The sequence below is a fragment of the Euphorbia lathyris genome, chromosome 10 (assembly GCF_963576675.1).
Source record: "Euphorbia lathyris chromosome 10, ddEupLath1.1, whole genome shotgun sequence".
NCBI classification, from domain to species: Eukaryota; Viridiplantae; Streptophyta; class Magnoliopsida; order Malpighiales; family Euphorbiaceae; genus Euphorbia; species Euphorbia lathyris.
In genome coordinates, this window is record NC_088919.1 from 34326137 (window position 1) to 34398225 (window position 72089).

At 35.0% G+C, this 72089-nt stretch overlaps 4 protein-coding genes across 7 annotated transcripts; all 4 read right to left on the reverse strand.

Annotated features, from left to right (window-relative positions):
- Positions 1-17242: 17242 nt before the first annotated feature.
- LOC136209213 (UBP1-associated protein 2A-like) lies at positions 17243-24831 on the reverse strand. The gene is made up of 6 exons (XM_066000622.1): positions 24629-24831; positions 24041-24161; positions 23723-23866; positions 20032-20228; positions 19839-19914; positions 17243-17882 (listed from the first exon to the last, which is right to left on the reverse strand). Exons 1-6 carry the CDS (start codon positions 24754-24756, stop codon positions 17550-17552), a joined length of 999 nt encoding a protein of 332 aa, XP_065856694.1. The 5' UTR covers positions 24757-24831; the 3' UTR covers positions 17243-17549.
- Positions 24832-29967: 5136 nt separating this feature from the next.
- On the reverse strand, positions 29968-32616 carry LOC136209202 (myb family transcription factor PHL5). 3 transcript variants are annotated; one of them, XM_066000606.1, is made up of 7 exons: positions 32212-32616; positions 31971-32130; positions 31766-31842; positions 31626-31665; positions 31499-31544; positions 31325-31409; positions 29968-30342 (listed from the first exon to the last, which is right to left on the reverse strand). In XM_066000606.1, exons 1-7 carry the CDS (start codon positions 32536-32538, stop codon positions 30121-30123), a joined length of 957 nt encoding a protein of 318 aa, XP_065856678.1. In that variant the 5' UTR covers positions 32539-32616; the 3' UTR covers positions 29968-30120. The 3 variants fall into 3 exon arrangements, with proteins under 3 accessions (XP_065856678.1, XP_065856676.1, XP_065856679.1); XM_066000604.1 differs by having other exon boundaries at positions 31307-31409; XM_066000607.1 differs by having other exon boundaries at positions 29971-30342; positions 31340-31409; positions 32212-32613.
- Positions 32617-42008: 9392 nt separating this feature from the next.
- Positions 42009-46963, reverse strand: LOC136209845 (uncharacterized). The gene is made up of 4 exons (XM_066001444.1): positions 46731-46963; positions 43385-45967; positions 43217-43304; positions 42009-43109 (listed from the first exon to the last, which is right to left on the reverse strand). The coding sequence occupies exons 2-4, from the start codon at positions 45751-45753 to the stop codon at positions 42348-42350; spliced, it is 3219 nt and encodes a 1072-aa protein (XP_065857516.1). The 5' UTR covers positions 45754-45967; positions 46731-46963; the 3' UTR covers positions 42009-42347.
- Positions 46964-48325: 1362 nt separating this feature from the next.
- On the reverse strand, positions 48326-53611 carry LOC136209080 (uncharacterized). 2 transcript variants are annotated; one of them, XM_066000452.1, is made up of 11 exons: positions 53116-53611; positions 51404-51579; positions 51211-51318; positions 51017-51112; positions 50739-50843; positions 50399-50634; positions 50032-50307; positions 49836-49928; positions 49634-49750; positions 48597-48944; positions 48326-48509 (listed from the first exon to the last, which is right to left on the reverse strand). In XM_066000452.1, exons 2-9 carry the CDS (start codon positions 51546-51548, stop codon positions 49646-49648), a joined length of 1164 nt encoding a protein of 387 aa, XP_065856524.1. In that variant the 5' UTR covers positions 51549-51579; positions 53116-53611; the 3' UTR covers positions 48326-48509; positions 48597-48944; positions 49634-49645. The 2 variants fall into 2 exon arrangements, with proteins under 2 accessions (XP_065856524.1, XP_065856523.1); XM_066000451.1 differs by having other exon boundaries at positions 50739-50918.
- Between the last annotated feature and the right edge of the window lie 18478 nt (positions 53612-72089).

The window sequence follows — 72089 nt, forward strand, 5'->3', positions numbered from 1 at the left end:
GTTGCATTGTAGGAGGCGAAAACATTAATCATTGTATTAATTAGTAGTCTAGAGATTTGGATAAATTATACTATTTAATCTTTAAGCAACTCGAGAACGGCTATTGAGGCTTAATGTTCGCTAAAATAACTAACCATAAGTAATAATGGCAATATAACGTCACCACCTACTCATCTTCCAATTTAAATACTACTTCCTAAGTTATTTCTAAGTTATATTTAACTGCTCCACCACCAATATATATATATATATATATATATATATAAGGGTTTTACAATTTTTTTTTTTTAAAGTTTTACAAAACTAACAAAAAAAAACCGATTTTTGAAATTAAAACTAAACTGAATATAGGTTAAGCTAAACCAATAAATTAGGTTGTGATCGAAAATTACGTTTATATACATATATAATTATAATATAATTCACTTTTAAATTAAAAATAAAACAACTTCAAATTTTTCTTCAAAAAAAAAACAACTTCAAATTTCTTTGTTTATCTAATGCATATTTTCAATAAAAAAAATGATTTTTTAGTTGGATTTGAATTTTAATATTTTTATTTAATATATATTAATTGGAAAGTGTATAATTATAAATTATAGGTTTAATATATCTCTATCCCTTTGCATTTATCTAAAAAAAGTCAATTGGCCCCTATATTTTAAAAATATTTAATTTACTTCTTGAACTTGTTTAAATTAACTTATTAACCTTTAAAATCCATGTGGCGGAATAAAAAGAGATTTTAAAAAATTGAAGCTTTACAAGTCGAAGAAGGAAAAGTATCAAGTGAATCAGAAGAAGAACAAGAGCAAAGTTCACATCGCAATTCATAAAGTCATAGGTTTGAAGATCGAAATTCCAGTGATGCAAGAGGTATGACTACTGATCAAAATATTGTTAATAATGATGATCTATGAGTAGTGATCTTAATGTATGGAAGAAATTGCATTCTATTGAGGAGATTGATGCTTCTTGCATTGAGCGTAAAACATAAGATCAATTACATTTTTAAAAAACATTCAAAACGAAAAAACAATAAAACATGAAAACATGAAAAACAGAAAAATTATAAAAACACGAAAAAGAAAGAGGTGGAAAACAGTAAAAACACAAAATGTAAAAACGTAAAAAAAACATTCAAAACACAAAAACGAAATAAAAGTGGAAACTGGTCAAAACGTGAAAAACATATAAATAGGTTAATACAAAAAACACACAAAACATGAAAAAACACACACACAAAAATGTGCAAACGTAAAACGCAAAAAAAAATGTAGAGACGTGGAAAGATGTGAAAACATAAAAATAGAAAAAACCCATAAAAGCAAAATAAGTGAAAAGATGTGGAAAACACGAAAATGTAAAAAACGCTAAAAACACGAAAAACAGAAAAATTTGAAAAAAAACGTAAGAAAACGTGAAATTTGTTGAAAATATAAAAACACAAAAGGTGAAAAAATGCGAAAATCACGAAAAGTAAAAAATAAAAAATAAAAACAGAAAAACATGAAACTTGAAAAAACATTAAAAACACAAAAATGTAAAAAAATGGGTTTATAATATTTTTTCATGTTTTTATGTTTTGGCATTTTTTTAGTTTTTTTTTTGTGTGTTTTGAAGTTTTCTTGTTTTTCGCGTTTGTTCACATTTTCGTATTTTTTGCGTTTTGTCACGTTTTTGTGTTATTCACGTTATTGTGTTTTTTTTTTGTTTTTTCGCGTTTTCATGTTTTAGTCTTTCGGTTTTTCCCTTTTCTGGTTTTTTCACGTTTTTATATTTTTCCGCATTTTGTTACTTTTTTGTGTTTTGTTCACGTTTGTTATATTTTCATATTTATCGCGTTTTTCACGTATTATCACGTTTTTGTGTTTTAGCATTTTTTCATGTTTTCGTATTTTTTCACGTTTTCATGTTTTTCGTATTTTCACGTTTTTGTATATTTCGTGTTTTGTCACCTTTTCGCTTTATTCATGTTTTGTGTTTGCTTTTTTTGTGTTTTATGTTTTTATCTTTTTTTTTTGCATATTCTCGTGTTTTGTAACGTTTTCACGTTATTCACGTTTTTGCGTTTCATATTTTTACATTTTTTTAACGTTTTCTCCATTTTTCATGTTTTTTATTTTATAAATTATGGATTCGCTAAAATTTATTGGATTTGAGAAATTAGCTAGATAGAAAATTAAAGATTTAATGGAGGATAATTTTATAAATTATAAAAATACAATATTAGGAATAACTATTAATTGGATAAAAAGAAGAATAGTTATTCCATGAAAATAATGAATAAAGATTCTATGGAATAGCTATTCCATAAATGTGGAAATAGTTATTATATTCCCTCTCTATTTTGCAAACTAAATGAGTCCTTAGAACTGTAGAATGGAATTGCTCAATAGAACTTACTTTATTGTCAGTCATGATAAGTTCAAATCCAAGTTTAGATATCAATTCAGCTCTGAATTTGGTAAAAATTAATAAATTAGCTTAAAAACAATCAATTTTAATAAATAAAGATTCAAAATGGATCTCAAACTTGGTATTGAGTATATTAATTAATTCTGTCGTCAACCCAATCTCTACGAGTTAGATGAATCTGAAAGTTGCTGACTTTTGGCAAGGGTCTTCTTGGGACTGGTATAGCCTCCAACCGTATCTGCCTAACACAAGTCAGCTAGAGCTCGCTTCACTAGTCATTCTTCCTGAACAAACAGATGGAGATGACTGGTATTGGCAGTTTTCGACGTCTAGATCATATACGGTGGCGTCGGGACTGCGATGCTTACAACGGTGCAGATCTGAGCCGGAGGAAAGCAAAGACTGGAAACTCATTTGGAATCTCGTTGCCCCGGAAAGAGTGCGTGCGTTTTCTGGTTAGTGGCTCATCGACGAATTCTCTGTAACGAGCTCCGTTGGAAACGACACTTGACTGCCTCTCCGGCGTGTCTGGTTTGCGGGGAGGTTGAGACCCAGATCCATGTTTTACGTGACTGTAGGGAAGCAAAGGCTGTCTGGTATGAGCTGGTCCCAAGTCAAAGAATTTACTTGTTCTTCCGAATTAGTGAGGTGGGCTGGCTGCAGACCAACCTGAACCAGGAGACGGTTATTAGGGGAGCGCCGTGGTCGAGTATCTTTGCTCAAGGAGTTTGGTGGATCTGGAAATGGAGGAATGAGAGAATATTTTCGAACAAGAGACCCCCGGATAACAAGGCTTTGTTCATTTCCGACCGAGCTGTGGAGCTCAAACAGGCGCAAGCTTTGCTTACTGTTAAAGGCGGGTCAGATAAAAGACTAATCTGGATAAGTTGGCTTCCGCCTGAACCTGGATGGGTGAAGATTAATTCTGATGGCGCTAGCAAAGGGAATCCCGGGTATGCCTCAGCAGGAGGCCTGATCCGTGATCATCAGGGAGATTGGAAATGTGGTTTCTTGCTTAATCTTGGTGTCTGTACGGCCACGCTTGCTGAACTTTGGGGCATTTACTTAGGCATGAAGCTGGCTTGGAATAAGGGGTATAGGAAAGTTATTATGGAAATGGACTCAAAAGCCCTCATTGATGTCATACTAGGGTTGAGCGGAGTGCACCATCCGTACGCCTGGTTAATTAAGAAGTGTCAGGAGCTTCATTTGAGGTGTTGGGAGGTTAGGTTTGTTCATGTGTTTAGAGAAGGTAATAAGGCCGCTGACTGGATGGCGAACTTCGCAGGATCTTGTTCTTTGGGTCGTCACGAGTGTGATGTGCCTCCTGTAGGCCTCCAGGATATTTTGAGTGCGGATCGGTTTGGACGTTCCACACACCGGAATATCAACTTTTAGTTTTCTTTATGTTTGCTCTGGGCTCGACCCTCATTTGTTACAAAAAAATTTATTAAAATTAAAATTTAGGTACCAACTCAATTCTTAGATTGAAAAATTTTTAACAACTTGACCTAAATTTTATAATTTGCTGATATTAAAATCGATTGTATTGAGATTCCGAATCAACCCTAAACTTGGTTTCAACTAAATTGATCCCGAGTACCAAGTTTGGAGACATTTTGAACCCTTAGTTTAATATTTAAAAAGTTTGTCCAGTTTTAATATGATATGTAGGGTGATATGGATAAGCTGGAATAGTGGGATCTTCACACCTGACTGTCTCTGCAATTATTACAATCTATTTATTTAATTACAATGTTGCTCCATCATCAAACATTAATTTAATCCAATATTTGATATATATATGTTGTTTTATAATGACGATGTTTTAATTAAGAACATATTGATATTGTTACTTAAATCGCTTAATACATCATTAGCCTCTTGAACTTGTTTAAAATAGTTAATTGGTCCCCTAAACTTTTAAAGTGTCTCAATAGCCCCCTGAATTTGTATAAAATATTCAGTTAGCCTCATGAACTTATATAAAATGTAATCAATTAATCACTCGGTTGTAAAAAAATAAGTTAAATGCGGAAGATATGTTGCACGCATCTTAAAAAAAGTAAAATGACCAACATCGAGGTATGCGATTATAATATTAGAGGTTGAATAAGTAAATAAATTCTTTTTTAACATGTTTTAATCTATTTTATGAAGTATGTAATAACATTCTAAGATACGTGTAATATATCTTCCGCATTTGACTTATTTTTTTTACAAGCGAATGATTAATTGATTACATTTTATACAAGTTCAGAGGGCTAACTGAACATTTTATGTAAGTTCAGAGGGTTATCGAGACACTTTGAAAGTTCAAGGGGCCAATCAACTATTTTGAACAAGTTCAGTAGCCTAATGATGTATTAAGCCTACTTAAATTGTTGGTTTTGGAAGTATGTATAGCAAGAGTCCAAATCATGTGCAGTCTGAACACAAGAGTCTAATCTTGAGATCTGAGCCTTTATATTATATTATATAATCAGGATAATTAATTAAGATCTAAACTGTATTTTATGGCAACTGCAACTGCCCAGTTTCTTTTATTTTTTCCTAAGAAACTTCCTAATAATTTAGAAATGCAGAGCTTAATTCATAGGTATGCACAAGAAACGAAAATGAATATAACTTCAATTAGATTCTGATTCCCAAAATATTGTAAATTAGAGTTCGTTATTCGGATCAGGAATAACCCTTCTAAGAATATAACTTCTTTACTTACTACTTCCTCATATGCGAAATTTAAACTTAAGAATCTTTAAAAATCTTACAAGAACTTAATATATATCAATTTAAGTGGACTTCAAATGGTTTAAGCTTTTAGAATTTTTAATTTAAGCAGAAAACTTTAATTTTCAAAAAATCTATCTAAATGGTATCTGGCAAATCTCAAACCGAATAAACCGGATAAACTATATAAACAAAATTAATATATGAAATTATGTTATTCGGTGTGTGTAAAATTAAGTTCATCATACATATTCCAACCAGAAATGACCTTTTAAAGGACCAAATTTTTTAATTATTAATTTTCTTATATACAAAACTAATTTGAACTTGAAATCTTGAGAAATCAGATTGAAATAGAAATAAGAAAGTAACATATGAAATTTGTTATTTGGTGCATAAATCTGTAAGAAATGAGTTCTATTTAATTGTTTATAGATAATTACATCCAATCCAAATAAGCTATGAATTGGCGTCAGAAGCAGTATATTGTAATTAGGGATAAGTTACCTGCGGGTAGTACTAATCTATGAATTGATATATGTTAACGATGACATTTAAAAATATAGTAGGATATAGTAATACTTCTAAATATTTTATGACGTTTTTTTATTAGTAGGTTAACTATGACCATTTAAAAAAAAAACACTAATATATCATGTTTGGTTTGTATAATGTATTTACAAGTCACATGTAAAAACATGAAAAGTTCATGTCATGTTTACAATTAATAAGGAAAATTTACAAAACTGGCACAATGGAGAGGTCCATTTACATTTATAGACCCATTTAAACTCATTACACCAAGCTAGACCCTTCGAATTCTAGATTACCATAACACCCACACTTGTTTTCCCCAAACTCCTCACATTTTCATTCTTTGTTTCACCTTAGCGAAAGAAAAGCGAAGTGCGAGGTGATTTCTAGTGATTTGTGAATCAAAAAACGAACGGAGAACATGGTGAAATCTGGAAAGAAGCAACAAGTCGATAAAACCAAATTAAATGTAAGTTTCCTTCATCTCTTTTGGTTTTTGCATTGTCTATTTCGACGAGGTTATAGGTTTATGTTTAAGATTTTGATTTTGTGGTGATTTAGCATGAATTGAATATATTATGTATGGTTAGGGTTACTTTTAATGGGTGTGATGATGACTTTCGAACTCATTTAGTTTGATTTATAGGTTTTGAACTTTTCATTTGCCTCCAGGGTTCATCTGCACTACGTAGTAATTTATGATTTTGCTTTACAATTACAAAATTGTGAAGCAATAAACCCATAAACCCTCATATATGGCTTCACAAATTGGTAAATAAGAAGCATTCAAATGATTTGCGAAATCCTTTTTAGCAAAAAGGAATTCACAAATAGACAAATGTGAAGACTATGACGAATTGTGAAGTCATTTTTCAGCAAACAGAGCTTCACAAATAGGCAAATACAAAGACTATGACGAATTGCAAAGCACTTTTTAGCAAAAGGGGTTCACAAAATGTATATTGCGAACATTCAAAATGGATTGTGAATCACATTTTAGGTACTGGTTCGCAATTGTAAGTAAATGCGAATAATGTTGATTCGTAATTAGTTAAATGTGAAGCCTTAAGGTGAAAAGCGAAGTTGTTCTGTTTTGTCTGAATTGCAAATATATTGTCCGAAATGCAAATATTATTGTATAAAATGAAAATTTATTGTCTCAAATGCAAATTTATTATTTGAAATGCAAACTGTTTTCATTTTTACAGAGTTAAATGGCCAAGGTAAAAGCAGATAATGGTGTAAAATTCAAGTATCCGTGGAGTCTGGGTTCAAAAGACACAATAACAGTAAGAGGTGATTGTCCATATGTTGTTAACTAGGGAGATGAGCATGTTGGTTCTCTTCCTAGAGAGATGTGGTTATCTACTAGAGGAGTTGAAATGAGGTATGATGATTGGGAGTTCGGGCTTATCTATGGCTTGTGGTTTGCGCTTTGGATCCATATGGGTAACCGTACCTAGATTAGTACTTTTTAATGTCTCACAGTAATTTGACAATAACATGTATGCCTTTTCCGGTGTACCCTATTGAACTTTTAACGCTCAACTTCTTGCTCTCCAAGCTTGCATGAAGAGAGGTTAATTGTGTGTTCTTTTCCAAAATCGAAAACAATGTCCTTAGATTGATGAACTCTATCATCTTGATCAAACTTATTTGCTAGAAGTGTGCCTGCAACATGTTTTCCCGATTACATGTGATGTGGGTCCATCCTATCCATTCTTCGACGCTTGAACATCTTGGAATTCTGTATCATGATAGCTCTAGTCCACCACTTATATACATCATGTCTACATTTAACTTCAAACAAAGACTTGTTGGATTTATAGACCTTCCATTCATATTTCTCTTGAATTGCATGTCTCCAAGTGCATCTTGAAAAAGAATATATCATATGTACCTTTAAACCGATCACCACCATTGATGCTTTAGATATAATAGGAATTACAGGTGCATTATGGACCTCTGGAAGCCACTGAAATGGATTAGTCCTCCTTCTTTTTCTGTGTTCGTCATCTGGCTCATAGATACTTAATGGGACATGGTCAGATAGTGCATTTGTTTCGGGAACAACTTTAACAATTGGTTATGTTTCAAGGACAAATATATCTCCAACATCATCATGCTCGGCGGTATAAATACCCTATATATCTTCATGTATCATTTGATTAACAACTGGATCACTATTGATTGATCTAACACATGGTTTGGATGTGTATTGTCTTGTGAGGGGTTACTCATCTCAACATTTTCTTCCTTACAACCTCGCGGTATTTGTGCGTCTATTATTCGCAATATCAATTCAACATATAGTGGCATCGCATAGGTCTGATTCTTCCAGCAATACTCTAGGAAGCAAAGTACATCATTGCGATCTATAATAAATACTACTTTGCCAAGATCTTTGTTTGGACCGTTTTTTTCTTGTATGAACATACATATGTCAAATGAGGTTGAATCAATACCTATATAAGTGTAAATTCTCTCTGTTAACCCTTCCAACTTGATTTTTTGTTGAAAGCCGGAGCAACTTCGATTCACCACCCACGTATGTCGTGGTACTTGCAACTTTTTTCCATCGGCCATTCCACGAGATCAAATAAATAACAATCTGTGTGGACATACTTCTACTGAAATGAGCAGAATTAATTGTAAAATTCCTACGAGAAGCATATCATATTAAACAAAGACATAGAATAAGCAGTTCACAATTGTGAAATTGATTGAAAATGTGTGAAATTGATTGAAACATCAGCTTGGTATTTTGATAGTCAGTTCTCATTTGAGAAACTGTGAATCAAAATTTTATATATTGGGTCACAGTTAAATAAATTGCAAAATAAGCTTCATATTTTGGAGATTTAGTTCGCACTTTGTAAATTGTGAAGCACAAAATAGAGATTTACTTTACAATTAATACTAAATATGAATGATAAAAATATAGTTCGCAATTAGCAAGATGGTTCGCAATTAGACCTGTTCATGGGACCGGGTATCAGTCGGTTTGCCTAGGCCCGTGTCTCCTAGCCGGGTTTGGACATGAAAATTTATTTTTAGGTCCAATCCGATCCAGGCCCGCTAAAGCTGCATCTTTTTTGGGTAAGCTTGGAATTTATAAAAATAGCACGGGCTGACGCAATCTGGTCCGTCTATTAATATTAATTAATAAATTTATATATTAATATTTATTTTTAAGTATAAATTTAATTTTTTATTATTAAAAAGTGTGTATATATATATATAGGTGGGCTTATATAGGTTGGGCTTGGGATCTGATTTTTGAGCCCGTGCCCATCCCATCCCGGTCCGAGTTCGACCCATGAACATGTCTATTCACAATTGGCGTTTTACAAACCATCAAAAACTAGGTTAAATGTAACTAACTGCATACAACACTTGCTTATGATTAACCTAGAATTGCAATTGATTATTATATATTTAAAATCAACAAAAACTTACATGATGTTGAAAATCAACAAGAGTTTGGATTGATTCTTGAAAATGATTTGGAGATGAAGCTTGTATTATTCTCAAAAACTTACATTATGTGTTGTGTTGTTTGTTATATATACCAATGGTATTTTTAATGAGTAGGGACATTACGGAATTCGGTAACACAATTGCCGATGTGAGATCCCTATTACAAGTTCACACTAGTTTTAGAGTGTTTTTTTATTCCAAGGTTAGCGAACGAAGTGGCCCATCTTATGGCACGAAACGCTCGTTCCTACGCTAATTCTTTCATTCATTATTCTTATCCTGTATTCATTGAACGCACTCTCGCCCGAGATGCTATGCAAAGTTATGAATAAAGTTGAATTCTTTTGTCAAAAAAAATGTGTTGTGTTGTTTGTTATATATACCAATGGTATTTTTAAAAAATATATGTTGGAAGAGTCTAGTTTGATAGTATATATCTAAATGGGTCTAAAAATATAAATGAGCCTCTCCATTAGGCCAATTTTATAAATTTCCCAATTAATAATTGCATTACCTTTATTAATTAAGCTACCATATAAATAGACCTATGCCGGGCTCGGGCCGGGCCTATCGAGGTTTTAGGTAAAAATGCTCAGTCCAGTCCGCTATTAATTTAGACGGGCTTGGACCGGGCTGGGTTCGGGCTTAAAAATCAAATCTCAAGTCCACCCATATAAAGCCACCTAAATATATATATAATTTTTAATTATAAAAAATAAATATTATATTTAAAAATAAATATTTAATATATAAATTTATTAATTAATATTAATAGGCGGACCGAGTTAAGCCTATCCGTGCTATTTTTATTGATCAATTTTTATTGTCCAAGCCCAGCCCAAAAGACATGAGTCGGGTGGGTATCCGGACCGTGAACAAGTCTACATATAAACACAAGAGAATATGATAATAAATTTAAATATTTGTATTATTTTGTATCATTTTTGAGTAGTTGGACAATCCTAATCTAACCCAAAAGTTTATATGTCAACATAAAAATGATTTATTACTTATTAAACATAAACAACATTTGAACTATATATAGATCGTAACTCCAAATTCGCCGCAAAACAACTATAGTTCGATCTCCACCTTTTGAACCATTCTGAACCTTCGAATCTAAGTCTTTTCTGTCCTTGCTAAAACAGAAAGGGTTACAAAAACAAAAAGTTTAAACACCGGGCGTAGTTCAAACGGATACAGAGATACGATAAAATATATAGGATCCAACTAAAAAACTGACACAAACCAAAGAAAATAACTACGAAAACAGAAAAAATGAAAACGGTGGGAGGAGGAAGAAAAAAGACAAGCTTCCTTCTTCCTCCTCAACTAAACAGCAGCAAACGAAGACAAGCAAGAGAAGATTCGGTAGTTTAAGAGGGATGGAGAAGAAGAAAGAAAATAAAAAGCGGAGAAAGTGGGAGGCGGTGGTGGAAAAGGGCTAGAGGTCTAGAGAGAAGGAGGACATTCTCTCTCTAGCGGCGCGGCACAGGGACATATTACTTATTAAGTTAAATTCAAATAATTACGTGTCTACTTTGTGTTGTGTAATCAATAGTGTGTAAATTTTCAATCCTTACACTGCTGCAAGTAAGAGGGCGAGCTTTGGCGCAACGGTAAACGTTGTTGTCGTGTGACCAAGAGGTCACGGGTTCGAGTCTTAGGAGCGGCCTCTTGCCAAATAAATTGGCAGGGGAAGGCTTGTCCCCAGTATACCTTTGTGGTGGGACCCCTCTCCGGACCCTTACTCAGCGGGGACGCGTAATGCACCGAGCCGCCTTTTTTACACTGCTGCAAGTAAAATTTAGAGAAATGATAGGTAAAATTAAGTTTGAAGACTACGTTTTAATATTATTTTTAAAAATGAATTACTAATGAGGCTATTATATTAAGTTGAACCCTAATTCATCCGGAGTCTTAGTTACGGGAGTGATAATAGGTGAGATGAGAGAATTTAGAAGTGGAGCAAAGAAGTAGAGAAAAGAGAGTGGTTACGGCTAAACAAGTGATTAATGTAAATTTTATATCTGTTGATGATTCTGAATTTGGGATAGAATTATTTAAATACGATCATTTCTAGCGTCAAATGATTCTTATTAAGTCAAATGGATACGGTGGTAAGCGAATGGGATGACACATGTGTTAGCACAGTCTTCTCGTTTATCCATTTACCCTTCATTTTTTAATTTATTACCGAGTTTTGTTTCTGTTTTATCATTACAATTTTGCCAAGATTTGGTTCATTAATTTATTGTTATCTTTGATTAAAAAAATAAAAATAAAAAGTGAGAGTGGTTAAGGTAGCTCACTTGTTAGCCAGAGCTTCGGATTCCGAGTCTGACAATGGGATATAGAAACATAATCCCCTGGAGTTTATCTGTAATGCTTTAATTTTTAATATTTAATAAGAGTTTTTCCCTTTGTTTTCAAAAAAAAAAAAAAGAGTTGTTACAGTAAAAAGAAAATAACACTAACTTTAATTTGCAAAAGAAACTTACGAAATCAAATTTGAAAATAGAAAATAATAATATCCCAAAGCTTTAATATATTCGTTGGGATCTCTTGTCACGATCACACAAAGTCCCATTTTAATTTAACATTTCCACTTTCTATGCCCTATCCAGTTTCTTTTTTTTTTTTTATTAATTTCTCATCTTCTTTTTATTATTATTATTTATAATTTTTCTCCTTAGCTTTTTAATCGAAATGTTCCTCCATAATTCTAAACTTCATTATCATAATTCAGATAAAAAATATTACTTAGAACATTAATTAATGAAGGTCAGTGAAAAATTGAAATATATCACAACAAACATGTTGTGATCAAATTAATTTATTATTCCTTGTTGCTTTAATTTTAAAATATAGCAAGTGCTAATTAATTTGCCATTTTAAAATAATCTGCAGGTTCATTCATAAATTTTTTTTGAAATCAGAAACTTATTCTGCACTGAAGGCCCACTGTGACATTTCTTCATTTCCTCTTAAGCTTTAATTACTTTTTGACACATTGTTTACAATCAAAAAAATATATTCCATTATTCTTCTTTCTTTCTGCAAAGTTGGTTCTACTTATTCCATTTTCCAACTTAACACTTCTAACTTTGCCTTAAACATTTTCATTTTTCATTTTTTTTTTAACTTTTTTATTATTAACATGTATGTAATTAGGAGAAATTTATGCTTTAAGAAACATGAAGAAGAATAAAGCTACTTAAAGTGAAGATTGAAAAAGGATGATGTGATCACACTTGCATTTTATCATTCATGTTTTTATCTCAAAAACTATCTTAACATTATCAATTTTCTTTTAGATGTTCTTCGTTATCCTTACATGTTTACTCGTAAATCTTAAAAAAAAGATATATATGAATAAAAAAATTAACTCTTTCTCATTAATTTAAAAAGAGAACCAGTACACATACTTATACTACAAGTTGATAAAAAAACGGTTAACAAAGATGAGAGAGAAAATGGTAAAATTAGAAGAAAATGAAGAAAAGACCGGGTAATTATTGACTGAAAAAGGCTTGAAGGTATTATGTTGAGTTAAGAAAGGTGAGGTAAGAAAAAGAAGGGTAACTGAGAGAAGAATCGGGAGGTTGTTTCAGGCAAATGAAACTATATGAAATTGAGTGAAACTGGTGGTGAAAGTAACTGGAAGTGTAAGAAACTAGTAAGGTGTGTGTTTAACCCCCTCTCCCATTCCCCTTTCCTTTTCAAACTTGACAAGGGAAAAGGTTGAGGAGGCCAAGTTTGGAAACCATGTAAAGAAAATGTGGGGAATGTTGAGTTTTAGTGAAAAGATCAGCAAGTTGTAAGATTGTAGGAATGGGCATGAGGTGAATTAATACTGAAAAAATGTGGGGAAGGTTGAGTTTTAGTGAAAAGATCAGCAAGTTGTAAGATTGTAGGAATGGGCATGAGGTGAATTAATACTGAAAGTGTCATTTCTCGAATGACGCTATGTGTTTTGATTGCTTATGGAAAACTGGATTATGAACAATTTAAATTGCAGATGTGTTGTCACAAAATAAAAGTGCAAAATATGATGGAGAAATGTGCACATCTTTCATAAGTTTGAGTACCCAATATAATGCACAGAATAAAGAAGCCATGGCTCTATACTCAGACTCAAAAGAAGATTGAGATGCATTACTTTGCTTCTTTGATCGCCAGAAAATCAGAGCATGACCCATAAATATAACATAGCCAATGATAGACCGCGTAGTCTCTTGACAAGTGGCCCAATCTGAGTCAGATAATGCCTGAACCTGCAATGTGTTAACTGTGGAAAAGAACATACCAAGACCATGTGATCCTTTATGGTATATGAGGATGCGATGAACTCGAGACAGATCCTCAATGGATGGATTGCTAAGATGTTGGGAAAGAGTATTTACTATATAGGTTATTTCAGGTGTAGTATGTGTTACATACAACAATTTATCAATGAGTCTGCAATATGTTGTAATATCGGGTAAAAGGAGTTTGTGTAGAAGAGAGTTTATAATTTGGAATGGTTGGAGTAAATTCAAGCTTATAGTTAAGAAAATCATGTTCTTGAAAAACTGCATGTATTTTGGTTGATTCATTTGTATACCCTTGTGAGATCTTGTATACCAAACTGTTGTGTGATTCATTTGGTATTCATCTCTTGTTAGCACATATCGTTGTCGCTCTACCTGAACCACCATTGGGTCCTTACCATTGTCCTCGCTGTCATTGTCTAAATCTTCCATGTTAGAAGCATTGTCTACTTTATTTTCTTTAGCTGCATATCTATTATTTCTATTCCTTCTTTTGTAATTTGGAGGATATACATGCTCCTTATAGTATGTGTTTTATATGTACCCTGATGTGTCACAATATGTGCAATGTGGCTTAGTCTCATTATTGTAGTGTTTTCTGGACTTGTTTAAAGTCCTTTGATTATTTGAGGACCTATTTTGAAAATTTACAGCTCCAACAAAAGACACAATATCTACGTGATTTAATGAGTGTGGCCAAATTGCCTTTCATGTTGAACGGGCAGGGCAAAAACACAATTTAAGAAATGCAAGTGTTCTATAACAAGAGAGAGAAAAAGGGTAAAATCACAAGAAAAAAAAAATATTGGGCAATAATGGAAAGCTGAAATAATTGCTGAAATCAGCATAGGGAGGTGTGTAATCCATGTCCTTAGCTATTATTGCCTAGAAAAAGCCTTAAGGATATTCTACTAAGTAAAGAATGGTAAGGTAAGAATGAATGATATACGTGAGGAAGAATAAGGAGCCTATTTCAGGTAAATGAAACTATATGAAAGTGAGTGAAACTGGTGGTGAAAACAACTGAAAGTGTAAGAACTGATAAGGTGCGTGTTTAGTGAGCACTTCATTCAAGAGATTGGTCAAATACCATATAGATATTATCCGCTATGATTGTAGTTTTATTCTTTGGATCTCACTGTTATAAAATGTACCTATACGTATACGTATTAAACTAAGGGTTAATTACAAAAAAAACTACCATGTGGTTTGACCGATTTGCGATGTGGTACCTGTGGTATTTTTTGTTACAAACAGGTACCTGTGGTTGTCGCCGTTACCAAAATCAAGGAGACGGCTGTTTGACTGTTAAATTGTAGGGGTATTTTCGGAAACACATTTTTTTGACTTTTTTGTTGACTTCATCTTCTTCTTCTCTTCTTCGTTCGTCTTTCTTCTACTTCTTCCTCCATTTGCTCTTCTTCTTCTTCCATTTTACGTTATTCTTCTTCCATTTTCTCCTCTTCCTTTCTTTTCTTCTTCTTTTTCTTCCTTATTTCTTCTCTTCATCTTCCTCTTGTTTTCTTTTTTTTTTCTTTTTTTAATTCTGGAAATTCCAGACGTGATGAAGACGTTCTTCACGTCTGGAAATTCCAGATTTTTGGAAATTCCAGAATTAAAAGAAATTAGAAAAAAAAAAGAAAAAAAAAGGAAGAAGAAGAGAAGAGGGGAGGAAGAAGAAGAAGAAGAAGAAGAGAAGCAACGATGAAAGAGAGAGGAGGAGAGAGAAAAAAATTTAAAAAAAAATTAAAAAATTGAATTTCCTAAATTGCCTCTGTGTCACGTCAGATTTTTAACAGATTTTCTACCGTTTCCTTGATTTTGGTAACGGCGACAACCACAGGTACCTGTTTGTAACAAAAAATACCACAGGTACCACATCGCAAATCGGCCAAACCACATGGTAGTTTTTTTGTAATTAACCCTTAAACTAATACAACTAATTCACTCCTTCATTTATGTATATGTGCGTGAAGAGAGAGATAGAATTGATTTTGGAGAATCATTTAGACATGAAAAAAGTTAAGAAAAAGAAGTAAATGATATAATCAAAATCAGAAACAGTTTCGATAAATGGATTGGAATGAAGAATTGAGTGCATCACCATATATATAAAATATCAAACTTTATTAATTTGTTACGTATAACTACTCAAGTACAATTAATTTGGTGTGACCAAGTAATTTAATAACACCTTTTATATAATCATATGTAATGATCTTATGCAATGTTTTTTATGTTTATTTTTTGGGATTAAAATAAAAAAACACATGTTTTTGATGGATTAGCAAAATGATTTCATGGGTGACATAACACTATCTTGCCATTTCAACCTTTAATAAGGGGCTTAGCATTTAATTGTATGATGCTTTTCTCACTTAATAAAAACACAAGCTCATCACAAGAATTTTGTATTCTTTAAGTATATATAAATTCATCCATTTTGTTATTTATTTTAATTTTAAATTTCGTGATACAATATCTAGATATAGATTGTATCTAATTAGTTATAAAATAACAATATGTTTATTAATAAATTAAAAATATAAAAATATAAATTCGATCAATTCCCGATTAATTCGTGATTAACTTTCGAGGACTCTGTGCACTTGACTAATGCTAGCAATTTTTATAACCTTGGAAATATTTGGAGCTCTTTTGTATTCTTGCAAGCCTTAATAGCCTGTGAAAAAGTCATAAAATAACTAATCGGAATAGATTTGACACTTAAAGATGGCAGATCAACAATTTAATGTACAGGAAATCTATATGTATGTGATAAGTTTTTAATGCCAATTATAAGTGTGTACTGTATTATTTTAAAAGTTCAGAGTGTCAGTAGGCAAAACGTACCTAGTTTAAGAGTGTATATATATATATTAAGCCGGATACTTTAGATTACTGAGCTAGTTTAGAAGCCCAACAGATAAATTTTTCCCTTGAAAAGAACCTATAAATATACAATAGATAAAAATTCATTCCATAATATATAATTTATATAGAGTAATTTATGTATATGGGTTATTTTTATATAATATAATGGCGCGCTGAGTTCGAGCAGCTGAATCTTTAGTTAAAATTGGTTTAATAGAAAATAAGAATATCTAAACCCAACTCATAAAGGACGGACCACTAAATTCATGAATAGATCTACTTTAAATTACCAGTCAAGCCAAACCAAGCGAGCTATGAATGCATATATACGTATTTATTTATTTTGCAAAAATAAGGATATAACAAGTACGAATTTCTTTGGAATTACCTGAAACCTGTGTAAAAAAAAGTATAAAATGGGTACGAGATTCAAAAAATTATATGTAACGGATATGCGACAAATATCTTTATTAAGTTTATGGATGATTTATTAAATTTGTACTTTGTTAAATTTGTAATCTATTTATTTTATGGGTTGATTTTTAACAGGTGAGAGTATCTATAAATACTCATAAATTAAATGGGATGGATATGAAATTCAATAAATATGTCGGTTAGGATAATAAAACGTGACAGATAATTTATAGATTGATATTACTACATGTACAAATACCCTGCCCAGGCAACAAGAGAAAAGTAATGGACAATAACTACTACTTCATGTTTTATTAATTTTGCTCCTAACTCTAATAACCTCTCTTCTGTATAACTTGTTGGTTTTCTTATACTGGTGGAGTTCTGTATGACTTACCAACTGTTTATCGCAATTAATTTTACTTGAAAATGTTAAAGGTAAATTTGTATCATTTCGTACATCAAGATCAAATCAACACTTCCCCACAAACATTTTGGCCCTTATACGATTTATTTATTTTTGCCAAATTATAAGCAGTATCATAAAGCATTGGAGATTACATCCCACTTATGGAGTTTTCTTTCCTAAAACTACAACAATAAAGCTACAATACATGAACCAAAAGAGAGGCCAACACAAACAGAGACAAAATTTCAGTCATTTTTCTACCATTCTAAGCAGAGGTATCCAGAAGGGAAGTCTTAGCTACAACTAGCATGATTTAAGAGATTCAGTGGAAAAGATGGAGAAACAGAAAACTTCTAAAAGATTCTTCTGAGAGGAAATCATTGTCTAGGAAGGTAATATGGGTATCCACCCATTACCATGGGTGTTGCTGGTGACATTCCCATGGGTTCTTTCTTCACACCGATGGGTGGATATTGTGGAGGATATGGAACAGGTGCTGTGGGAGGACTTGCATAAGAAGAAGCAGGGTATGAGGTCATGGTCTGAGGATAGGAGTAGCCAACAGGGGGAGTGCCAGAATGTGGTTTTCCCGGCTGCGTGTACCCACCTGCTATCGGCATTGGTACTGGAAAGACTGGTGCAAGAGATTGTTGTGCTGGTACTGTTTTGCCCTTGTGAGTATCAGCAAGTTTCACAATTACAGTCCTTCCCTGCAGTGAGAACCCCATCATCTTAATGTTTTTATCACATAGGATATTTAAGAAAGCCACAAAAGAAAATCTATCCAATTTAGAACAATGGAAGCAGATGCTAGATCTACATGATAATTCAAACTCAGGCAATAAAAGCTCAGTTCTGTATGTCAATGATGACAGTTGAATTATTTAGTGAAGAAACAAACCCCCCGTTAGCTTCAACTCCCTATAACAAAAGGCGCATTAGACTTCATATTATGTATCAATTATCCAAATCTTACAACTTAAGATAACTAAGAGACGAACTTTATCCTTTTTTGTTGGTAACATGTGATAACACAGTCTACACCGTTACCAAACTTGGATAAAGGGATTTTAACAATGGTTACATCATTTTAATGAGTAAGATACTGTGATTCTATGCCCCAAAATAACTTTTGGTTAGTAAACAGAATTGATTGGAGGACTTCACATGTATTTCAAAGGCAATATATATATATATATATATAACAACATACACCAAAAAGAAACACAAAATTGAGCTAGTTAATGTCACAAATTTCCCCAATGAAGTTCTTTTTTTTCCTTTTAAAAGACAGATGGAGCATAAATAACAGTAAAGGGCAGCAAATGGTTGTGAGGTAGACAAATGTAGCCAACTAAGCTACATTCACGTAGTTAGCTACTCATCTTAGACAATCTCAAACATGCCAGGCCAGGCAAACCAACCAGTTGCCCTCCTTTCTCCCATCAAAATGTCAAAGTCCAAGAACAGTTAAGATGCAAATTGTTTAAATTGGCATTCTTCCTAAGGCTTTCATTAAGGCAATTGATGGCAATTGGAGCAATTACCTCTGAAAAGGTTCCGCATCTGACAATATGGGTGGTCAATTTGGAATAAGGTTTCTGTGGGGCAACAAATTTGGGATAGTGTCAGTGGTAAGGAATCCTTATTTGGGTGAATGAAAATAAACTTAAACGATCCAGTTTTGGGGGTATAACAAAGCCATGTGATGCAAGTTGGTGTTGGCGTTGTTTACATAAAATTAAAAAGAGTTTAAGGACATCTTTTGCTCTAGGATTGGTGATGGAAAAAGGATTGCGTTTTGGTTCGATCCTTGGATAAATGGAAAGTTTGATTGATTTGTTTTCTAATATTAGCTTAAAAGATGCTGATTGTGTTGCGGATTTGTGGAGGAATTGTGCCTGGTTTCTTCCTCATCCTAGTAATGATCTTACTGTCCAATCCTGGAATGAAGTGAGGAATTTCTCTGTCTAACACTGAAGATGTGGTTGTTTGGAAAGCTCACAATTCTGGTAAGTTTACTGTGAACAGTACTTATCAGGGGTTGAAGGGGGGAAGGTGCTGTGATGGACTGGTAGAAGATTATTTTGGGACCTAAGTACATTCTACGACATTGTTTTGTGGTTTGGTTGGCATTGAGGGGGCATCTTGCAGTCAAATCTCATATTGGCAGGTGGAATGTAGCTTTGGATAAGAAGTGTGTTTTCCGTAATTCTGAAACAGAAACTATAGTTCATCTGTATTTTGATTGTATTCTTACTGCTGAGTTTGAAAAGGAGTGCAGAAAAGATGTGGGTGTCATGTGACTAAGTGGAGAAGAATTATAAGCTGGTACTCACAAGGCTTGTGATAAATCGATTAAAGAAACTATAAGAAGAATTGCTTTATGTGCTGCTGCTTCTTCAAAGAGAGAGTTTTAAGTCTTTCAGGATTTTGAAGTGCATTAAAACGAGTTTGTATTCTGATAGGAGTTGGTTAGAGTTGTGGCAACAAGGCCTTCGTGTTTTTTGTTGTTCTGCTATTGTATTATCTCTTTGGGTGCTTCAAAATATTGCTTATTTTCAACCCAAAAAATAAAAATTTAAATTGTCATGTTTGAATAAAGAAAAAGGAAAGCGTGCTATTTCTATATTGAAGAACAAAAAGTACAAGTCCAATTGGTTTACCCCAAAAGTTTTTTGTGGATCATCTATGGCTTTCCTTGCAGCCTCCACTGTCTTGTATGTGACAAAACCAAATCCACTGTAAATAGAAAGGAAAAGATGATAAGTTTCCCTGCTACAGACAGAAAAATGATTAAGAAAGAACTAAGAAAAACAGAAGATATTTCTCAATTAAAAAAGAAAGCAGGTGGCATACCGTGATTCATTTGTATCTTTATCATAAGCAACTGAGCCTTCTTCAATCTCGCCATGCCTTCCGAAAAAGTTGAGAAGCATCTCACTTGTGATCTCTGGTGACAAACCCCCAATATAGAGTTTTCTATGGGCCAAGTCTGGTGTAGTACTTGCCCCACTTAGCCCTTCACATGCTAGATTACAGACAGCCAGCCGACCCTGAAGTCACAATATTAAATTTCAAGAGTAGCAAGAGAGAGAGAAGAAAATATAATAATTAGAAAGGGCAAGGACAATCAAACGCGTCTATAAGAGTAATAACAATCTCTAAATTTGAAATAATTCCAAGATAGCTCGTGCCAAAATTTTATAAACAGTATAGTGTAAATGTTTAAATATCAAATTGCCTAATGAAGTTCTCAACTCAATGAAGTCCAACTTCTACTAAAAAATTAACTTTATGGCACATTAGCATGCAACGGTAGTTTTATGGCCAACCTTTAGAGTACCTATATGGACAATCTTTCTCCAAATTTATCAAAGAAAAAATCTACCATATATACAAAAAAGAGAGACATTATTAGATCCAGTGAGTTTCAAGAGTATATTACTAATTTTAAAGGAGGTCTTGCTACCAAAAGTTACATTCCTATTTTGTATTCCAGATGAATCCTCAATATGTATTGAGATTGTAAATCTTACAACTGTTTTTAAATTTCTATTTGGTACTTCACCAGAACTTTTGAGAGCTTGCGGTGGCTCTAGTGAAATGATTGAAGCCTGCATACTGCTCTTCTCAATTCGGAAGTATTAAGTGAACTTTACTAACTTAAAACATTCAGACGTGAGTTAGATCAACAACAATGCCTCAAATTACCTCTCTAAAAAGTACTATTCTGAAGATAAGAAGCATTTTCTGTGATCACTCCATGAATTGTCTTCTTTTGAAAAAAAAAAAAAAAAAAAAAAAAAAAAAAACTATATAAAACAGAGTAACCAAGAGGTACCCCTTTATAGTAGAGGCGTAGAATTTTAAGATGCTAAATGAAATTATCAGCAAGTTTCCAAAAGTTATCTGCATAATATTCCATCACCATCAATGACTGAGTAATACATATGTCAGATCTCATCACCAGCGGAATCAGGGAGAGACCCCCACCCCCATCCCCATCCCCATCCCGCTCTTAACACATTTTTTTTAATATAACTTCATGTATATTCAATTTAACTAATGAAATTATGTTAAATCTGCCCACATATATATATATAAGTTAATTAATTAAGTACAATTAGTTTGAAATATTTGAGAACTGATGCATATTGCTTTACTTTATTAACCACTAAGTTCTACTTTTAGTTTGCTTCAAGTTTATAAGCAAAATTCCAATTTCGTATATGTTAATTTATTGAGCATGAACTCTAGGGTTACAAAAAAATACTTGCCGTTATCATAGTCTTAATGATATATATAAAAATAAATAAAATAATATATCTTAGTCTACCCACCCAAAAATTAAATCCTGAGTCTGACACTGCACCTTTACAATTGTCAAAGTGTTTTATACATTTCCAAAAGCCTTCAATTGTCTCACTCTTAAATATAAAACAAAATAAATCAAAGGGATCGATCAATCGTTTTCTTATACGTGTCCCTATAACGAGAGCTTGTCCAAGAATTGGTTTCCTTTCAGTATCAATAATAAATTTTGCTAATTGACAATTTCAAAGTGGACAATCATATGACAGAACATCTAATCTAGTAAAGGAAGAACAGGATCTGTATTTGTGAATACTCATTAAGAATATACTCTCCAATTCAAATATTAGTCAAATGTTTTAAAAAAATCTAGTTCTAGCAAGTTTAGAAAGTGAATTTTTTAATGTAACTACTACGGGTGAAGAAACAAAGTTCATAAAGTTAGCATGCAATTAAAAATTACTAAGATGGCTGTATTCAGTAAACAACAACAACAACAAAGCCTTAGTCCCGAAATGATTCGGGGTCGGCTTGGCTGTATTCAGTACAACTGAAAAAAATGGATAGATGAGTTAAGAGATGTGATTGGAACGGTTAGACATCCAGAATTGACCAACAAATGCACAAATTTGGAAGACTGAGAATAGGAGTGAAAAATGAACCAACATGGCGACATATATTATCATCTTACACATACATGAAGCCGTACGATAAATGGTCAGACAGAGACAATCATAACCATTTATTTTAACAATTACAATGAGTTCATTGGAGAATTTTTTTTACTGCAACCCAAGTTTCACTGCCGAAGCAAAAAAAAAAAAAAATTCCATCAGAATGTTGATGACATTTCATGCAATTTAAATAGCCTGCTACAATATCAACTTAGAATGTACTCTTTCCTTGGAACATTCAGGGTGGTAAACAACAGATGCAAAACCACTGTCCTTCAAAAGAGGCTTAATACATAAATGCACCCTCAAACTTGACAAGTTTGTTCCCTTGGCACCCTCAACTTTCACATATACCTATTACACACTCATACTTGACTAAACTAAACCTCATGCACACTAAATTGCAATATAACATTTATATTATTGTGCGTGAGCTCCACACACTGATCTCCCACACCAAATTCTTTGACCTCGTCACTTCCCTCGGCATCAAAGAACCCTTCTTCCTCATTGTCTAATGGATTATGATTATCAGCAATGCAAATTCTGAAGCATGTTCATCAATTACAACTGTGAAGAAAAACATAGGAGCATAAGAACAGCAATTGATGTGAAGAAGGCGCGATCTCAGCAACGCCATTTTGGGATTGTATAGAAGATTTTGAAGGAGAAATAGAATCAAAGGAGATTCCATCAACAGAAGCTTTGAAGCGAGGATTAAAAATGACAATTAAACTGAGCTTAAAGCATCAAAGAACCCATCTTCCTCATCTCCTCCACTTACTGGTCATTCACTCTTGTCCACTCAAACTCTTCATAACCTTTGGCTTTCGCCATTCTCTCTCTCTCTCCAACTTCTTCTTTCTCTCCCTCTCTTCCATCTTCTTCTTCTCCATCTCCACATGCTTCTTAATCATCATATCAATCACTCCCTTATCCCTCTTCTTCACAAAATCTGCCAATCCCCCACTGTTTCATTATACTCCCTTTTAGCCTTTTTTTTCTCGAGTTGGTGTTCTCATATCCGTAGAACCGGAATGGCTTGTGTTAGAGAAGAAAGAAAAATAATTTGGAATAACCAAGTCAGGGACAGAATTGGTTGAACTAGGATCAGGGAAGAGGATTTCTGAGCGATTAATGGAGAAGAAGAAGAAGGTCAATTGGTAATAATGGAAGTAGATTGTTACTGTAATAAGCAAAAAAGAGGAACTCACGCGCTTGATATTTTGTGTGTAACACTCTCCTCCCACATTAGCTATTAAGTATGCCAAATCATCAATGGAGTGTGATTGAGGTTCAATTTAGTCAAGTATAGGTGTGTGATAGGTCCATGTCAAAGTTTAGGGTGCCAAGAGAAGAAACTTGTCAAGTTTAAGTGTTTATTTATGTATTAAGCCTTATAATGAGAGCACATATATCACCGGAGCATGACAGGCATCCATGGGTGGAACATGCATAAATTGGGCATCTTGTTGGAAAAAGAATGAGCAAAGATAATGCATACTCACATGACATGAATATAAATATCTCCATAAGAACAGAAAAATAAAAGTGTTGCTCACATCAATCAATTTGCTGGGTGCTCTCAGTGCACTCCGTGTCGACTCCGTGTTTTTGTATGTAATGAAACCATATCCACGAGATTTTCCTGTTGTTTTGTCATAAATGACAGCCCCTTCTTCAATTTCTCCATGCACTTGAAATGCCTATGCCAAAAATATAGAGGTCAGTCCCTAACAAATCAAGAAGAAAGAGAAGCCAACATTGACGGCAGGGGATTGATTACGTGATTTGAACAACATAGGCCAACGCTAAAGTCATTAGAAACAATCATTACCATAAACACACAAAGACACTCAGCAATCAGCAAATGCACTCACAGCACACAAGGTTTCTGAACTAGTATTCCAGGCCAAGCCACGAACAAAAAGCTTTCGATGTACTGGATTTGCACTAGCTAAACTTTTAATTTCGTCTGCAATGGAAGGATATTGAGACCCTCTTTACGCGTCAACATGCAAGCAAACACACATGCAGAAGGTCAATCACACAGCATACAATTGATCAGTATAACCTTTTAATTGACACTAGCAGACCACCCTCGCGATACAACCCCCAATTCCCACTACAAGAACTTCAAAATCACATAGAAGTGAAATGCACATGTAATTGTAAATCCAAGAAGATCGAAAGTTGAAAATTCCCAATAAAAAGGGAAAAGAATACACTAGTTATCAGTTGTCTGACAATAAAAATCCTCAAATGCTAAAGGGGCCTAATTGGCTTTCTCCAGAACAGAAACTAAAAGCAATTTTGAATTAGTACTCTTTTAAAGTTTTTCAAGTTTATGAGAGCTCAAAGTCAGTCTCGTTAAACAGGGAAACAACTGAAATTTCAAGATGAATAAAACATGGGCAATCAATATAAAGGAGAAAAGGAAAAAAGAAAAGAAAAAGGAGAGAACGCACAATCTGGAGAGAAGATCAACGAGCTGGGATTTGTTTAGAGGATCGAGGAGAGTACGAAGGTGGTCTTGAGTTGAGATTTCACCACCGTTTCCGGCCTCCTCCATCTTCCTCTTCTTCATATCTTCCATCTCTAGACTTCTTTTACCTCTCTCTCTCTCTCTCTCTCTCTCTCTCTCTGGCTTGTCTTTGCGAGACTCGGCGTTCGATGGTTTCTTCACTGACTTCAAATAGAAAATTCCATAGAAGTGAGACAAAAGGTAGTTTGATCCTTTTACTTGTCATGATGTATCAATTTTGCCCTTTGCAATTTAATTTTTCACATTCGACGTTTACACTTAATTTTTCTTAACATACTATGATTCAATTATGATAAGGTACTAAAATAGATTGTATGGTTTTTAGAGAAATATCAAATTTCGGTAAAACGCAACTTCGCTGGGACTAGCTGCTCTAGAAGACCTTGCTTCACAGATCCCACAAATTGAATTACATAAGATAGAATTAAAAAGTTCTAAATACAAAATAATATTAATATAGATTTAACGTTTAAACAATAGTATCAATTTAGGTCTTCATAACGGAACGTGACACGTCATTCAGATTATCCTGTTAAGTTCTGATTTCTCTTTCCACGTACAATTGATAGAACTTAACGGAGTAATATAAACGACGTGCCACGTTCCGTTATCGATGCCAAAATTGGTACCTTTTTTTAATGTTAGCATATATTAATGTTATTTTATAAGTGTAGTCTAAATTTATACTTTTTCAAAAACTATAAACTTATTTTAGTAACTTATCCTTTTAATTATCGAATTACAGATAAAAATCACCTTCAAACTTGATCGGTTACATGATAAATTTAGCTTAAATCAAAGTTTATATATTAACTCACGCTTAAATTGGTAAACTTTGATAAATTATTCCAAATTTTATCAATTTTTACTATTAAAATTGATTGTATCGGAGTCAATTTGTTAAAATTTATCAACTTAATAACTAAATTGATACTTAAACTTTATTTTGAATTAAATTGATGTTAGGCTCTGTTCTTTATTACTGAAAAAAACTGAACTGAACTGAACTGAACTGAACTGAATGCTACTGAACTGAACTGAACTGAACTGAACTGAACTGAACTGATACTGAATACTGAACTGAATTTAACTGAATACTACTGAACTTAACTGAATGATACCGAACTTAACCGAATTTAATCGAACGTAACAATAATGATGATATTAGACTTTAAAATAATTTAATGATAATATTGGACATTAATAAGCTTATAATAATAATAATAATAATAATAATAATATTTCTACCAAAAAAAATAATATCAATAATAAATAAACATATTATTAAAGATTAAACTAAATTAAATATCAAATAAAATCTAGGCTCGATAAAATCCTATGACATTAAATAAAAATGAGTCTAATTTAAATTAAAAATATAAATTACATACAAACACAAATTTATATATAATTTAAAGCCTATGAAATTAAATACAAATTTTTATATGAATACACACTCTTAACTTTTTATTACAATTAAGTATTAAGGTACAAAAATACCTTTAACGTTTTGGGTCTGGGGTTATTTTACTCCTAACGTCTAAATATGAATTTTCATATGAATACAAAATCTTGACTCAATTTATCAATGTTAAGGGTAAAATTGCTATTGGCTTCTAATATTAGGGATAAAATTGCACTATTTGAGATATTAAGGTAGTTGAGCCAGTTAATTTTTTAGAGCATTGTAATGTAAACGTATTAATATAATATTTATTTACTTTTCGCAAAATTTGCAAATAAGTTGCACCAAATAATTATAATTATAATAAATAATGATAATATATATAATGACAAAGCATAAATTATATATAAATATAATTATAATTAAAATAGATAAATTAATATATAATAAATTATAATAATTATAATAAATTGCTGAAATTATAAATAAATAATGAGAATAATAATAAATTATATATAAATAATAATAATATATAATAATTATAATAAATAATGATAAATTATTGAATACTGAAACTGAATACTGAAACTGAATACTGAAACTGAATACTGAACTGAACTGAACTGAACTGATTACTACTGAACTGAACTGAACTGATTGTTACTGAAATTAAGTAATAAAGAACAGGGCCTTAGTTGTCAAGTTTAAATACTCATTTGACCTTAATTTTTAAATTATCATTAGGATAAGATATTCGTGGGTAGTGCTAATTTCAAACCTTAATCTATTTATTTTTTTTATTATACTAATAACATCCGCAATGTTATCGTTAGGACTTCGCTAGGAATATTCTCTGGAAGAAGGATTAAAATGAGGAAAAGCCGCAAGAGACTCGCCAGCTCAGGATATACGGGGTTCGCCTAGAGGAAGAGCGAATGAATGATACTCATACAACAGTACGCCCTTGGTCATCCTGGATCCGTCATATAGGGAGGTACGCCCTTACTCAATCCGCTAAGACATGACACTAAGCCGTTAACCGGCGGAATCACCATCGTTAATAAGCATTAATGATTCCTTAAAGATAATAACAGTCCGGGGTAAAGATCAGAGTTAAGTTGCATTAAAAGCGCATTACACTTCATTAAAGACATTAAAGGAGAGCCATTATGATTACCATTTAATCCTATATAAATACGTCATTGATAAAGTGTCAAAAGGTACATATTATTCTAGCTTTCCTTTGTGATTACAAATTATTCTCACTCAGGAAATCACTAACTTAGGCATCGGAGTGCCTCCGGCCGAGCACAACGGCACCTCACAGGGACATTATCCGGTGTAAAGAAATCAACGTGATATCATATACGTACCCGTCTCATTACACTAACGAGTAGACTTCATGAACCTCACATCCGTCCCATTTAAATTGCGAATAAATTTTGACAAATTGATCCAAATTTTATAAACTTTTACTATAAACTTCGATTTGAATTAATTTGATGTCGAGGGTCAACTTTAAGTACTAATTTGACCATGGCCCTGTTTGGGAATTAGCCGTTAGTTGTTAGCTGTTTACATTAGCTGTTAGCTGATTACATTAGCTGATTTGACTAGCTGTTTGTGTAGACTTGTTTGGTAAAAATTAGCTGATTGATAATAGCGGTTTGTGCAAAAAGACGAATAAGGGCATTTCTTTTTTTAATATATAAAATATATTTAAAATAATTAAAAGTATTTTCATGTCTTTATTAATGCATACACATTAAAACAATCAACTAACCTCCTTGATGAAGAGCTTTTTCAAAAAAAAAATTCAATTTTTGGCTGGAGGAGGTGTCACGTCCGTGTCCAAAAATTTCAATTTTTGTACCTCGATATAGATTATAATATATTATATTATCTTTTAGAGTGTTGACGTATTATGAATTTAAGTTTAATATTGGGTTTAATTTTAATGTTTTAGGTGTAAATTAAAAACTTTGGATAAATTTATAAAAAGTTATAAATTAAAGATATCAAAATAAATATTTCAAGTTATAAATTAAAGATATCAAAAACTTTTTATCAAAATAAATCAGCGGTTTCAGTGGTCAAACCGTTAAAGTTGGTCAAAAGCGCTCTTTTTATCCCAAAACGCTCTCTACCAAACAGGGCCCATAATTTTTTAATTATAACTAGAGATGGCAACGGTAGGATACTCGCATATAGTGTCAATTTCAAACTTTTACCTATTTATTTTGTTACTATATATACTCATCTCATTACCCTAACGGGTATACTTTATAAATCTCATATCCGTTCCATTTAAATTACGGATATCCTTGCTCGTTAAGAATCAATAAATAAATAAAAAATATTACAAATTTAACAAAAAAATAATAATAAACCATCCATAAATAATCCATCTACAAATTTAACAAATATTCAAAATCCTAAAATTCTGAATCAATCTTAATCAATAAAATTAAATTAGCTTAGTGTTTAAAGTCACTGGATGAAAGTAAGTATATAACAACAACCGGGTGTCTGTGATCACAGTATTAACAATATCTAGACTATTGCACATACTCATCCAAACTTACTTTGTAAAAAACAAAGTAAACATAACTTAACCTTCTACCCGAACTCAAACATACTTCAACACAATTATTAATTCTTATTCATCATCATCATCGTAAATCAAATCTTGACCATATCAATTTAATATAGCCTGATCACACATAAATAGTCTCAACAAAAAGTGGAGGTAGCCTGGTGCTTGGGGCGCCAGCCATCACCCCCTGCCCGGAGTCGGCATTTTTTTGAATATGTATTGTAAAATACTAGCCCCTCATGGTTGGTTTGCGAACCCTAAATCTCCTTCTCGATGAAAATGGTGCCCAGCCCATTTGGTTGACCACCATTTTTTTTATTTGTCCCCAATGTCCAAAACAATGTGGTTTTGAGTTGGGTCAATTTAAAAAAATTACAGAGATTGAGATTTCCCCAATCCATGTACACAAAGTGGCTTTCCAATAGCTTCTGCGAACAGAAGCTAAGCTATTCATTCTCTCCTCCCCCATTTTTCTTTCTCACTCTGTAATAGCTTTGAAAAAACAAAAGAAGAATGATAGTTGTTTAGAGTTAAACATTCCCAAAATTCTTAGAGTTCTTAATACTCTTAGACCAACTGTTGTTCAAATTTAGGAGATATACTTTTTGAAACTTTTGAGAGTTTTTCATTTTATTTTTTTGTAGTGATGGGTGTGCTTTCCATTGTTGAGTTCATGTATTCTATTTTTGCTATCTGAAACTATAATTAAATTAGTTAAGCCTTTAAGAAAACTTCAGTGGAACATTATGAAACCTTAGTAAAACTGTTGGGAAACCTTGGTGATGATGATGTGCAAGATGTTTCTCAAGTTTCACAATAGTTTCAGCAAGGTCTCACCAAGTTCCACAATGTTTCTCCAAGGATTCACCAAAGTTTTATCAAGATAAAGCTCTCGTGAAACTTGGTGAAACTGTTGTGGAAGTCTATAGTTTTGGTATAACCTTGGGTAGAACTCCTATAAATCTTGGTGATACTATTCTGGAACCTTATAATCTTAGTGGAACTTCAGTTAAATTCAAATGAAATCTTGTTGAAACTCTTGTCAACCTTGGTAAAACTTAACGAAACCCTCTGACACTCATGTGAACCTTGATGAAACCTCCTAAAACTATTGTGAAACTTGGTGTGAAACTATGTGAAATTCTGGTGAACCTTGTGTGAAATTTTATAAAATTTTGGTGAAACTTAACGAACTCTCCATTAAACTTGGTGAACCTCCACCTTTTGGATCTGCATCAACTTTTTAAGAATTTGCAAATCTGATTTCAAAAATGTTTCAGAACCAAACTGGTTACTGTTATATGCTTATGTTGTTATTACGAAATTGAAGTACATAGGTAATTTAACTGATACACACTGAAGAGATACAGTCAATTTTCTATGTATTTACAGAAACATTTGATACATCAATTTCCTAGCTTATCTTGGATGGAAAATGTGTGTTATTAGAACCTTGCGCAATATCAGACACCTCAAAATCTTCAAGATTGAATGATGACTCATTTGTTGTTGGTGTTGGTGTTGGTGTTTGTTGATTCTTGTAAAAACTACCATTTGTCCTAATTTGTTGCTCATCAAACATCCTCTTTAGTTGTCTCCCTTGTTCTTCGATTCTTAATTGTAGATTTTTCTGAATCTGTGCCCATAAAAAACAAACACTATTTCAATTTATTCTCTCTATATTTGGACATAAAATCAAAACTTTATTTACTTACAATTAACACTTTCGGTCAAATCAATCTAAAATGACATGTATTAGCCTATGATTTGTGGAGTTTTTTTACACGTGTTATTTTTTTATGTTGACACTTGTTATTTCGCGTTAATATGACCTCATAAACGCAGTTAAAAGACTAGATTGATACTAAAAAGATTTTGAACCAAATTTACCTTGCAAGCCAAGTTTAGGAGAAGTTTTACAATGGTCCAAGTGTAATATTCGATTGAAATGCATATCATCTTATTAAAAAATGATTGGTGAACAATTACCACATCTTCTGTTAATAAGATCCAATGAACTGAGATTATAATAGAAAGTTCAGTTACAACTTAACATTTATTCCATATTAAATTTGTACTAAGATTCGGTATCTATTGCAGCACATAATACCCAATGTTGCATCAGATAGAAATGAGAGGTTCTATAGTGATCTTAGACCAGACTGGTTCAGAATTGCTCATATACTGCCATGTCAATAGCATTCTTAGTGGACCAGTCTAGTCTCGATACCATATAGTAGAAATGTTGTATAGAAACTCTGATTAAAAATAAACTAGAATTTCTACCATAGAATAATATTGAGTTAGAGTTTCTAACATTACAGCAATATCTACTGTGTTCAATACAAGTAAAGTCATTCTTTTTCGACCGCCAAATTAACATTCATCTTGAAAAAAAATCATATCGTGGTGGACCACTCTAATTATGACATGTCAACATTTATACTAATATGTGACAACAGTAAACAGAAAACAGTAAGTAAACCAAACGGATTCTTAGAACCAATTTGGTCCGGTAACGTTGTAGAATATTTGGTGACAAGCAAAAAGAATAGGGTGGAAATAGAAGAAGAGAAAACAAATAAGATAGAGCAATGCACCGGGGAATGAAATATTACATTGAGGGTATGTACCTCCAACTGGTCGTGCAGACGCCTCTGCACATCTAATTGCAGCTGTAATGCCTCATTGATTTGCAATCTACTGCTTCACATCATTTAACACTTGTTATTTAAATTAAAATCCCACTTACATAATTTATCAAATTAATAAGGACTAATTATGAATATTACGTTCTTGTATCCACATCATTTATGCTACTTCTGTTCTCAAACCTTCCTGCAGATATAGTAAAATATCTTTTTCTGTCACATTAAATTAAACTATGTAATCATATATATAATAAGGTATTTAAATTACCTTGTGAAGAGTCTGGCATGTACTTGGCTATTCTATATTTCTGCAAGAATTAATTAGGTTATCATAATAAAGTTGAGTAGTTTTTATGTCACTAAACGAAATACAGGAGGGACGATGATATTAGTAGCATTAAATAATACCTGCAAATGACTCTTGACATGGAAGATAGTCAATCCTTCTGAACCCATCAGCTTCAATATTGCCTTTGGTGTTGCTTCTGCAATTGAATCATATTATAAAAGATAGTCTATATTTTTCGATTCTAACCAAATACTTTTTTTTCGAACTGTTTAGACTGAAAAAACAAAAACCAGTTACAGAAAGGAGAATCAAAAGAGGACATACTCTCGGCACCTCCAAGGCGATTTACGCAATCGACGAATCTCTCATGAAGATTTTGAGTCCAACGGATTCGAGTTTTTGCAGCAACAGGGTTCACAGATCTTTGAGACTCAGTCTCTTTGGCTGAAGAAAATCCTAGCTGTGAAAATGGATTTCCCCCAACCTGTTGCCGAATAGAGATTAACAATTAGAAAAAAAACACATAGGACTACATCATAAAATTAAATAAAAAAACAATACATACTCGACGATCCTGAATGGAAAACTGGTTTATTGCAGGAGAATAATAATAATAATCATCAGGAAAATGAGTCTGAAAATGCAGTTTATTCTCATCGGGTTTAGAAAATCCTGAGCTTTCCTGTGAAGAAATAGTATAGGATTTGGAGTACGGACAGGGCTGAAACCCCATGTATCTTTCAGTTGCATAGAAAGCTGAAGCCGGGGACTCGAAGCGACTCATAATGCTGCTTGAAGAGTCGTCAGGCCTTGGATTTTGGGCTCCCAATTCCATGAAACTTTGATTATTATTGCTTTCTTGGTAATTCATTTGATCAGTAAAGTGAATCATATTTCATAGCAATTCCAATTATTTTAAAGTCTTGAAGCCACACGCAGAATACACGATATAATGAATGAATGAATTGTTGAATTCTCTACTTTTATTCCAATGAGCCTTCATCGGCAAGATATGATGAATATATATATATATGGCTTTTTAATTCGGATAGGAATGAATGACCAATCATATGTTGACATAACCAAAGTAGAAATAAAACAAATTTACATTTTTAATTATTAATAAACTCAACAATTATGTTATAATCTTATACTAATTGTCATCTTCTATACAGAAATAGAATAATTTGTTCATTGCAGAAAACAACAATTCAGAAAAAAAGTAATAATTTAAATTCAGGAATAATGTTATTATTATGGAGGCATCTCTGACTGTGTCTGAATAGATTTTACATATTTTACTGTAATTATAAGATACTGGCATAAATTCAAAGAAACAGATCTGCAATTATTCCTTATATATATAAGGCTAAATTACACGCATGGTCCCTGAATTTTAACTCTAGGATTCTGATTTCTGAAAGTGTTTTCAGAGAATATCATGTGATATAATTCCATTTGCATACACATACACATACACCCCTTCTATTCTGCTTAGATAAGAGTCCATTTTGCATTAGAGAAGACCAATTCTTTTATTAGACAGTTGATGGTCATCAAGGCCGGTCCTCATCATTTACGGACCTAGACAGAATAATAAATAAGAGTCTTTTAATAAAAAAATATTGTACGTAAAAAAATTTTAAAAAAAATATCAGTACATTATAAATAAAAAAGTATTTTATTAATAATTAATTAGGGAATGTGCTACAGTGATTCAGTCAACCTTGGAGGATCCTCGCGGCTCTTGGTTATCGTCTCTGTGCGGGGAGCGGTCCCTATGAGCACTCCGACGATCAAGACATTTAGATATTCAAGGAGACTATTAAAGGAAATATTCGAAAAGTTATGGGATTAACCGATAGTGTAGTGAGTGTAAGCGTATGCCTGATCTCCTTGTTAGGGGTATTTATAGGGAGTTGGGATGGCTTTTTGGGCCTTTCTTCTTGGGCCCTGCCTTGGACCTTATGATATTCCGAATCAAGTAGTCCCCCCCGCGAACAGGTATGGCGAGTATTCCATGTGATTGGCGAAGGCAGTGCCCTAAATCAATGTGATCGATTTAGTGAAATGGGAGCATCGGACAGCTGGCCGCTTTGAATATGAAGAGGTGCCTTAACTTTCGCGCCTGTTATTATAGGGACTACTGTTGTAGCATTAAATGCAATATTTATTGTCTCCTACACGCGCCGCCAGACGTATTGGAAAGAGTGCTTTGCCAGCTTCTTTACTTTACGCCTTATTATAAATATTGGAGAATTGATTTCTTCTTCTCCCTTGTTTGCGATTTTTCTTGGTGACTTCTCTTGCACCTGGAACTTCATCTTTGCGAAAGTTGGTTTGCCGTGCTGTGGAGTTCGTCCGTTCGTAATTTTAAGGTGTCCGGTAGCTTAGTGCTTCTCGTGCCGCTTGGTGGAGCTCGTTCTAGCCATGTCTCGTTTTGTTTTTCTCGAAGGTCAGTTACACCTTGCTATTTCTACTTTTTTGCTTTTCTATTTTCTTTGGGGAGAGGGAGCATGTCAGAGCGTTCTTCCCAGGGAGCCTTCAGACGTTCGCCGCATGTTACTCCGTTTCATTCCTCCATCTTTCCTTACTTGCAAATCAAAACTCAGAACTTCTAATCCTTTGGAGAAGATGATGTTAGTTTAATCAGTTAACCTACATGGAATAAAAATAAAATAAAATAATAAAGAAAGAAAAAAAACTGAATGTAAACGATAGGCGTTAGTCTTGTGCAAGACTAACTCTGGGCTGCCTCCCAGTAGCGCCTTTAGTTAACGTCTTCGGCTAGACACATCCGAGCACTAAGGCTAGTCTCCAGGAACTTGTAGCTCCATAACTTCACCACTTTCAATCGGGATATTCTCATAAAATGGCGTGAGACGATGCCCTTTTACTTTCTGCACTTTCCCATTCTCCAAAAGCTGAATTTCCACTGCACCATAAGGAAAGATATTAGTTACCAAGAAAGGTCCGATCCAACATGATTTTAATTTCCCTGGAAATAATTTCAAACGTGAATGGAATAGGAGCACTTTCTGTCCTATTTGAAACTGTTTCTGAACTATCATTTTGTCATCATGGAATTTTTTGGTCTTCAATTTGGAAATCCTTGAGCTCTCATTAGCTTCATTCTGTAGCTCTTCGAGCTCCTATACTTGCAGCTTCCTGACACTTTCGATTCCAGTGCTTCCTTCAACAACCACCTGTAATTCATCTTTCCTATATGACTTAAAAGCATGTTCTGTTATTGGTTTGATAACATCTATACCACAAACGGAATGCACTTCGTTAGGAAATTCCATGGCATCATAAACATTAAATTGAACTGTTTTACCATCGAATTCCATAGTCGGTGTTCCTTTGTGAACATCTATCTTAGTCCGGGCGGTCGTTAGGAATGGTCTTCCTAACAAGATTTCTGATGCCTCCGAGGAACGATCATCATCTTCCATGTCAATAACAAAGAAGTCAGCTGGAAAAATTAAACCATCAACCTGCACCAAAACATCTTCCAACACCCCTTCGGGGTAAACAATAGATCTGTTAGCAATCTGAATAACGATGCCAGTTTCCTCAAGAGGACCATCATTTAAAGAGGAATAAACTGACTTAGGCATGACATTTATAGACGCTCCTAAGTCACACATTGCCCGTTTAATACTAGTATTCCCAATCTGACATGGAACAGCAAACATACCTCTATCCTTACTTTTTTGGGGCATTTTCCCTTGGATTATAGCAGACACATTCTCACCCATGGAAATATTTTCATACCCAACTCTCTTAGTTTTATTAGTGCACAAATCTTTAAGGAACTTAGCATATCGAGGAACTTGTCTAACGATATTAATTAATGGAATATTTACCTCGACCTTGCGAAATACCTCAAAGATGTCCTTCTCTTCCTTTTCCTTCTTCGATTTGTCGAACCGATTCGGGTAATGTGCTTGGGTAACTAAAGGAGGAGGTCTATCTTGCTTTTGCACTTCTTCTTCAAGAATTTTATCTTCCTTGACGATGTTCTTCTTGTTGACCGGCTTGTTTAAAACGGGCTGCTCTATTTCTCTTCCGTTACGAAGGGTGATTGCGCTCACGTTTGGCTTTGGATTGTCCACCAGTTGAGAGGGCATCTTTCCTTGAGATTGAATCTCACTCAGAGCAGTAGCTATTTGAGTCATCTATTTCTGGAGTTCCTGCACATTAGTTGCAAGATTATGGACAACATCAGTTAAAGGCATACCTGAGTTTTGGGTAGATTGGTGAAGCCGTGATTGATAATTTTGCTGCCTTGGTCCGTAGCTAAGGTTTGGATTATCACGCCACCCTGGGTTGTACGTATTAGAGTACGGATCGTACGTTCTTTGATTTTGCCCTTGGTACCCATTAAGTGCATTGGCTTGTTCCGAATTTTCTTCATACAGAACAGGGCATTCATCAGTGGCATGTTCAGTGGCAGTACAAATCCCACACTTCTTCACCTGAGCCGCCTTTTCGAGAGCTAATTTCTGCACAAGACTGGTCAGTTTATTCAATTTCTCTTCAATGTTAGAACTGCTTGCCTCATACGCCTTCTTGGGACCTTCCTGAACTTTCCCAAACTGTTGAGAAGTTGCTGCAATTACTCTGATCAATTCCTTAGCCGCGGTTGGTGTTTTGTCGAGGAAACATCCTCCGCTTGCCGCGTCCACCATTTTTCTTTCCATGCTAAGCATCCCTTCATAGAAATACTGGATTAGGGAATTTTCAGTTATCCCGTGTTGAGGGCAATTTTCACATAGCTTCTTGAACCCCTCCCAATACTCATGAAGTGACTCCACATCTTTTTGCTTGATTCCACTGATTTCTCTTCGAATTAATGCCGCTCGGGAGGCTGGAAAATATTTGTCCAGGAATGATTGTACCATCTGATTCCATGTAGTAATGGTTCCTGATGGCAAATTTAAAAGCCAGTCCTTGGCCGCATCTTCTAACGAGAATGGAAACGCTCTCAACTTCACTTGTTCTTCCGTTACTCCTTGTGGTCTCATGCTGGAGCACACCACATGGAATTGCTTAAGATGCTTGTGAGGACTTTCACTCTCCATGCTGTGAAACTTGGGCAACAAATGAATCAACCCGGATTTCAGCTCAAACGACACATCCAAGTTGGGATATGTGATGCATAGGGGCTGATTATTGACCTTTTGCGCCTGAAGTTGTCTTAGAGTTCTGTCTGCCATTATCTCTTCTTCTGATTGTTCATTGTCTTTGCTGGATATTTCTTCTTCATCACTAGAACTCGAAGTTTCAGCGCTTTGTAAGTTCTATAACCTTACTTCCTTGCGAAACCTCTGAGCCAGTAATTCTATTTCTGATTCAAAAAGAAGTTGTTCTGAATTGTTGGACCTGGTCATAAAAGAAATTAAACCAAATTAGATTATTCCCCGGCAACGGCGCCAAAATTTGATGGGTGCCGATTCCACCAAAAATAATCCCAACTTTCCCTAAATGAATAATTTGTAATAGAGCAAGTAGAGGTCGAACCCAAGGGAATAATATTGATTTAAAACTTCTAATGACCTAACAAAATAATTAAATGGGGGTTTAAAATTGTGGAGTTTATTAAATTAAAGGTAGCAAGTAAAAGATATGACAAAATCAAAACAGAAATTAAAGAAGGTTTGTGAATAATATTTGGATGAATTCGGTTAAGGGGAATCGCAGGGTAATTCTTTCGTTAACGATCATTGACAGATTAGGTTATATTCTCGTGTTTTTACCGGGTCAGTTTGAATGTTCTTCCTTAATAATGAACTAGTTAAGCACGGCAAATAACTTGTTCCTAATCAACAAACAATCATATCTCATCGCCTAAGATTAAATTTACTGACAGCTTTAAGAATTAGAAGAACCTGATCTTAGTTAATCGTCTCTCAGCGTCGGCGATTATAAACTAACTTATCTGTTCATTCGACTTAGATAAGCCCAACTTGATTCGTGTTAATGTCATGTGGAATGCGAATTCTGGTTTGTCAGACTTGGATCTGTTCTTCCAAACACGAACCTAGCTTGGTTCAAATAGTCGGTAGCTACTTAGTTCGGTTGTCCTAGGTGAAACTCTAATAAACCGAATCAGCCTTATGATTATTCAATCTAATAAACAATCCTGCAGTAACCATTCATGGAACAAACAATCAATTGAGAATAATTCTCTAAACACGATGAACAAATAAACGGTTTAATAAATTGAGAAAAGTGAAATACAACGATCTCACAATAACGGAGAAAAAATCCCTTGAATTAACCCTTAACCGAAATTAAGAAATTAGCTATCAATAGCCATGGAACGTATGTGTTTTTCTGCTAGAAAACTAAATGTAAAAACTGATGTTGAACTTGGAAAATCTCCTGTTCTTAAGCCTATCACCATTCCTCAAAATAAGGAATTAAAATCCCTTTCAATTAGCGTTAGAATCCTTCTTCAAATTTGAAATTGATTGCCTCCTCATTCGTCTCCTACAAATTCGTGCTTTAGCTGAAAGTCTTGTTCTCAAATCGTCCAATCCGGTTCAGGAAAGCAATCCTATTCGAACCAGGAAACTGTCAGCTCGTAACTGCCTTAGTCTTGTGCAAGACTAACTCTGACTCAGACCAATATTTTCCCAATCAGCTCCGGATCACGACCCGACATCAGCTTGGCCCAAATTAAGCCCAATTTATCTCCCTTTAGTCATCATTGGCCTGTAGAGATGAAAATACCAAAAACAAACAATAAAACCCGCAAAAATAACAAAACATGACAATTATAAAGCACAAAAGCGGGATTATTTATTGTCGAATTATGCACTTATCAGGCCCTGCCTTGGGCCTTATGATATTCCGAATCAATAATTATACGATATATATTATTATTATTACGTTCACTATTATCATTGTTTATCCAAAATCAAAAACATGTTTCACATTTTCTTTAAATTAAGGATTAAACCCATATTTCGCCCCTATGTTATCCAAAATTTTGGTATTTCGCTAATATGGTACTATTTGATAACATTTGCCTATTGGAGATTTCCATAGGTGTGACATTTAACTCGTTTTGGATAAAAAAAAAACTAACCAATTTGTTAATTTTTTTGCCAATATTTTTTTTTATCTTTTTTTACATAAATAAGAAAAATAATTTTTTATTTATCTACATATAAATTCTATATGGTAAAAAATTAAATCAATTGTCACGTGTGTATATATCACATGTCAAAAATTGTGTTATTTGGCAAAAAAAAAAAAAATTAACAAATCGATTCAAAATGGGTTAAATATTACTTATTATACTTCAATGGGCAAATGTTACCAATCGATGCCAAATAAGGAAAATGACAAAAGTTTGGATACCATTGGGGCAAGTACAAGTTTAATTCTTAAATTAAACCTTAAGCTATATTCAAAAAATCAATTGAGTCATTTTTAAGTTTAAAATATTAATCATTTTAGCCCTTTAAAACCTAAATAATATTATATTTGTACAAACAAAAATTTACTCCATATATGTACACCTAATAAAAAAAATTTGGGCCCCCCTCCAGCCTTAGGTCCTAGGCCAGGGCATTCTTGACCTAGACTCGGTCGACCCTGATGGTGACATCTCCTGTAAAGAGATTCAATAAGAAACACAACAAGGACTCGAACCTATGATTTGGAAGGAGTAAGAACCAAACCAGCCAATAAACGGTCCAACGAATAAAGGTACGAGAAGGCTCGGTTTCCGAGGTCAGGAAAGAGAATATCGAACCATCTCATTTGCAAGAGGTTTGATTGTAATACCATCAAAGAATTAATAGAGTTTGATTTTGTGTGGTTAGACACTACAATCAAGTGAGAAGATCTGCATGCTAGTAGATTCCTATTTTTCTGAAAAATGTTAGTGTATTCTTATAAATTGTTTATTTCGTTAGAAAGTATTTATATTATATATTGTACTTAGTACAGTCTGTCGTTAGGTCTTTTGATCTTCTAATATCTTATTGTCTAAAAATAAAATAATTTATATAGAAAATCTAAAGTGGTAAATAATATGAAAAAAAAAATTTCTCTCTCCAGAAAATAATATATAGAAAATATATTTTTATTATTTTATACGTTATAGATATATTTGGTTTTTTGGAGGTGTTAATTAGAAAAGAAATTACGATAAAGTTTGTGATGTTTAAGTTGAAAAATGAAGCAATTATTTAGCAATATCTGTCTGTCATTGTCTATTAGCTAACATTGTAATAGTAAAATAGTAGATCCAGCTCGATCGTATTTGATAGCTTTACCTTGTTTTTTAGGAAATGACAAAATTGACCTGGCACGGCAGTCATGAAATTTTCAATGAATCCAAAACCCCAAAACACAATAACTACTCATTTCATTTCACTACTTGGGATCATCGTTTCATACCATTACTTCATTTATTTCTCATCTTTTATATTTTATCTATAACATATACAAATGATTTTTAGGATAAAAATATATAAATCTGTCCATAGTTTTAACATGTAGATTTATGCATGTTTATCACTTATATTGTCAAACAATACCAATTTTAGTTTTATCTAACATAAAATTTGGATAAAGTTATTTGAAATGTCACATTAGATCTAACAAACAAATTTGTCCATAAACGGAAGCAATTTTGATCATGCATCTTATCAAGTTGCTTATAATTATAACTATTTAATAATATATAACATAATGAACAATTTATGTTGTATTTTGTGATTAACTTATATTTGGCAATCTTAAATATTAGAATTTTAACATATTGTTTGTAACTGCGTTAGTAACAGAATAAATATTTTAGACATAATTAATGTATTAAAAACTTATGTGACAGTTAAATAACGAATCAAATAATAGTAAATCCTTCTATTTAAATTTTCTAATAGCTAGAATAAAGTTGACATTGTTTGAAAACGTTATGATAAAATCGTACATTAGGGTAAATCTATACTTCCCAAGAAAATGATAGGGTTAATTTTATCCCTATTTTTTAGATAGTTTAAACTCCAATTACGTATGTAACCTATATTTAAAAATCAATTAGATCTCTAACATTCTAAAATCATCAATTCACTACAAAAAAAGGAGTTTCAGGGACGAAAAAAATCGTCCCCAAAAGCATAAAAATTTGTCCCCTATAGTTTTGGGGACAATTTTTTCGTCTCCATTTTTTGTCCTTGTTTCCTCCGTCCTTGATTCTATTGGAGACGAAAAACATGATGTCGTCCCAGTATAGAGAGACGACTGTCGTCCCCGCTCTTAACGACGACTATCGTCCCTATTGAGAGGGACGACTGTCATCCCTGATCCTAGGGACGACATGTCATCCCCGTTGAGAGGGACGACATGTCGTCCTTGTTGAGAGGGACGACATGTCGTCCCTGTTCCTAGGGACGACATATCGTCCCCGTTGATAGGGAACTGTCGTACCCTTCATAGGGATGACATGTCGTCCCCGTTCCTAGGGACGACTATCGTCCTAATTCTTAGAGACAACATTTCGTCTCCATTGATAAGGACGACTGTCGTCTCAGTTATTAGGGACATCATTTTGTCCCCGTTCTTTGGGGCGATTGTCGCCTCCGGTCATAGGGACAATTTTCGTCTCCGTTCTTAGGGACAACATTTTCGTCTCTGTTCATAAGGACGCCTTTCATCCCCATTACTAGGGACATCATTATGTCCCTATTTTTTAAGACGAATATCGTCCTTGTTTAGAAGGACAAATGTCCCCCTGAGAGATCAAATTGAAAGATCAAAGGTTCCATTAATAAAAAAATAAAAAAAGTTGGGGACTTAAATATAATTTTGAGCCATTAATTGCATATATATAACCATCCTATATACTTAATGATTTGTTTGATGCTGAAATTTGGTTAACAATCAATTTGGAACAATTAACATAAAGCACCCACCATGGTTCTAATTCAAAGATTAAATAGTACAAATAAAATCTAGGGATACAGTATCAAAATAGGCCTAAGGTTTTTAGGGAAGTATCAATATAGACTCTACGTACAAAATAACACCAATACAGGCTTAATGTTTAAAAAAGAGACCCAATTTAGGCCTTGATAACGAAACATGACACATCATTCATATTACTCCGTTAAGATCTTTCAATTGTAAATGAAAAGAGAAACCAGAACTTAACGGATTAATATAAACGACCTGTCACATTTTGTTATCAAGCCTAAATTGGTACACTTTTTTAAACGTTAAGCCTGCATTAATGCTACTTTGTATGTTGAGCCTAAATTGATACTTCCCCAAAAACGTTAGGGCTATTTTTGTACCTTATATAAGGTTTCCATTTGATGATGTTCCCTCTTTATACAACACATAAGCAGAAAGTAGATAATCATAAAAGACTCTTCTATAATAAGAATCGGAATCAAATTTCTAATAATCAGAACACTTCAAATTCTCCCATTATGCAATATCTAATTGAGGACTAAAAGAGGTAACATACTATTTTTTTAAATAAAGGTAGCCTACTCTGATCATTCTTTTCTTTTAATTTATAGTTAAGTATGCAACACTATGTTCTAAAATAGAAAATGATAATTGAACTTCATCAGTAATTAATCAAAATTTTAAGGTTGTGCAGCAAATCAAGAATCAAAATTAATACCTTCAGACCAACCAGTCATGTTCTAGCATCTTGTGTTGTCCCTTTCAATCATCATCATCATCATCATCATTGATGACGTTAACATCTTCATCACCACTAACTTCTTCATCGGTTTCAAGTTGATTGTAATCATCAATATTAATTGAATTTGTTTCTTCTACTTGATTAACAATTGGAAGAGGTATTTCTTCAAAACCAAAAACAACCTCATTCTCCATGGCTTCATCATCATCTCTGGGTCTTGTTGCATGAAAATCAGCGGTGATCTCCTCTTCTTGGAAAACATCATCATCTTCATTTTTCTCAGAAATATCCTCCAGTGATTGAAAAGGCAATTTATATATGTCCCTAGGATGATTTTTCACCACAATAAGCCAATTTATTTTCTTGGGATCTTGAACATAAAAGACTTGTTCAGCTTGAGAAGCTAAAATAAATGGCTCATCCGTTTTTAACCGACCATTGGCCTTGACACTTGTGATTGAGAAAGAATCTACTGTATATCCACTTCCTTTATGGCTCACATCAAACCATTCACATTTGAATAAGTAAACACAATTCATTCCTGAGTACTGGATCTCCCAAACATCTTGTAAATTCCCATAATACTCTTTATCACAAGAACTATCATCACCCCTAGATAAGACTCCTGAATTTTGACTCTTGCGATTCATTTGGCGACTTACAGTATGAAACCGATAGCCATTCACAATATGACCCGAGTAACACTTGTAGCGTGGGTATGGACCAAAAGCAAGATTCATAAGATCCTTAGAAACAACATCATGTTCATTTAATTTATAAATCTGCAAGTTCATCAATAATAATATAAATGTAAGTTATTAAAAAAATGAACTATTAATGGGATATAACCTCAAGAAAATTGTAATAACCCATGCATATATTCACATACATGATCATGGAACCATTTTGGAAATTCTGCATTATAACGTTTCCTGAACGCTTTAGTACTCATATTTGGCAATGAATTCTTGTACTTCCTGTACCAATTGCAAATTATGAAGAATAAAAAAATAAACAAAATATAATAATTTATTAAAATAAAATATATGGTACTTACTCGGCATATGGCCACACTTCTTCACAGTTGTTGAGGATGTAAAGATGTGCCTTGTGTTTCCAGTCATCACTAAGCAATTTGAAATCATCTTTACCTAATGGTCGTCCAGCTTTCCTAAATATTGCCAACTCAATACCATCTGCATTTTGATTGATCCCATCAAAATTCCTAGGATTCTGATTAAAGATCGTATCAATTCCTACCAAATATCTTGAACAGAAAGTCAAGCATTCATAGGCAATATATGCTTCTGCTATTGATCCCTCAGGTTTTGCCTTATTCCGAACGTTTAGTTTTTTCGTATGCAAGTCTCTCTCAACAAAATACATCCACCGATATTGGACAGGACCTGCGATTTTTGCCTCAGATGCTAAGTGGACAACTAAATGCACCATGACATCGAAAAATGAAGGTGGAAAAATTTTCTCCAATTTACATAAAGTTATAGGAATCTGCTTCTCAAGACGATCCAATTCAGAAATTTCCAGGCTCTTACTGCATAAATCACGGAAGAATGCACTCAACTCAATAAGTGGCTCAACTACATCTTTCGGTAGGAACCCTCTAATGGCTATAGGAATAAGCTTTTGTAGGAACACATGACAGTCGTTACTTTTCATGCCAAAAATTTTACGTTCCTTGATGTTAATACACCTAGATATTTTTGATAAATATCCATCTAGTGTCTTCAAGTCATCCAACATCTTACATAAAGCCACTTTGTCATTTTCAGAAAGCACATAACGCGCAATTGGGACACGTACTTTATCTCCAACCACGGTCGGATGAAGTTCATTCCTGATACCCATATTAACTAAGTCCTTTCGACTATTTAGTGTATCTTTAGTTTTCCCTTTGATCTTCATCAGAGTTCCCAACACATTATCACACACATTCTTCTCAATATGCATGACATCTAAATTATGACGAATAAGAAGTGTCTTCCAATAAGGCAACTCAAAAAATATACTCTTTTTTCTCCAATTCTCAAAACTACTTAAAGCATCGTATTTCCTTTTGATGCCTCTATTGAATGGCAATTGAGTGAAATTGTCGAATTCCTTTAACACATCATCACCTGATAAAGGTGTTGGCCTCTTCCTCATCTCTGTTAAACCCTTAAACGACCTTCTATCTTTACGCCATTTATGATTAGGAGGCAAAAATCTCCTATGATCCATATAACATAACTTCTTTGAAGCACGGAGGTATTCAGCACTAGTATGCTTATGGCAAACAGGGCATGCCTTATAACCTTTCGTTGACCACCCCGATAAGTCAGCATATGCCGGAAAGTCATTGATAGTCCAAATAATACATGCATGTAATCTAAAATTTTGTTTACCGTGAGAATCATATGTCTCCACGCCATCAACCCATAATTCTTTCAATTCAGAAATTAGAGGTTGCAAAAATATGTCTATACCCATTCCTGGACTATGCTCACCAGGTATAATCATTGACACTATCAAGTTTGACTGTTTCATGCACAACCAAGGAGGCAAGTTATAAGGTATTAGAATCACAGGCCAAATGCTATGTTGAGAGCTCATGTTTCCAAAAGGCTGAAAACCATCAGTTGCCAAACCCATTCTAACATTACGAGGGTCACTTGAAAAAATTTGATGCTGATCATCGAATGATTTCCATGCTGGACTGTCAGCAGGGTGCCTCATAATTCCATCATCAACCCTTTTTTCTTTATGCCACCGCATGTTTGATGCCATCTCTGTAGACATAAACAACCTCTGCAGCCTTGGTTTTAATGGGAAATAACGTAAGACCTTGTGCGGAATTTTCTTATTATCACTTGAACTATCACCAGACTTCCACCTAGACAACCCACATATTTGACAAGATGTTGCATTTGCAAATGGGCCCCAATATAAAGTGCACATATTTTGACATACATCGTATTTTTCATAATGAAGACCCAACCGACGGATATATTTCTTTGCACTACTATATGACTCGGGCATAGTATGCTTCCCATTCGGTATTATCTCTCTCAATAAACTTAGTAAATCATCAAAAGATTTATTTGTCCACCTGTGGAAACTCTTCATGTGAAGTAACTTGACAATAGTAGCCAATTTCGAGAGTTCACATCCTGAATGTAATTTCTCCTTAGCTTCATTTAGTAATCGATAAAACTCACCAGCATCCCCTTTAGGTTCCCCTAACATACTATTACTTTCACAATCATTATCAACTGAATTTTCATGATCAACACCATATATATCATTGACTAATCCAACCATATCATCATCAGAATCATTATTATAATCATTCCCATTCAGATCTTCATTGATACCATGTTCTTCATTTGGATACTCCCCATGAACATACCAAACTGTATATGTTGTCATAATTCCAAATTTCAACAAGTGAAATCTAATCGTAGATTCATCATTATAAACAACATTCTACATTTTTTGCAAGGGCACTGAATCACGTCGGTCAACAATTTAAATCTATATGCATACTTCAAAAAAGATTCAACTCCTTCAATGTAACTACGATCTTTTCTATTGTCAAGAGCCATCCAACTCTTATCAATATCCATATCGTTTATGAACCAATCTGAAATTAAATCATATATTAGCATTATGTATAATTGATTTAACATACAATAATAATGAGGATTAAGTGTCAAGTATTATATTAGAACTAAGCACCAAAAACCCAAAAAATTGAGAGCAAAAGGAGTTACTCATTCCATCAATGTCTCAAATTGCATTTTTTACCGTTTGAAAAAAAGTTTCTCTGTAATTTATGTCAACCAGATTTATATTTGAAGTTGGCCTATCAAAGGCTTCATGTGAATTTATCTTTGCATTTCATGGCTTATTTTACATTTAATTACCTAACTAGAAATGCATTATGTAAGACAAAGCCTACTTGCCTAGCTAGAATAGTCAAATGCCTTTATACATACAACTACTTTATTTGCTATCTCTTAATTTTTTTATTTAACCATCAAACCAATCATAAACACAGACCTCACCCACTACTATTGGGAGGCCATAATAAGATAAGATCTTGGTTTTTGAGACAGAGGTAGGAACTTAGTTCACAGTTTCCATAATTTTAAACCGGGAATATTATTTATATGGCTCAGTCAGGTATTTTGACAAACACCTTGGTGATGAAAAGGCCACCAAATCACAAAGCCATAAAATCCCCAAAGCAATCATATGCAAAGAAATTTTAGATTAACTTCAAACAAAATAAGTAGTTCTATTCTATAAACAAACACACAATTATGGAGATGAATAAATTAGAAGACAGATTAAAAAAACAAATGAAACAAACTTAAAGATTAAAAAACGACCAATCGTCTAACCTCTATGGACGAATGTTGACGACGAGAAGCAACGGAGGCTGAGTTCTGGTAGCTACGTTGTCTCGCCTGAATCGCCTGACAAGGGTATTGCGTTTTCTTCTGTTATCTCGCCTGAATCGCCTGACAAGGGTATTGTGTTTTCTCAATTTTGGCATAAGAAATTAGGATGAAAGAGGGGCTCGCAGTTTGGGATTAGGTTATAATTAAATTTGTTTTATTTAAATGCTGTGTCTAATGAAACCATGTCCTTTTGGTCTATTGGAAAAAAAGAGTTAAATATAAATCTTTATTAAGTACCAGAATTTCAAATAAATACCACTTCAAAATTTGATTCCAAAATATCCGATCAATCCTTTTTTTTTTGTATTAAACCCAAAAATAGTCATGCCTTATTTCTATTGTTAATTTATTAAAACAATTTTCTAATTAATATTTGTTATTCGATCCGCTCATAAGTGGTTTGACATTTGGCTTGATAAAAGATTCATAGTATTCAGTCGGATTAATAAAGGGATAATGCGCAAAAATACCATTAATGTTTACAATAGTCAATTTTACCTCTAACATTTAAAATAGTCAATTTTACCTCTAACATTGGCAACCAATAGCAATTTTACTCCTAACGTTGTCAAGTTGGATCAATTTTATAAATAATTCATCATACTGTTTTCTCGGTCATGTTTTTTACATGTGAGTGTCATAAACATAGGATTAGATGTGAAAAAAAATTAAAAATATACTTTCTATTTTACGAGTTGAAGCATAAAAATTCAAAATATTTCACCGAATGTTAGAGGTAAAATTGATCTTCGCAGTCAACGTTAGGGTAAAATTCCATTATTCTAGACGTTAAGAGTAAATTTGCTCATGGCCATAAACGTTAGGTGCATTTCTCGCACCTTATCCCATTTATAAATAACTCGAGCTTGATTACAATTTTAGTAAATAGGAATTTAGGCTCGAACCGAGTTCAACTTTTAGAGTATGAGCATGTCAAAATTGAACAACTTATGAGTGTTTGGTGTTCAGTTCAATAAAAGCTCGACTACTTATCCACAACGCAACTATTGTCCCCCTCTGTCCATGCCACCAAAATCAACTTGATTCAACTTCAAACAATATATTAAAACTCTATAAGAGCCATGGATGAAACCAAGGGAACAGGATCTATGCAAAATTGTGTAGAAGAACTAAGTGGCCGTAGATCAGACTTATAAATCAATTAATGAAAATGAGCAAGGCCAAAGCCTCCAATTTTCAGCTAATGATTAGCAGGCTTGACAGGAGAAGCTACTTAGTAGCTTTTCAAAGCAGACGAGTTTCCATAATTTCCTTTCATTGTATTGTTTTTGTAAGCTTACACTTCACAAATCAAGAATAGCCATGTAATTTAGACTACACAATTTCAATAGCTCGGCTGACCTCTACTTTAGTTCAGGATTGCACCCACTTTTTTTTATCACAAACAGTAGCTTTGCTGCCAAGCCAGCATCCTCAGCTTACAGCATCAAATTCTTATTCCCACAATATCGATAATGCAATTTCTGAACAACTTTCTGATACTTTCATCAGTCCACTATCCAATTTAATAAATTTAGAATCTAAAACCTTATATAAATTGAAATCAAAACATTAAAAATCCATCATAAATCAAAAACATCATCCCCATCAATGTTGAAAAGTAATAAACCAGTAATATTAATCAATAAAACAAACAAGTTCAAAATTAATCAATCCATCAATTGATAACCTTCATGAGTCCATTTGCATCTCTTCCTCCTACAAAATTGTAAGAACAAAAACACCCAATTAATAAAATGGTTTATTATATAGTGCAAAAGCAAATATGTTTAATTGACTACTTACCAAAGCATTCTGTGTAATCCTTGAGCTATTTCCTTTTAACATTATTTCCATCCTTCTGCAATACGATTCAAAAACCAGTTGTCGCTCCACCTCATGTTCATCTTGCGCCTTTCTATGCCCTTCGTGTGTCTTTAATTCAGCTGTCAGTCTTGCAACCTCATTTTTAAGCGCATTAACTTCATCGTTTTTACCATTCGACATCATTCCTTTAGTACATGCTTTATATCCCAATCCTTTACCACGAACATATCATGATCTAACTCCAAATACCTGTTGTAGCACATGATCTGGTGTGGGAACAGACTCATTATCATTTATTGGTTGATCCTCAACCCTTTGCATATCTTCCTACATTATGTAAAACATAAGTGAAATTTAATAAGCTAATTATAAAGATATGAAACAGTCTTAAACACAAACAAGTACCTAAAAAAGAAGACCAAACATATATAATGTTATGGACAAATCAATCACCAATTGTCTAATAACTCAATCATAAGACCATAATATAAATTTCAGCAATATGTAAATTTCAGAACCTGCACATCCCATCTGATAAAGTAGTACAATAGTTCTCCATTATGCTTTTGATACAGACTATTACACAAACTGCTCATCCATCCAATAACTAAATGTAAAAAAGCCACATGCCACTCCAGAATCTTTGGATAACACTAATCACTATTGTAGTTTTTTCAACTAACCAGAACACATGAAACTGATGAATTAGCTAACTTCTAAATCTGAATAATTATTTAGCAGATTTTCATAAGGCTAAGCATTCACAATATTATAACTAGTTACTGTCTTATGTCAATCTTATTGATTAAATGATTTAGTTTAGAACCATGCTCACTTAGAATGTACATTTTTCACTTTTTCCTACATATATCACCTAATCGCTATTTAACCTGATAATATTTAAAATCAGAATCACAAAATCAAGAGAAACACATGAAATAAGCATATGAGACAAAGGTTAATCTAGTTTGACAGGATCCTAACAAGGCAATTGCTTAAAAAGCTCTATTACTTACATAAATCTTTTTTTATTGTGAATCATGGAATGTAGTTTGTCCTTGGTCATCTGTAATTCCATGAGTGGCCTTCCACACATCAGAAGCCTTTGGCAATTCGCCTAATTCCTCATCCATCTTCAATATTAATAGTAAAATCATCTTAGAATGAACTAGCCAAAACCTTTAAAAATAATTGATAAGAGTTGTTCTATATATTTACCATTTTATACTCTACTTGTGCGAAAGGGGTTGGACCAGTTGAAGAAACCACTATTTGAGAAGAACGATTAGTTGAATTAATAAAACTCTGTTCCTACAAATTAGTAATGTGTAAGAAAACATTCATTTAAAATGAAATTAACAATAATACATACTAACCATCACATAATAAATTAAACAAAACATTAAATATTAACCTGAAAGTCCTTGCTTCCAAAAACTTTAAGCATCTCTTTCCAAGCATCTTCAGATAGTTCTTTAGGAACATGTTTCAAGCGTTCATCATCATTACTATACATTCGATATTGGGTATGTAATTTATATTTCCATCTCCGATATGCCGTTTTCATCTGAAAGAAACAAAAGTACTCAAATTTAGCTTTTTTCATTTCTGGCGTGTCGGGCTCCGTCTTTCCTAACTCTTCGCGTTTCTTCCACTTTTCAGGGCTATCAGTACTAACATCAAAATAGTCCTGTACAATATGTAAATTCATTAAATATTTAAAACAATTTAACAATTGTACACAATAAATAAAAATTGGTCCTACACAAAATAATATTTACCTGAATCATAGCCCACAAACGGGACCTATACTTTTTTTCAATTTCATCCCAAGACTCAGTCGGAGGTCCATAAATTCTAGTGCAGTATCCTAACCATGACGATAATTTATTAGAATGCTTCCCAATTGGCCTAAAATATCTGCCCGGTGGAATGAAAACAACTAATTTGTTTTTCCTTCCATTGGTAAGTTTGTCGAGATCCATCCCTTTGTATGGTCCCCTACCAACTGATCTCCCTAAAAAATAAGTAACAACACTAATTAATTAAAAAAACAGAATGAATATATTCTAATTTTTCGTATAAACTGCTAAAAGATGTTAAGTTAAAAATGAAACAAACCACGAAAAGTTTCTGAATTTTCAACGTTTATCTCCGTATCTGATAGGCAAGGATAGTCAGATTCATGATTATCAATGGGATTATCAGATTGTGGATGGTCAGAACCTTGCAAGTGACAAGCACCCATCTCATCAAACTTTTCATTATCAGCATAGTTGATTATAGTATGCCTCATTTTGTCTAATATTAAATAACGAACAAAGAGCTATTATACATTCTAAAAAACATTTATATAAACGAACTCTGATAAATGAAAACTATAATAACTGTGGTCATACCGAGAGTATATCGGCTTAATGAAGAATGCAAGCCTTCATCATCGATAGTAGCACGTGTATGAGGACTAGACGTTGTAATCCTTTTATTTCTAAGATCTTAATTGACAAAATAAAATGATTATTAGACAGTATAAATAGCTTATTCATATTAAATACAAGAATAGAAAATAAATCATAACTTGCATATAATGTACCATTCATTGACGCAACAGAAGATGGTGTACGTGTTGCATTTCTAGTTGCTTCATTAATGTTAGTAGCACTCTGTACCTTCTTTCCTCTTGAGATTTGTCTCCATCCCTCTATGAAACAAAATTTAACATATATAATATCATACAGGATACTAGGAAAATAAAAGCTAAATGATTCACAATATTATATTTTTACCTTGATTTGCATCTAAAGTAGGCAATTCTTGACTTGTCGGGGAAATTGTATCTTGATCAGAATAATCATTTAAGATAGGTGGTTGAGGTTTAAATAGCGGATGTAATCTCCTCTTGTACTTCTTGCGTTTTTTTACGCTCTCCATACTCTAACAATTGAATTAACCTTTTTATAACCTGTCAGAAATAATTTCTTAGTCCAAAATACATCTATAAAATACAAGCTCGATAGTCAAATTCTTTCATGTATTAAAGAAGCAGATCCAAAAAGACATATACTGTGATGATTTTTTTTTTTTGTGTGTTTGTTTTGTTATTTAAGGCTTAATCTATGATTTGAGTTACATAGAGATTACTCTTAAGTGATTCATAATTTATATCTTTCATAGAAAAGAAAATAAAGTAAACGAAATGCCTAGTTTTCTAAGTCAAGATTTAACTCATGGCTGAAATCATAATTATAGAGAAACAATTATAATCTAATTTACAGAATTAACATCAACTGGACAAGACTAAGTGCTGAATATAAATATCAAACACATTAGCTAAGGGAACAACAAACAACAGAGGACAAAAAAAACAGAGCTTCTATTGAAACTGACATCATTTCTTCTTTTTTGACCTGTCTCTTTTCCCAGATTGTAATATCTTTTTTTTCTCTTCATGATATCTAATATATTAGCTTGACATGTATGACTACCTATGTGTGTGTAAACTCCAGATCCAGATAATCATGATATCTAATAAATTGACCTCAATGCTCTATTTATAGCTTGACATGTATGACTACGGACATATAATAAATACTACTTTTCCCTTTCCCATTGGTCATACTCATGGGCTACATTCTCATTTTCATAATCAAACTTGAGCTTTTTCAAGACAATATTTTCCGTACATATACAAATGTAAGCATTGTTCTTGTGATCAAATTCTTCTCTGAACAGTCAAAAATAACTTTGAAGTCAGATATACTCATGGGTTTGTTTCCAGGAATATTCCACTTCTCAAGTTTGATGCACTCAATCTTGTGTTTTCATCAAAATATGCCACAAAAATTCTAATATTGCTTAATCAAAGACCAACACAGGAAATTTTTTATTCCAATTCCCAATTCCCATTTCATAATTTAGTTTTGTCAAGCTAACTAAACAAATACTGAGTAGGATATTTGAAAATTGAACCCACACCACCAAACTCTGTGGAAGCAAAATAATCAAGCTGCATACAAATTTCACCTGTTGTTTTTTCAATATTAGTCTTAAGTGAATCATACAGATAAGTATAGAAATCAATTGTTAACCAACTAATGATAAATGTTAACCAACTACAGATGAATCATAAATATTGAAAAAGAAATTGATAGAGAACCAACTACAGATGAATCATAAATATTGAAAAAAAAATTGACAGAGAAAGAGAAGGAATACCTAGTGTGTAAAGAACAAAAACGCTACCAGACTTGTAGAAAATGTTGGTATAGCACATGAAAACCTAGTGAGTCTGTATTACGTGGGTTTTATTCCACAAAAAAAGTGGCACCAAATTTACCCTCCAAATCACCGCTTAAAATTGTGTTAAATGATACACGTTTTCATTAGTATTTGGTTTTTATCCCTTAGGAAACTTAAATCACAGAATAAATCAAATTACTAAATAACAAAAATCTCATATGAGCATATAAAACTCCATTAGAATAGAGGACCAAATTACCTGCCAAGGGATTCTAGCCCTGAAATCACAGTTTTCTCCAATTTTATTATTTCTTTGAGAAAGAAAACCTTGAGCTCCATCTACCAGCTGAGTCTTGGATTGGAGTACACAAATATTCTCCAATCTTCGCCCTAGATCTAAGTAAAAGGTAGAATTGCCAAGTGCTTCCTTAGGCGATAAACTCATCCAGTAATTAGGGGTTAATGTTAGGGATTAAAGCCAATTAATCAACTGTAGCGCAGCGGAATTGCGGTTTAAAATTTATTTCTAATCCCTTTAGTTTGATCTTTGTCCGTTAACCATTGATTGAATAAAACCTTTTGATCCGTTTAGGGATATAAACATACCCGGACTGTCTCTTCTAGAGACGGCTGAAGAATCCACAAAGTAGTGAGATCTCCGCAGTCAAGTGCACGAACAGCTATCGAGTCAGAACCGGTGCTAGCCGAAGAACGGATGAAGAACTGGAGAGATAATGTAATATGCCAATATTCTTCTCCACTTTCAATTAGTGGCTACCGAAATTCTTATGAATTTGGTGGGTGGTGGCCGAAAATGTGATGTGTGTTAATTAGGGTTTATTGTTTTAATTTATATAGTGTATTCCTAAACCTAATTGGTTTAGGGTTAATTGGTTAATTACAAAACTAATCCAATCCTAATCTAATTACATAAATAAATACCAATAATATTTATTCTATGCAATTAATTATGATTAGATTAAATTTAATTACCCCAATTAAACAAACAACACTAATTAATAAATTAACGTATTAGTTTAATTAATTATTCACTGAATGCAATTTCATTAATTTACAAATTAATTAATTACATCCCGTAAACTAATTAATCAATTAAGACCATTAATCAATTACCTTGATACAAAGTATCAATTAATCAATTAATTAACCACCAATTAATTACCTTGATATTTTACTATCAATCAATTAATTAATTTCATCTCTCCAATGTACCGTTCTATAAGTTCTAACTCAGATGTTCGATGTGCACGATCCTATGGGACTGTCCTTAGCTAACAGTGGGCTCACGGCCCACAGACAGTAAGTGGGTTCTAGCAAACCATTACTGTCCCTAACCAAGACAGAGTTTCAGCAGTCTAAAGATGCAGAGACCCTGTAGTTATCTCTTAACTTCTTTTACCATTTGATATCGATATTATAAACTAGAGGCATGGCGGCTGTCATCCTCTCTGATGTTTATGATATTTCTTGATCTAAAGTAGATTGATGAAACAGATAAGTAAACTACTTATCAGGGTGTGGCCACACGCTTATCAATCTCACTTATCAAGTGGCCTGTGATATCATCTCATTATTACATGAGTGGTAATTCCATCACTTCAATATCAATACCAACGTGTTCACCTGTTCACCCAATCATACCCGTATTTAGCATCCTATTACAGACCTGTTAGGCGTATGTCAAAGTGAACCGGATCCCATATTGATATTATAATGAAATCTGGTCTGAAGATAGTTAGAGACCTACTTAAGAAAACTAATGACACAACCACCATGTAGTTTTCTCGGGCGGATCGATCCAGTCACATGTATACAACATGTACCCATATTCACAACTGGCTTATCAAGTGATATGGCTAGTATCAATTACTACCATACAGTCGTCGAATATACAAGTCCGTGGTCCTAATCATTCCCATGATAGAATGGACTTGGGATATGGTTTTACGATTATCAATCAATGGATTCTCTATTCATATTATAGCACAAGATATAAATGAACTAGATTAATGCCTTTATTAATGTAACACAAATAGTGTATCTATGCAAGAATAATCAAAAAGCATAATACAATATACATGAACCAATGCCTAAGAACTAGGGCACACCAACAGTCTCCCACTTAGACTAGTTCCAAGCAGGCATTGCCCTAATCCCTATAGATCTAGTATGACCATCATGTAGGAGCTGTGCAAGTGCCTTGGTAAACGGATCTGCGACATTGTTCTCGGTGTCAACTCTCTGTAATGTAATGTCACCTCTCGCCTGGATCTCCCGGATGAGGTGAAACTTTCTAAGTACATGTTTGGATCTCTTGTATGATCGGGGCTCGAGTGCTTGTGCTATGGCACCGTTGTTATCACAGAAAACATCAACTGCACCTAGGATAGTAGGAACTACACCTAAGTCAGTTATGAACTTCTTGATCCAAACTGCTTCCTTTGTAGCGTCGCATGCAGCTATGTACTCAGCTTCCATTGTAGAGTCGGCAATGGTAGGCTACTTTGAGGATCTCCAACTAATGGCACCGCCATTCAGGAGAAAAACATAACCAGACTGTGATTGTTTCTGGTCCTCATCAGTCTCGAAACTTGCATCAGTGTAACCTGATACTGCCAACTCCTCTTGCCCACCAAAAACTAAAAAAAGATCCTTGGTACATTTAAGGTACTTTAGGATAGCCTTAACTGCCTTCCAGTGCTCCTCGCCGGGATCTGACTGGTATCGGCTAGTCATGCTAAGTGCAAATGCAACATCTGGCCTTGTACATAACATAGAGTACATGATGGATCCTATAGCTGACGCATATGGGACCTTTTCCATGTTCTCTCTGTCCTGCTTTGTCTGAGGACAATCTTTCTTACCAAGTTTCAACCCATGGCGCATAGGCATGAATCCTTTCTTAGCCTGGTCCATGCTGAATCTTCTAAGAACTTTGTCTATGTACATTGCCTGACTCAAGCCTAGAAGTCTGTTGGATCTATCTCTGTAGATCCTGATCCCTAAGATCGTTTCGGCTTCTCCTAAGTCTTTCATTGCGAAGCATTTACTCAACCACTGCTTCACACCTTGCAGTGTTGGTATATCGCCTCCAATGAGCAGTATGTCATCGACATACAATATCAGGAAAGTGGATATGCTCCCACTAAATTTCATATACACACAGGGTTCATTAGGATTCTGCACGAAACCATATTCAGTTATGGCTTCATTGAATCTCTGATTCCAAGACCTAGATGCTTGCTTCAATCCATAAATGGATCTTTGAAGCTTACATACTCGGTTAGGATACTTCGGATCGATAAAACCCTCTGGTTGTGTCATGTAGACATCTTCGAGTAACTTCCCATTCAGGAAAGCAGTTTTAACATCCATCTGCCATATCTCATAGTTATACCATGCAGCTATGGCTAGTACTATCCTAATGGATTTGAACATAGCAACTGGTGAAAAGGTTTCATCATAGTCAATTCCTTGGATTTGTCTATAACCTTTTGCCACCAGTCGCCCTTTGAAGGTGTTATCGGCTTTTAATTTGAAACACCACCTGCAGCCAATCGTTTTAACACCCGGAGGTTGATCCACCAAGTTCCACACTTGGTTATCACGCATAGACTGCATTTCAGCCTCCATAGCTTTACGCCATTGATCTGATTGTGGGCTTTCAATAGCCTCTTGATAAGTCTTGGGCTCATCCTGGTCATCGACCATTATGTCCCCATCATCAGTCACGACAAAACCGTACCTTTCGGGTTGATGACGTGTCCTATCAGACCTTCTAGGTTCCTGTGTAACTGGTTCAGCCTCCTCAATTTCTTAAGGACCTAAATCAGTTACCTGAGCATCCTCAGCATCTGCTGTAGGATTCAGTGAGTCTTGAATCTCAGCGAGATCAATATTGCTCCCACTGTCTACTTTGGAAAGGAATTCCTTTTCCAAAAAGACTGCAAACCTAGCCACGAATGTTTTATTCTCGGCTGGGTTGTAGAAGTAATAACCCTTAGTTTCCTTAGGGTAACCCACGAACTGGCATTTGACAGATTTGGACTCTAGTTTGCCACTCATCAATTTCTTGACATGTGCATCACAACCCCAAATCTTCATGAAGGAAACGTTGGGCTTTTGGCCTGTCCATAATTCATATGGTGTTCCTTCAACTGCCTTGCTCGGTGTATTGTTAATTATATGAGCAGCAGTTTCCAAAGCAAATCCCCAAAAGGAGATAGGGAGAGAAGCTTGACTCATCATTGAGCGGACCATGTCGAGCAGGGTCCTATTCCTCCTTTCTGACACTCCATTCCATTGGGGTGTACCAGGAGGAGTGAGTTGGGATACAATCCCACACTCTCTCAAGAATGAGACAAAATCTTGGCTCAAGTATTCGCCCCCTCTATCAGACCGGAGCGCTTTTACTTTCTTGCCAAGTTGATTTTCTACTTCATTTTTAAAATCTTTGAATCTCAGAAGAGTTTCAGATTTATGTTTCATCAGATACACATACCCATACCGGCTATAGTCATCTGTGAAGGTAACAAAGTACAGAAAACCAGATCTAGCACTAGTGCTCATTGGACCGCATACATCTGAATGTATCAGTTCCAATAGCTCCGTGGCCCTTACACCAGTTTTGGTGAAAGGCGCCTTTGTCATCTTCCCTCTTAAACAAGATTCACACGTGTCATAAGACTGCATGTCGAATGACCCTAGCGCTCCACTAGAGTAAAGCCTAGTTATGCGTTTCTCATTTATGTGGCCAAGACGGCAGTGCCAAATATATGTAGGATTTAGTTCATTAGTCTTAATCCTTTTAGCATTTATGTTATAGATTGATTCACTACGTTTTAGATCAAGGATATACAAACCATTTTCTAGAAATGCGGTTCCATAAACAATATTGCCACGATGTATATAAATCCTACCACGTCCAATATTAAAATTAAAACCGGAAATATCCAACATAGAAACTGAGATAATATTCCTGCGCATTGCAGGTACAAAACAACAATCTCTAAGTTCTAAAACTAAACCAGTAGGCATCTCTAAAGTGTAATCTCCGATCTCCAAGGCCTCTACACGAGCACCATTGCCGACTCGAAGATCCACTTCACCAGATCCTAACAACCTCCTATTTCTCAGTCCCTGCACATTTGAACAAATGTGAGTACCACATCCAGTGTCTAAAACCCAAGATGTAGAAATAGCCAGATTTATCTCAACAACATAAATGCCAGAACCAGAAGCTTTAGCCTTCTGTTTCTCCCTTAGCTTTGGACACGTGTTCTTCCAATGTCCCTTCTCATTACACTCGTGACAGATATCATCTGCCAAGGCCAACCTACCTTTAGGAGCTGCCGCCTTCCTTGTCTTTGACTTGGCCTTTTGGGCGTTCGCCTTGGACTTGGACTTGGCCTTTCCCTTAGGTGGGTTCCCTTTGTTGGCTGGTAAGGTAGAAATCAGTACAGATTCCTTCCACTCGTGTCTACAAACCTTTTGTGAGTTCATAGGACAGTCAAGGAAATCAGTCCCTGAAAGTTTTTCCTTTTCCAGGAGTGGTCTGAGTGAGTTGTTGCTTGTTGCATTCATTATTTCTTTTATGTAACTTGGTGATTTTTATCTACGTGGAAAAATTACATTAGAGTTAGAATAAAGGGCTTAAGCCAAAGATCAAATTAATAATCCATTTTAATTTGTTATTGGTGATATTTATTTGGCTGTCTTGACCAAGATCCACAATCCATCAATAATAGACCGAGCTAGGGCTCCGCCATCGACCATTGACGATTTGGTAGGATAAACTATCCAATCCTCCGCAAGGACTCTTGGTTTGATGGGCTTTGTGACACTTAGCTCATCTGTGCTTAGGGCCCGCTCTGAGCTAATGCTACCCACGTTGAGTCCAACCACCATACACGCGTTAGCCATACCGAAGTATCCTAACCCTCGACGGCCCACTAATTACTACAGCATACCTGCTAGGGCACGTCATACACTGTAGCACTACCTGGGACGAAGAGGTGTGAATCTGGAAAGCACTTTTAAGCGACTCAATATTTCATTATCCGGATTAATTAAGTGATACGACTTTAACATATAATTATCGCGGGTGATGATCTGGTGATCGTTGCTACTTATATTTCATGTTATACTAAGCAATTGTATAATAAAATAAACATAGAGACTCTATGGGCCTTATAATACATCCTAGTGAAACTAGATATACTATCTAATCTTCACGGGCTTGCTTCAAGTCTCCTTGGGCTCCCACCATGGACTTGGACCATTTGGGCTTCTTCACGACCAATTATAATTTTATGAATAGAACCTATTCTAAAATTACATTAATGAAAGAATGGCACGTAGGCCATATTTCCCAAAATAAATTAAATTACAAACCGACTTTAATTTAGGGCTCATAGAACTCTATAACACATTGCTGCACGGTAAGACATATAAATATAATGCATGATCATGACATTCCAAAATCATCTAATAAAGTTAAGCCGAGTTACTTAGGGTGAAATCGCCAATTTTACCATATGTGACTAAGGCCCATAAAGGCCCAAACGGTTAACATCCATTTATATGCAAAATTACAATTTTGCTCCCACTGAATTTTAGGGTCGTCACATATCCAAAATTTAGCCCTCCCAATTTAAACCGGTGTCACGGTCTATTGGGCCAATTTCACAAATTAACCATATTCAATTTTATACAAATAATCAATTCGATTAAAATTAAATATGCATGCCAATCAAAAATATTTTAATACCAATTAATTTTTATTCAAAGCACGTTTAATAAATTAAATGGTATTAGGGCACTGATTTTATTAAAATTACCCGAGAAAAATTTAAAGATTAAAATCAGTCCTGTCAAATCCAAAAATTAAACAAATTCTGAATTTTTAACGGACCCGGGACAGCGATGGGCTGCTGTCCGCCCAACAGCAGCCGCGGGGCTGCTGTTCGCGGACAGCAGTCCCGCGACTGCTATTCCGTGTCCGAAACTATTTTTTTCATCACTGTTTAATAAAATTGTTGCTGTATTTTTATTTATTTATTTAATTTTAAATTATTTTAAAATTAATTTCAGAACCACATAATACAAAATACAGACAGAAATAATAAATAAAAAACTTCCTAGAACAATTTCTACACGAGGAATTAATAGGAAATTTCAAAACTTGATTTGGAAAAATAATAAAACTAAATCATATTAATTTTTCAATCAATCAAAACGGACTAAACCATGGCTCTGATACCACTGTTAGGGATTAAAGCCAGTTAATCAACTGTAGCGCAGCGGAATTGCGGTTTAAAATTTATTTCTAATCCCTTTAGTTTGATCTTTGTCCGTTAACCATTGATTGAATAAAACCTTTTGATCCGTTTAGGGATATAAACATACCCGGACTGTCTCTTCTAGAGACGGCTGAAGAATCCACAAAGTAGTGAGATCTCCGCAGTCAAGTGCACGAATAGCTATCGAGTCAGAACCGGTGCTAGCCGAAGAACGGATGAAGAACTGAAGAGATAATGTAATATGCCAATATTCTTCTCCACTTTCAATTAGTGGCTGCCGAAATTCTTATGAATTTGGTGGGTGGTGGCCGAAAATGTGATGTGTGTTTATTAGGGTTTAGTGTTTTAATTTATATATATAGTGTATTCCTAAACATAATTGGTTTAGGGTTAATTAGTTAATTACAAAACTAATCCAATCCTAATCTAATTACATAAATAAATACCAATAATATTTATTCTATGCAATTAATTATGATTAGATTAAATTTAATTACTCCAATTAAACAAACAACACTAATTAATAAATTAACGTATTAGTTTAATTAATTATTCACTGAATGCAATTTCATTAATTTACAAATTAATTAATTACATCCCGTAAACTAATTAATCAATTAAATACTCAACACTTAAGACCATTAATCAATTACCTTGATACAAAGTATCAATTAATCAATTAATTAACCACCAATTAATTATCTTGATATTTTACTATCAATCAATTAATTAATTTCATCTCTCCAATGTACCGTTCTATAAGTTCTAACTCAGATGTTCGATGTGCACGATCCTATGGGACTGTCCTTAGCTAGCAGTGGGCTCACGGCCCACAGACAGTAAGTGGGTTCTAGCAAACCATTACTGTCCCTAACCAAGACAGAGTTTCAGCAGTCTAAAGATGCAGAGACCCTGTAGTTACCTCTTAACTTCTTTTACCATTTGATATCGATATTATAAACTAGAGGCATGGCGGCTGTCATCCTCTCTGATGTTTATGATATTTCTTGATCTAAAGTAGATTGATGAAACAGATAAGTAAACTACTTATCAGGGTGTGGCCACACGCTTATCAATCTCACTTATCAAGTGGCCTGTGATATCATCTCATTATTACATGAGTGGTAATTCCATCACTTCAATATCAATACCAACGTGTTCACCTGTTCACCCAATCATACCCATATTTAGCATCCTATTATAGACCTGTTAGGCGTATGTCAAAGTGAACCGGATCCCATATTGATATTATAATGAAATCTGGTCTGAAGATAGTTAGAGACCTACTTAAGAAAACTAATGACACAACCACCATGTAGTTTTCTCGGGCGGATCGATCCAGTCACATGTATACAACATGTACCCATATTCACAACTGGCTTATCAAGTGATATGGCTAGTATCAATTACTGCCATACAGTCGTCGAATATACAAGTCCGTGGTCCTAATCATTCCCATGATAGAATGGACTTGGGATATGGTTTTACGATTATCAATCAATAGATTCTCTATTCATATTATAGCACAAGATATAAATGAACTAGATTAATGCCTTTATTAATGTAACACAAATAGTGTATCTATGCAAGAATAATCAAAAAGCATAATACAATATACATGAACCAATGCCTAAGAACTAGGGCACACCAACAGTTAATCCTCTCAGCTTCAATTAAAACATAAATTGCCTTCTAGATTGCTGATAGCTCCCATTTATATAGGGTTTTTAGGATTAATTTAGTTTGTTTTAATTAGCTTTTAGTTAAGTTTCTTTATTAATTTGATAGTTTTTAGTTAAATTTAGTATTTTCCATTATTTATGGCATTTTCGGTGTTTTCAGGGTTTTTCAGGACTATTTGAGCATTCCCGAACCAGACCCAAGCCTATTGGAGCATTTCGGATTATTCAGGGACCGTCAGAGCACTTTTGGAATTCATCAGGGACCATTAGAGCACTTTTCGAAAGTCCAGGGACCTAAACAGATAAAAGCCGGAGCCACAATTTTTTCTTAAATAGGACGTGTCTCGGTGAGACATCACCTGTCTCATCGAGACATGCCTTATCTCGATGAGACGAGGCGGGGAAAGGTGCACCAGCGCCTTCCCCTTTGCTGGAATGCGCGGATTTGGGCCTGAAGCCCACCAAAAACACTTTGTAAAAGCCCATTTTTACCCTTGAGGCATTAGGGTTTCCTCCCTAACTCTATAAATAGGGAGCTAATCCTAATCTTCCAGGGGGGGATTAGCCATTCAATAAATTGGAGAGCCGCTAGGACTTTCTCTCCTCCACAATGTAGATTTAGCTTTTATTTCAGTTTTATTTTCCTGTTTCTAGATTAGATTTATTTTCTATTTTGTTATTTCTGTTCAAGAACAATTGATGGAAGAAGCTCCAGATCTTCTATTTTTGTAATCAGAATCGACAAGCGGGTTTTGGATTTCTATCTCTCCCTCTTATCTTTTCGTTTTATATTTAATTGAAGCTTTTCCCATTATTCTTATATGCCTATTGCTATGATTAATTTGTCTATGAATTAATCCCCATCCAATTTGGGATGGGGATGAAATTGATTGTAAGAATATGTATGATTAGGGATCTAGGACCTTTGATTGATCAGTTTATGCATGCTTAATGCCTAGAAATTGTTAGGAATAGGATTTATGCTAGAATGAACATTGATAATGATCAACTAGCCTGTTTATGTATATAATGTGCTTAATGCCTGTGACCCTAACATTAAATAGGATTATAGATAGATGAGAACCTGACCACGGAATCGTCTATACCGAACTTGTGTAAATCTGACTTCGCTAGAGACCACTAGGAATGAGGCTTTGTGGCTGGGCTACAGCTTTAGCCTTAGTTGTCAATAAACCTAATGCTTTGCATGACCTAGGGTATATGCCTAATCAAGCCGTCACCCGAATGCATGTGAATAGGTTAGACAAATCCCGTACAAATTTGTCTTTCACTTAGGACAATTACCTTCAATCATTGGTAAAACATAAATCTGAACTCCCTAAACCCATACATAGGATTTAATCAAAGGATTCCTCAACCTATATTGTGATATCCGTCAATTCACCTTCTACCCTGTCAATTATTCACTTTATTTTGTTATCTTTATTGCTTTCAATTAGTTAATTAGTTATCAAAAACCCTAATCTTTATCCAACCCTCTAAACAATTAGATCATTCTAGGTAGATTTACTAGTTATAACGAATAGTCTTTGTGGTTCGATCTCGTGCTTAACACAATATTACTTGTTGCGGTAGGATACACTTGTCCTATTAAATGCTATATACTTTACGAGCATCAAGTTTTTGGCGCCGTTTCCGGTGACTATTTTGATTATAATTAGATTAAATTTGCTTGGAACTATTTTATTTATAACTAGATTATATTTCGAAATACCCAACAACAACACCATCAAGTGTTGCCGGGGACTATTTCGTTTATAATCTGTGTAAATTGAATAGGTTGAAACAATTGTTTAGATTTGTATATAAAAATTTAAAAAAAAAAATTTCCCGAAATTTTTTTTTCCGAAAAAAAAATTTATTTTTTTCGGGTTTTTCGTATCGTCTCGTCGAGACACCTGGCTGTCTCGACGAGACACATCAAAAAAAAAAAATCTCGAAAATTTTTTTCGAAAAAGAAAATCCTTCTCGTCTCGGTGAGACACTGTTCATCTCGCCGAGACGGGCACGAACCGTCTAATCGGAATACTCACTGTAGACACCGAGTCGGAGGACCTGTGACGAAAACCTTTAACAAAGCGGTCGAAGCGGTTGGTTCCGGGAAAATTTTGAAAGCAAAAGAGAAAAACGTATAATAATAAAACGGTGAGTCAACGAGAATCGCGGTCGTTGAGTGAACGGCTAGTGGACGCTCCGCGACGTAGAGCGAGCGCCTAGCGGCAGCCGACGTGTGTCCGACGACAGTCGGACGCACGTCCGGCAGCACAGGGCGTGCGCTCGGCGTCCGCCGAACGCCTGACGGCCGTCGGGCACGCACCCCCGACAGCCGTTGGGCGAGCGCCCGACGGCCGCTGGGTAGGCGTCCAACGACATTGGGCGGACGCCCAACGATGGTTGGACGAACGCCCAACGTCAGTTGGGCGTACGCCCAACGATTGTTGGGCGTTCGCCCAACCAGGGTGGGCGATCGCCCAACCCCCTTTGGGCGATGCCCAATTTTACTCGGGCTTCGTCCAAAGTTTCGGGGATCCGTTTGCCTATATAAGGCACGGATCCCCATGCATTTGGGGGAGGACTTTTGGGAGGAGCTTCTCACTCTAAACATTTTTAGAGAGAGAAAATCTTTTTTTTTGGGAAAAAACATTTTTTTTCCTAAAAATTCCAAATTTCCTAAAAGTTAAAATTTTACCAAAAACACAAAAACACCGGAAAAGCACGATTCGTAGAATCAACCGACTTCAACCGTCAATACCGAACTTGAGGTATTATCCGAGGACTAGACTCGTTTTATATATTTCATTTATTTTATTTTCTTTATTTATTTTGATGTCCTAATTTTATTTATTTAGTTATTCATTTATTTATCACGTTTTATTTAATTTCTCGTCTTTATTTATTTTTTTATCTCGTGTTAAGTAAAAATCGGTTTTGTTTTAAAATAAAAAACCTCGTTTTAATATCCCAATACGAACCGTGATCGAAAGGTAGTTCGGGTATTAAAAACGTTGTAATTATATGTTTTTGAAAAGATATTTCCGAATAACGTTTTAAAATAAAAACGTCGTTTTAGGAATTTCCGTTATTGACTATGATCCATTTTTGGTAGTTCGGAAATCCAAAACGATTGAATTAGACTTAATTTAAAGCTTTTGAATAAATCTGGAAACAGTTGGAGCAGTTCTGTAATTTTCCTTTTTCTGTCACTGATTGCTGTTTACCGACGGATTTTCTGTCGGTAAATCTGCTGGAATGTAAAAAATGCTGTTTTGGTCCCTCTTTCTCAACTTTTAAGCTTTCGATCCTTTATATATATATGTATATTTATGTAATACTTACTTTCAAGTTATTTTTAAATACTTGGTACATATTGTTATTTAATGTGTCGATAAATTATTTTTCCATTAATTGGACTTAATAAAGTATATGTATATATATAGATTTTCCTTTTTATTTCATTTAAACTAAACATATTTGAGTGTTTTTGGAACCTTTGAGATTATTTTCTATATATATTCATCATATAACATCTTGGGGGAAACTAAATATTAGTTTCTTATCTATAAACCTTATTCATTTTTTATGTTTTTGATTAGAATAAGAATTCATTATACTTATTAACATTTACATCACCATTTTTACTTATTTTTGTATAATATTTTCTCTATTGTATTTAAATGGGTATTATCACTTATTTTTGTATACATGTATATTTATATATATTCCTCTATTTTTCTACTTATATGTATATTCTTTCAAATACATTTGATTGGGTAAATTTTGGTTAAGTTGGTTTATTGTTGTGATTATGATAATGTTAAAGGTTAATTGAGTGAAAAGGGAGAAATAAAATCACAAAAAGAGAGTTTAATTTGCTTATTTAAATTTGAAGTTTTCTAGATATTCTTAAAGTGTAAATGACGTTTTCTTGACCTCTTTAAACCATTTCTTAAAATCATCACGTTTTAAAACCTTAATCCGTTCCAACGACGGATTAAGCGAACCTTGTAATTAAAATCGTTTTTTTTGTAAATAATAAAGTTTTGAATCGTTTTCTTAAATGATTTGTATAAAGTAAATTGACTTGTATGCCTAACCATGTTTTCGGGTTAAAATTCTTTATTCCACGTTTTCAAACGCTTGAGTCGTTCCAACGGCGATTCGAGTGAACGTCATTACGGGGTTTTGAAACGTACCTAAATCGTTCCAACGGTGATTAAGGTACGAACCATGTAAATAAACGTTTTTTTGGGAAGTGAGCTTAGTTTAGAGTTAGTATGTAATACGAAACATAAATCACATTGTAAATAAATCAATTCTTTCTTCTTCCCCCTCTCTCTCCTATGTATTTTGAACTGATGTAAATGGGTGATTCTTTACCAAAGTGGCTTTTCAATAATATGCTCAAATGGTTTTCAAAACAAGAAAAAAAAGGTTTCAAATGAATTTTAAACTTAAAGAAATATGCGATTAGTCCGTTATCGCCTAACACGCTGAGTAGGAGGCCGATGGTTCATAACCGGGCGATGTCGGGGTGCCTAGTAGTCTTTCTCCGGAAAGGAGCTAGCCTTCTCGGCTCGTACCTAAGTTTCCCGAACCCTCACCGGTCTCCCGCAAGGGATCGGTGTTCATTTTCCCATTCGTGGGTGGCGACTCTTCCATACTCCGAGCTCCGGTCCTGCCGAGCAGCTTGATTCCACGATTGGTTGCTTTCGACGCCAATGACCGCTTACGTCGCCATGAGGTGTCCACCCCCTGGTCCGCCCGGGAGATTAGGCCGCGGCACCTCGTCTAACAAGTGGCGACTCTGATGGGGAAGCGAGAAATTTGATTTCGGAAGGCGTGTATTAAGCCCTTAACGGGGACGGATCGTATTAGTTCTTTTCGTATGCATTCATACGCATTATTGCAAACCTTTTGGGTAATTTTCGCGAAACCTCTAGCGAGAGTCCATTTGTCGCTCGAAAGAGGCTAGTGTAAGTTCCCCCTTACAGTAAGGCGCCAAAGGGTCCCCATCCATTCATTAGGGGCGAATTTGTGCGGTCCTGTGAGGTCCCGCGATCAGCCGTGTCAGCATATAGTAGCCTTAGAAGCTGCCATAGGATTACCCGTTACCATTTTTGATGTGATAAATGAATCAGTTCGTGTTTTCAAATTGCCATTATACGTGTCTAATCCTAAAATATGTAAAGAAAAAGAAACGATGCGTTAATATATACTCTTAAACCGATATACAAACTACCCCAAAACATCGAAACGATTCGAACTAAAGACGACTTAGTCATCTCGTATGAACGAACTTGTGCGACCCGCCTGGTCCCTTTCCGTATCCCGAAGAAGGCACATGTTCAGGAAATGCGTTATGACATAAGCACGTATTAGTATGAATCGGTTCGATATTAAGGATAGTTATATCTCGATTCAAAAGATTATATTAACAGTAGCCGTTATTCACATTCTTTAAATAGGTTGGGATAAAGCGAGATTATGACAAAATGAAAACAAAGAACATTTCTGTTTCAAATGACCCCGTTGTAACGTAAAGAGTTTCGCAAACGTGGCCCGTCCCTTCTGAATAAAAGACGAGCTCTTACGTTATGCCTTGTGTTGTTCTTAAGAGAAATGGACGTGTCCACAAAAGTGACCAAGAAAATAAAAGAAAAGCAAAATATACAAACGACCAAAGTCATTCTATATCTACGGTATATATCCATCCCGAGGGTAGTTAAAGAAAATGAACCAATACCGTTGAATACGTGTCTCGAGCCGGTATGTATACCGTTTAAAGTCACAAAGCCGAATTAAGCTAAACCGCATTATCGCACCATATGGACGAGACTGTGGCTTTGACTAACGACTCGATCATTTCGACCGTTACCAAAACTGCAAGAAATATGGCCCGATTAGCGTGTTTGCTCAATTCGTGTCTAAATGAGGAGAACGGTAATATCCCTGCTTCGAATAAACATGCGATTCAACGAAACGTTGATTTTCCATAACCACACTAAGGTGATATATCCCGTAGATTGGGAGGAATAAAGATTTGTTGTTAGCCGAAAGAGTACCGTGCGCTCAAATAAGACTCGCCGTCTTTTCACGTAGCCAAAAAGAGCAAACGGGTTCTAAATGCTAAAAACAAACACGTTACGCGATGAGTCTGTTCCTTAAAATAAAAAGTGATTTCATCACTGAATGAACACATGGTTACGTCTCTCGGTAGATCCAAAAGATCCCGTCGTAATCCAAAAATCGAGACACGAACCCACACGAATAAAAGGGAACGAGTCATTGTCAATAACGAACGGTTGAACTGAAAGAATAACTTGTACCACGTCTAAAAAATGAGATGCGCTCAAAGGGAGTCAAAACCCGAACTAATGCGTCTCGCAATATGACAAAAGACGAGTTATTCCGAAAGGACAATCCATTTGGTCGATATCTTAGTCACTAAACGCTGATACGTTAAAACGAACTGTATTGTCTGATGAATGATTTACTTTTCCGTAATAATCGACGGCATCACGCGTCCCCTGGACCGCAATGTGAGCCCCAAACCAAAATCCTAGGAAAGAGACTTGGACCATCGAGTGGGTGGAGGAATAAGGGTGGAAGAGAGATGCTGTGATACGTGTAATTAGACTAGCATTTGTTCTTCTTATCTTATATATCCGTAAATAATAAACGCACACACCACGAATCATGCATATAAAATCATGCATACATACTAATGGATACCGTTCACGCAGACGTCATCATTAAGCGGTTGTGGTACCGAGAGAGCAGTCGGCTAGTCAGGCAGTTTGATCAGCTACAAATTGACAGTTCTGAATCGGTAATTGTGGCTTCTGATTCGTCTTCATCCGGGTATACTCATTCTTCCGTCAGCATGTCTGCGACCGACGAAAAGGTGGCCGGATTGGAAAACTCTGTGAACAACATTAATGAGCAGTTAGCTGCGATAGTGGCCCAGATAGCTAAGCTGGCCATGAAAGATGATAAGAGTGGCAGTAAGCACGCTGAGAATGAGGTGAACGATGGCCCTCGCTTTAGGAATGAGGATGATTATCAGGATTATATCCGAAAATAGCTTGAGAAAGAGAAAGCTAAGGAGGAGGAGTGGAAGCAACACATCACTCAGGAGGTGCAGGATCTACGTGGGGGAAGTTCCGGGAGTCAAGACTTTTATAACTTGAAGAATTGTTTATCGGCAACGGCTTTGCCTTTGAAATTCCGGCTCCCTGACATGAAAAAGTTCGATGGAACTGGAGATCCCACTGCCCACATGAATCAGTATGTTGCTGTGATAAAGCACACGATCCTGACTGAGGATCAAGTCCTGGGGCTGTTTAACACTTATCTGGAGGGGGCTGCCCTCACATGGTTTCATGCATTACCAATGGTGACGAAGAGGGATTGGAAAGAGTTAGCGAAGTCATTCATCGCTTAGTATAGCTTCAACACCATGCTTGAGGTCACTTTGAAGGAACTTGAGAGCACTAAGCAGCAGACTGGGGAATCCTTTTCCGATTTTGTAAGGAGGTGGAGGGCCAAGGCCGCGGTCATGAAACAGAAGCCCCTTGAGCAGGACCAGATCCGAATGGTAGTGGGCAACACATTGCCATATATTAAGAATGAACTGCGGTATATGCCCTTTACCGATTTCAATCAGATGTATAGCTGCGCCTTGACAGTTGAGGGGGATGGAGAACCGAAAAAGGCGTATACCAAGTGGACAAATTCGGGATATAGTGCCGGAGGGCCAAGTGCGAGCGCAGAATCTGCAGCAGTGAAAGTGCTTGATCTTAATGCTATCGAAAAGAGGCAGTTCGCCAAATTTGATCAGACCTACGCAAAGGTTTTTGAACGTTTGCAGAAGAAAGGATTATTGAAACCCCTTACCCCTTATAACAAGGCTCCGTCCACTCCGCAGATACATGCTAGAGGGTATTGCGAGTTCCACAGCAGTTATGGGCATACTATTGAGAACTGTGAGAGGTTGAAGCATGAGATCCAAGATTTGATCGAGGAAAAGAAGATAGTTGATCCTTCGTCGGCGAACCCTTCCACTAGGCGTAATCCATTGCCTAATCATAGGGTGAGCATGATCGGATTCGGTCTGAAAGAAAGTGTAGTGATGAAATCCTTCGAGGAAAATGAAGAGGAGTTGTTGGACTCCGAGGAAAAGAGCAATGTAGGAAATGGTCTATATGTGTCCTTCCTTGGCGAAGAACCGGAAGGCGAACCGATGGATGAAGGGTTGGATGGTGGAGCACCGTATGATGAAGATAGTGCTCAAGAGACCGGAGAAGGGTCGTCTCGGACTATTGTGCCAGAATTGGGTCTGTTTAGTGGTGGAGAGAATCCCGATGTGCACTTGCGTGAATATATGCGCGATATGTTTGTTGAATCCTTCGGGGTGGACGAGATTGCTCAGTGGTTCCACCATTCGCTGATAGGCGAGCCTTTGGGATGGTTCCACTCATTACCCGACTCTTGCAAGCATGATTGGGATCGATTATCAGATTTATTTATAGAAAAGTACCAAAGGGCTGAGGACAGGATTGCAGAGTGCTTCGCGATGCAGATCGGACCTATCAAGCGTCCGCTACCGAGGGTCAGTAAGTATAATGGCAACAAAGATCCCATGGAACATCTTCACTTTTACTTGTCGGCCATGGGGCCTTTGGGTTTGAATGAAGGAGAGATTACCAGCTTGTTTTGTAATTCACTGATGGGTGAGCCGTTGATGTGGTATATGTCACTTCCGATGCATGTCAAGACCGATTGGGCGGCAATGACAAAGAGGTTTATCAAAGAGTATACGGTATGGATGCTGGCAGATCAAACCCCGGATTCCCTCTCTTATCAAACACCCGAGGCGGTGTTGGCAATGCCTAGGTATGGTGGATACCAGGATCCTGTTGAGCATGCGAGGTTATTCCGCAACCACATGTATGACGCCGGGTTCCCGCAATGTGAATTACATGAACATTTCCCAAAAACCTTAATGGGAGAAGCCTTGTTGTGGCACCAGGGCCTATCAGAAGAAGAAATGGGTCATTAGATACCGCTTAGGAATGCTTTTGTTGTGAGATATGAGATGTATGTTCCATGGACGGGATCCCTGGAAGATCTGGATAGGATCAGGCAATTCCCCGAGGAACCATTCGTGGATTATACTAGGAGGTGGAGGCACCGCTATGAGCAGTGTCATGAAACAATGAGTGATAAGGTGCAGCTTATGTGCATACAGAGAGGTGCAATTCCGTTGGCGGTAAGAAGGATGAATAGAGTGTCCCTCAGGGATTATGATGACTTGATAGGCTGGGCTCTGTATGGATCGGCGGATCCCTTTTATTTGAATCCGAACGTCCCTCACGTAATGGATCTAATGGTTGTGGACATTTGGGAAAGTTCCTCGGATGAGGAGGATACTGACCGGAGAATTCCTATCAATATTTGGGATGAATCTGATGATGAGCCGAAAATCTCCATCATGACAAGATTAGGTCGAGTGGCCGAAGGAAAGGCACCTATGGTTGAGACTGAGATAGGGGAAGGGTCGGCTCCCAAGCCGGATGACCAAGTTCTCGAGCAGTTGAAGAAGACACAAGCTAAGTCCACAGTGTGGGAAGTTTTATGCCATTCCAAGTACCATCGTGAAAACCTGATGAAAGAGCTGCAGAATTTGGTTATTTCTACCGATACTGAGCCAGCAGCGTTGGTAGGGGCAATTATGGCTCGAAAGAAAACTGAAATCACGTTTACTGATGAGAATCTCCCAGAAAAGGGGAAGGCTCACAACAAGCCTTTGTACATCCGAGCTGAGATTAACGGGAAGAAGACTAGCTGTGTAATGGTCGATGATGGATCGGCTATTAATGTTTGCCCATTGAAACTCTTGTCGAAATTGGGAGTAGAAAGAGGAGACCTGACGGCCTCAGAAACTGTGATCAGGGCTTATGATGATAGCTGTAGGCACATCGAAGGAGTTTTTAAGGCCAAGCTGAAAGTGGGGCCGCATGAAGAAGAAACAGAGTTCACGGTGCTGGATATCCCGGTAACCTTTGCTGTATTATTGGGACGCCCATGGTTCCACAAGTTAGGAGGTGTGCCCTCCACGCTCCACCAAATGATCAAGTTCCCCTTCGGGGAGGAGATAGTGACGATCAGAGCAGAAAAATTAAGCTCGGTGGCGGCATTGGGAATTG

What these genes read in the sequence shown, in the direction of transcription:
- LOC136209213 (XM_066000622.1), bottom strand. Translation starts at nt 24,756, where the DNA reads ATGGAAGATATGAAGAAGAGGAAGATGGAGGAGGCCGGAAACGGTGGT. An exon ending in GTTGATCTTCTCTCCAGATT is followed by an intron (nt 24,162 to 24,628) that starts GTGCGTTCTCTC and finishes TGACGCGTAAAG; the next exon opens with AGGGTCTCAATATCCTTCCA. An exon ending in CACCCAGCAAATTGATTGAT is followed by an intron (nt 20,229 to 23,722) that starts GTGAGCAACACT and finishes TTGTGACTTCAG; the next exon opens with GGTCGGCTGGCTGTCTGTAA.
- LOC136209202 (XM_066000604.1), bottom strand. Translation starts at nt 32,538, where the DNA reads ATGATTCACTTTACTGATCAAATGAATTACCAAGAAAGCAATAATAAT. An exon ending in CATGCCAGACTCTTCACAAG is followed by an intron (nt 31,545 to 31,625) that starts GTAATTTAAATA and finishes CTATATCTGCAG; the next exon opens with GAAGGTTTGAGAACAGAAGT. An exon ending in ATGTAATATTTCATTCCCCG is followed by an intron (nt 30,343 to 31,306) that starts GTGCATTGCTCT and finishes TTATGGGCACAG; the next exon opens with ATTCAGAAAAATCTACAATT.
- LOC136209845 (XM_066001444.1), bottom strand. Translation starts at nt 45,753, where the DNA reads ATGACAACATATACAGTTTGGTATGTTCATGGGGAGTATCCAAATGAA. An exon ending in GAAGTGTGGCCATATGCCGA is followed by an intron (nt 43,305 to 43,384) that starts GTAAGTACCATA and finishes CAATTGGTACAG; the next exon opens with GAAGTACAAGAATTCATTGC. An exon ending in CAAAATGGTTCCATGATCAT is followed by an intron (nt 43,110 to 43,216) that starts GTATGTGAATAT and finishes ATGAACTTGCAG; the next exon opens with ATTTATAAATTAAATGAACA.
- LOC136209080 (XM_066000451.1), bottom strand. Translation starts at nt 51,548, where the DNA reads ATGGAGAGCGTAAAAAAACGCAAGAAGTACAAGAGGAGATTACATCCG. An exon ending in TTCTGTTGCGTCAATGAATG is followed by an intron (nt 51,113 to 51,210) that starts GTACATTATATG and finishes TTGTCAATTAAG; the next exon opens with ATCTTAGAAATAAAAGGATT. An exon ending in GTTTGTGGGCTATGATTCAG is followed by an intron (nt 50,308 to 50,398) that starts GTAAATATTATT and finishes CATATTGTACAG; the next exon opens with GACTATTTTGATGTTAGTAC.